Genomic DNA, 72,089 nt, shown 5'->3' on the forward strand with positions numbered 1-72,089 from the left:
GTCTGCCTTCAGTTAAAGGGTAATGTCAACAGAGCTTTCAGGTAAACACAAAAAAGAGTGAGGTATTACTGGTAGAGTCACCAGGCTATAAACCAGCCTCTTTAGAGATCTCCATGCCCCCACACGTACCATTCATCACTGGTGTATAACAGAAAAGCAGGGCAGGCTGTTCCCAGAGAGACCATTTACCCCTCTTATCCCTCCTGCAATAACCAACCCACTAAGAGTGTGTAGAGAATTCCTTGTGCAATCTGCTCATCTGCTGTGTATAATATCACACGTGCTATGTACACAAGGTCAAGCTGCACATGCACAAGCCATTCCCAAGGCTCTGAAATTCCTCCGTGCTCCGCTCGGGCAACTTCTGTGAGTGAATTCCCCTGAATGACACTGAGTTTCAGCCTCTCCAAGACTTTGAGATTTTCTCCTAAGCAAACAGCACGTTAATCCTGCATGGAGTTTTTACAGAGCACACGGATCATGTCACGTATGGAGACTCTCAAAATGTCATCTGCCACTTAAGAGGTACTAAGGGAGCCAAGAATAGCAGAAACCCAAAGCAGCACATACCCTTGGGTGCTCTACAGCTGTGCTTGAGTCTGGAAGACATGTAATTTTCACACCATTTCTCACCAACCTACATTCAGTCAACTCCATTTTCCCAGCTCTGTGGTCTAAACACACAGATCTCCAATTTTCACTTTGTCTTCTCATTCAAAAGGGTTGGCAGTGCCTGTAGGCAAAACACATTTGGTCCACTGTATTTCTATGCTCTGATTTACACAGGCTTCTGGAATTGACTCCCCTATTTAATAACTATTTCATTAAGTAGAGAGTGGCAGGAGAAAAACAAACATCCAAACTTACCTGGATGGGTTGATCAAAACTGGTGGATGACTTCACAGCACAACATCTAGGAGTGAGAACGAGGTGGGACACTGAGAACTGGAGATGAAAGATACCCCAGCAATATGAAGAAGAACATGTGCCACTCTATCTCCTTCTCACCTCCTTCATTTAAGGGTGAAGAAGTCTTCAAAATTTCAGCCCTAGCCTTAGCCAACTCTTCAGGCTAACTATACACATTCCTAGCTAACAGAGGTTCTACCAAGCAGGTCATTCATGTCACAAAAAGAAAGGAGGAATTCATTATTTGGGAGGTAAATATGTAAATTGGCTATTGCCAGTCATTAGTCACCACATGCAAAGTGATTAGCATATGGTGCCTAACGACTTCTCAGCTGGATCCAGTCAGATAGCACCAATACCCTCCCCATAGATGAACAGAGAGGTTTTCATTCATTTTACACCTAAACCCAGCATTTGATAGAACCAATCTAAGCTATCACCAAACAGCAGAGGATACAGAAGAACACCTTGTAAGATGAATTTCATTTCCTGACTTTGTGGGAATTGGAGCAGAAATGCTTCACCTGCAAAACTGCCCGGACACAACCCCAAGACTTGTGGAAACAGCAGCATGTTGTTGGCTTGAGGGTGTATTGTACAGCCATGCCCCTGCTGTGTGATGTTGCCAGTAGGTCCAATCTCAAAGGCTTTCAAACAAATTGGCTTTAGATATTTAGGCTTGATTTTATTTTTTTTTTTCCTTGGGACCTAAGAGAGGTAGACACTGAGATCTCACTGAATGCTCTTTGTACACCTCTTGGGGGCCTCTGGGAGCCCCAGCTTCCCACTGCTCCTGTGTTCTCCAACTAGCTACTGTCCAGTTCTACAGAGAGTGCTGCACTACAGCCAGACAATAGAAGGGTTAACACAATACCTAAGGTCTGCTTTCAAAGTACAGAGTGATTAAAACTTAGATGTCTGTGTGATTTACTGGCAGATGTAGTACTCAGAGATATATCACCCTTTACTGGTCCCAGTGGCCAATAACTCATTACACTCAAATCCTCTCAGGTTCAAGAATTTCATAGATCATATTCTTGGTGCGTTTATCTGCTTTTTTTTCAAAGGATGTGCCTACCATATAAGCCTTAAAACAAACTTCACATGAGGAAGAAACCTGTCAGCAAATGACTGCAGGGAGATAGACAGCATCTTAGTCCTTTAGAGCCTGTGTGTCTCTGAGATGTGCCTTCTTCAAACACCATGTGATCAAGGTCAAGAGAAGCCCCATCTCCCATGATAAACATGGCTCACAACAGAAGGGTCCATCCACATCCATCCTCTAACAGCCCCTTTGAGGCATGAGGGATGAAAGGCAGATCCAAGGACACCTACATCAGAGGTGGAACATGTTGTTGATGCCACCCTGGCAGCCAAAATGCTTATTGTTGCTGGAGCCCTCTGTGCAGACATGGGGCAAGGATCTGCTGTGGGTCTGTTGTCTTCTTTCTTCTCCTGTTTTTGGAGTACAAGAGCTGGCTGAGAGGATCTGCACTTCCAGCATTGTGTCTATGAACCCAAGGCACTTCACAAAAAGGGTTTTGTCTGCCACCTTAAAGTTTCCCATTGAAGTCAAGGGAAGAAAATCTTTTGAGGCAATAGATGTTGCGTCAAAATCTAAGACAAATGGACTTCACTCTCCAAGATCCTGTATCTATTAATAAAGCACTATATCATGTGTCAGCTACCAACAGGGTAGGGTAGATGTGAAACATCTTGTGACAGAGAGTCACAGGAGTTGGGATAAAACAAAAATGCACTCCTTTAAATTGGGACCAGACTTGCTCAAGAAAATTAAAGGAACAACAAAATCAGTCTGTCCACACATGTACTTTTCTCTAGACCTTGAAAAAAACCAAACAAACCAACAAACAAACTGAAAAACCAATAATCCTAGTTTGGCTTGGACAGAAATGAGTTGAGTATGAAAACCAAAACCCATCACTAATTAATTGTGTCTGGTTTTCTAGTACTTATGCATCATAAAAATTAATAAGAGACTTATTCAGGATAATAAATGGTTCACTGGAAAACCAGTTTTGGCCCTTGTTTTTTTTTCTGTTAGTCATAGCCTCTCAGTAAGATTCCTTGAAACTTTGAGCTGGTTGCTTCCCAGGAACTTTTAGTGATTTCCCAAAGCCAACATTTCACACAAGGAATTGATATATTATCCCTGATATCAGCATACAGAGACTGGGTGTAGCATTTAACTGCTCAGGCTGATTCTCAGACCTCATATTCTCAAGGCACACATATGCAGGAGGAGCAGCCACCAAGTTTTAAAAAGCTGCATGAATTTTTGCTGCATATATATATATATTATCTTCTGTATGTGAAGACTTAGGCACCAAAACCTCTATTCTTAAATAACCTTTAATGTTTATATGGACATCACCAGGTTTTTTTCTTTTCTGTATGAAAGGCTCAAAATCTAGGGAACATTTTGGCTGAGCAGTGGAATATAGTGCAGAGCCTTGAACTATCATTTGGTCTGGACTGGCACCATGTGGAGATGCCAGCCTAGCCCTTTAAACAACATAAGGTGTGAGTCTGGTATTGGATATTGCACCCGAGCTGAAAATGTCTGTGTTCCAGTGGGTTTGGTGGGTGCAGAGCTATGGAAATAAGAAAAATCTCCTCAGACAGCAAACAGATTTAGAAAGCATAATTTTGCATGGGCCCCAGCAGAGTGTTAACTATCTGATATTACCCGTCTTTCTGGTGGAGTTCCCATATTCCTTAACAGCTTATCAGTCTCTCAAGAAGTAAATCCACTGCAGCATCACCATCCCCACCCATGGAAGCAACATATAGCAGCCTGGGTGGGCTGGCAGATGGAGAGCAAGCTCATTGCTTTCTGCTGAGCAGAGCTTGGTGCAGATCAGCAGAACTCAGTGGACATGGAGCAAATGAACCCAGGAGCCCACTTGGAGGTCTTTGTGAGGAAAAGCAGTGCTGACACCACATCCTTGCACAGCCACTGGGAGCCTTAGATTGAAGATCCCAGGCCAAATCTTCAGCTGGAGTAAATCAAGATAGCTTTTGACATTGGCTCTCATAAATTATATCAGCTGAGGATCTGGCCCTCCTCTTTGTATTTTAGTTGTGTGCTTTAGTTTCCCCTCCTTGCAGTTCTCCTGGAATCCACAACATGAGTTTTTTTCCCCTTAACAAATCTACTTCTTGCAGCAGAGAAGGAGTCCAGTTTGGACATTTCTAGACAGCAAGGTCTTCTTTGAGGCCTGTGGAGAGCTGCAGGTGTTTGGCTTTGGATGAAAGGAGGAACTAACAATGCTGGTTTATTCCTGACATCAGTTCTGATATTTTGCTTAAGTATTTCAGTGATGTCAGAGCCAACCCGTAGGAAAAATAATATATATGTAGTACACAGGGTTGGGACCAGTGGATGGATTAAAAAAACAGGATTATTTTGATTACCCTGATTTAGGGCACCAGCAGTGCTGAATCATGTTCAGCCAAAGAAATATCACTGAGACAAAATTTACTTCTCTATACTCAGAAAAGCAGAAGAGATGGAAGTTGGGGAGGAGGGAGGAAAGAAAAATTACTCTGAATCAGAAGATTAAAGTTCAACCTTTTCTGATTATTCCCTTTCTTAGGAAGGCAACCACAAAACACAGAGATGTTTAATCCATTCAAAGTGTAGCTTTCTGGACAGAATAATCTGAGTTTAGTCAACCTACCAGGCTGCTTCTCGCTGGGTGGGCTCTGGCTGGAGAGGGGAGAGGCTTTCAATTAGTACTCTCAGAACAGGCCCATGTGTCACAGACTTCAGGGATGGTATCTAATAACCTTCACTGGTGGATTGTCAACACAAGCACTATGGGAAAATGGAATTTCATCAGAGAAGCACAAATCTGCATGTCATCTGGTACCATAGTGGCAAGGGGGAAGTTGGCTTTAGGAGAGAGCAGGAAGGGGGCCTACAAGAAAGTTGGAGAGGGACTTATTGCGAAGATAAGATGGTTTTAAGCTGAAAGAGGAGAGATTGAGGTTAGCTGTGAGGAAGAAATTCTTTCCTGTAAGGATAGTGAGACTCTGGCCCAGGCTGCCCAGAGCAGCTGTGGCTACCCCATCCCATTTGAAGTGGTCAAAGCCAAGTTGGATGAGGCTTGGAGCAATCTGGTCTAGTGAGAGGTGCCCAAGTTCATGCCAGGGGGGTTGGAACTGAGTGATCTTTAAGGTCCCTTCCAACCCAAACCATTCTGTGATCCTGTCATTCTATGTACCTTGGGGAGAATAAAATTCTGGTTCTGTTTGAATGGTTTCCTTCAGCAGTCATTCAGCTCTTCCCACTTTCCTCAAGGGTAGTAAAAGGCAAAAGTAACCCTCATTTTTTGCAGGGCACAAATGGATGGAGAGACGTTTTGAAAGCCTGTCTTGCACTAGAGTGATGTAAACCATCTCTGCGGGAAGAGTGACTTTCCTTAAGTATTAGAAGGGGCAAAGGCAATGAAAGGATGCAGATCTTTCCTCTCCCTTGCTCATCTCCTCTGAAACAGGGAGGACAAGACCAGGCCCATTAAGTTACAGAAATCATATTCAGCCACTGAGGATCTTTTTGGAAGATAACCTGAGAAGATGAAGCAAAAAGGAAACATTTAGCTGTCATGGCAGGGGCACCACCAAACCATCACCCTCCCTCCAGCAGTGAGTGTGCTGCACCTCCCCTCAGTCATGGAAGGTTTAAATTCACATTTCAATATATCCTTGGTCGTTCTTCAAGATACAAGGTCTTTGGCTGTTCTGCCATGAGCCTACATGTCTCTGTTGCTTTGTGACAAGCACACAGGGAACTCAGCTTTGTATCTATGCAGAGTAAAATACATGAAAGCTTACAAAAAATGAAACAAAACACCAAAGAATAATAACAACAAAGTAGCACATCTTTGGTACTGGAACAAAAAATAGTTTCTTGTGCAAAGAATTTTACACACAGGCTCACACAAACTTGCAAGCTGAGGTCTTGATAGCACAGAGCTTGAAGAAATGTTGGTGGTCCTGTTTCTTCTGAGCTTTACAGTCTGTAGGGGGTACTTTTACATCAGAAAGCTGAGCTGCTGTAGTATCAGTGACAAAGCAAAAGCAAATCCAGCTGTGATAAAAATTACAGTTTTAAGCATGTTCTTTCTTAAACTTTTGTTTGCTTCCCTGTTTTAATGAAAAGAATGGGCTATGGAGTCATAGGAAAAATACACACATTCTCTTTTTACTTTGTTCAGTTAAAGAAATGTTGGAACTAGGTCTTTACAAAAGCAAAAGAAGTTTTTTTCCCCCTCTCTGGTCTGGTAAAGAATTGGGAAATACACTTTTTATCTCCTCAGCTGAAGATGATTTCCCTATTAAAAAGGATTTTGTTCTCATAAAAAATATCATTTGTATTCATATGACAAAGTCAACCCTTATATCCAACAACCCTTGAGCCAGCAGGTGGGTGGGGAGATAGGGCTGATACAGAAGTGCAACATTTAGAGGTCCCAAGAGGTTTCCACACTGAATGCAGTTCTGACACCCTCCCATCTCTGGAGTGAACAGACACCCTACACCCACCCTGGCAAGAGTGATGTGTTAAGGGGGGAAAGTAGAAAGTATCAACTGACAGAGGCTGAAGTCTGGGATTCCCTGGAAGGAATCTCAAAGAAAAACCTTGAGGCTACAACTGCCCCAAAAGCTTCATGCATTACCCAGGCACTAAACCACCCCCAAACTGAGTCCCAGGGGACACAGAGTTAACTGCTCATTCCCCAGAGCCCTCAGGCAGTTTATCACAAGCTAATTAAAAAAAAAAAAAGAATAATAGACCATGGGGGAAAATCATAATTAGGCTTATGAAACACACTCTGGCTTCTGGTTTTGTTTCAAATATCAGTCCCATTAAAGAAGGATTATTTTGTGTTTCTATGATTTCCTGAAGAAAATTAGGAGGAAATAATAAAAAGCAAAAAAAAACCACCCACAACTGAAAGGTCCTTATCTTGACATAAAAATATTATTCAGAACGTCTGCAGATTGTTTTGCTAATTTCCAAAATGGATGATCAAATACTGAGTGATCCTTCTTTGACTGCCAATATTTTTAATAGGCATCTTAGTCAATGTTAGTACAGCTGTCCTTTCAAATCAACTCTTCTGGTGACTCACACTTGGATTCAGAGATTTCCAGAGGTTTTATCTGCTCTCCTAATGCTCTTGATAGACCCTTTCTTGAATCCTGTCACATGAGGGAGCAGGAGGAACCTCCTCATCCAAAACACACAACCCACTGTGCAATGAAAAGGACACATACAATTTAAAAAAAAAAAAAGCAGGAAAGACAGGGAAGGGGCAAGAAAAGGGAAAGAAATAAATTAAAATTTACCAGTAGGGTCATTTCATGCTCCAACAGATTGACATATTTATATGAAGCTCTTGGAATACCATACTTCTGCAGCCACCATCCAGCCTTACTCATGGTGAGTTCCCATCACCTGTTTCCTCTTTGAGTTGACATTTCCAAGGACTTTGGCTTCCTGACATGCAGCTAGAAAACTGAAAGGCAAGAAAGTCTTTGCATTCTGAAGACAACAGGGCTCCTTGCAAAGCCCCAGGGAAATGTCAACAACAAACAGAAATGAAGAAGAAGTTATGAGACATCATCACTGCTGAAGGAAACAACCAATGGTTTAATATTAATTTGAGGAACTTTTTTTCTCCCTGATTAAACATTTCCCAGGTCAATTTGACTGAAGATTGAAGGAGATTCAATAGTGTGGTTGTAGAAGGAAGAAAACATTCGCCTCTAGAAGCTCATTCTTTAGGTGGAGAAGTGTTTTGTGGCCCAAACAGGAGAAGGGTTTTGTATAGATGTCTGTAGTTCTGTTACTGCCCAGATTGCTCTTGGTCCTCTTGAAAAATAAAATAAATAAATTAAAAATTATGGAGAAGTCTCTGCTGAATACTTCAATTTTTAAGCCTCCAGTAGCTTGAAATATCTCCAAACCTATTAAACCCTGAAACCAAAATAAACATTTTGTCCTCCCTTCATGGAAGCATAAAGAATGTCTTAAGTCAACTCATCCACTTGCCTGCCAACACCAAATTGCCCTCAAGAACATATTCTCCAGGGCTTTGTCGAATCAGCTTTAGCATTCCTCAAGCAACAAGGGGTTCTACCATGTTCCTGGAAAGTCTACTTCACAATCTGTTCCCATGTCCTTTTTAAAAAGGACCATAAAGTGCCTGTTACCTGCAAGCACCATAGCTGGAGAGGAATCAAATTTTCCATTCTGTGCTAAATCCCATGCTTTCAAGTATCATTCCAGTCTGGGTTCAAAGGAAAGCAAAATATTTTCAAAATTTCCTACTAAATGCAACTCTGAGAGAAAAGGACACTTGCAGTTGACAAAAAATATTCATGCCATTAAAGTTCTGGACTGAATTTGAGGTTTATTGCTTCTGTAAAAACACTACAGCACCTGACATAGAAAATAAAAATGAAAACACATTTTGAAACTGAAAACAAAAACTTCTTTTTTAATGAAAGTTAATCAGAATTAGTATTTGCAAACCACATCAGTTTTATCAAGTTGGCTTTTTCCACCAGGAAAACATTCTTTCAGGAAAGTTCCCATTGGCTCTCAGACAGGTCTTTGCAATATCAAGGTCAGCAGGAGCACTTTTTGTTTCTGCTCTCCAAGAATTTAAACAGCCCAACTATTCCTTTCCCAGCAGATCCATTTCACAGAAAATTATCACAGTGCAATTGAAGGATTCCCTTCTATTGAAGGAATTGAAGTATTTTAACCAGTGCATTCAGGAGCAGTACAGGACATATGGCCAAATTCTACCAGTGTTTAGGTAGAGCCAATTCTTTTAATTTTCTCAGAATTTTAATTCTGGTACCCCTTGTTTTCCAAACATGTTTCTCCAGTTAAGAACTTCAATGCTCCTGAAATTAAAGAAAGCATCAATATACAACTTGAGCTACTCCAGAACTTAAAATTAAGTCTGGGCTTGATGTGGACTGTCAAATACTGGAGAAAAGGGAGGGGGATCAACAAAATCCAAAACCAACAACAACAAGAAAACCCTACAAAATCCAACAGAAGGAATCTTTCCCATTCAACACTGGCAGGAGTGACATCAGATCCTGGTTACCAATACAGGGCACCTTCCATCCCTCTGCTCTTGAGATCTTATTAACATTTACATGACATTAAAACCTATCCCCTCTGCCAAAACCCAATTCATGCAACCTTCCATCCACTCCCATTTAAAACCTTATAGCATACCCTTCTCCCCCAAAACCCTCCAAATTTGATTAATAATTATTTGCAGAAGGAAGCTGCTTGCACTGTCAGCCAGTTAGTATTGATTGAGAACCACTCTGAGAGCAGAGACTGGGTGGCTCCAGCACTGGGAAGTGCCAACAAAAATAAAGCTGGTATTAGTGGTCCTCAGCTTCTTTAGTGGGGCTGAGAAAAAGGCAGTATTGTGGGCTGGGAAACTGCTCACCAAGATGTCAATCTCTGCCAGTTACCTAACAACAATAATAAGCACTGGGTAAATAGGTGGGATACTCACAAGGGCAACCAGAAGAAGGAATTAAACATGAATAAAGGAGAAGGGGAAAAAAAGGAAAGCATTACACTTTCCAGGATTCTCAGAGAACAAGGTTTTATAATCAGTTGGGGGAAAAACAGATTTACTAAACACAGTGACCTCACTTGTTTGCATAGCATTTGGTAACGTGTATTTTATTACCTCTGCTACCTCCATGGTAGCTTGCAAAGCCTTTCCAGCAGCCCTGTGAAGGATGCATAGCATATGGAAAAGAAATAAACCAGCCTGAGGAAGGAATGGCACATCTGGGTGAAAGAAAAAAATACAGGCTAGAAACACATTGGTTGGGTGTAAGCAAAAGTGAGTGAACACTGGGAGAAAATGTTTCTCTCCTTGTCTAAGTATCATCTCACCAGTGAGGGTCATTTAAATAGGTGATGGTGATGTGAAATGACCTCTCCCATCTCCTCACTTGCAATGGATGCACCATGGATGTGTTGGGCATTGGCAGATGGAGCTGATGTTAACAGTGAGACACCTGGAATCAGGCTGCAGAGTGAGAAGGTCCCACCTAGAGAAGTTCCTCTGAGCAATCAGCCTCTGTCAGCAGCACAACTTCTGCTTCAGGCCCTGGGGAGACCTCATAGTGGCCTTCCAGTACCTGAAGGGTCTACAGGAGACCTGTCCATGAACCACTTCTCCATCAGCTGATGAACCTGCCACTCTCTCACCCAGACAGGAATTGAGGTTTGCCTGGGCAGAAAATGCATAAGCGAGGCTCCTTGAATGATCTCCAATACCTGACTTTCCTTCTGCCATGCTTGCTGGTTGTATTTTCTAACATTTGGTCTGTCCTAGGAACCCATCTTTCCTTTGCCTTTCCCTTTATTACCTCATTCTCTGACTTCCTGAAGTTTATTTTAACATGAGTCATCCTCCTGCCCTGAACCTTGGTTTGGTTTCACCTTCCATTTCTCCAGCTCTTGACTATGAGTGGCCTTGAGCACAGCACCACAATCCTGGCTCCAGATGGTAGTCCAACCTGTTGAGCTGCTTGCCCTCATCCAGCCAATGAACTCCTAACAGCACACACAACACACACAAGCAATGGACCCACCTTCTGCAGGTGAATTTGGCCCTTGTTGGGTCCCAAATCATCACATGACATTAGATGTGACTCTCATGGGATGAGCCCTGTTCAGAGGCAGTAGGTATTAACACTGATACAGGACTCAAATGGCTTTTAGCTCACAGCCCATTACCATCTGACCTCCCCAGCATGTTGGGAGGGATGTGGGTAGAAGCCCCACAAGACTAGCTTGAACCCAGCCTTGTTTCCAGCAAGCCTGGATGGGCAGTCCCAAGCTGCAAGGTGACCTCAGGCAGGAGAGAGGAGCTAACCTTGATGTTGTGCATAGGATAAACACCAGTGTTGCATTAGCTCTTCCTCCCAGGCAACAGCTCAAGGAATGGACCAGTCATGCCAAGGAATGGTTGCAATGGCCAGATTCACCTTTCAGCAGCACTTCACTCTTTGAAAAAGAAACCACACCCGATTCCCCTTTCTATGATACTTGGGAGAACATTTTTCAGTAAGAAATACATCAGGTTCCTGGGCTGGGAGGGTGGGGAAAACCAGCCAAATGAATATTCCTCTTTTCAGATAGCCACAGGGGCTGTGCAACCACCTCAAGGTGTCATCAGCTGGCTCGTTCCAAGAAGCTCTCTCCCAGCTCCACCTGGTGGCAAAAGGGACATTTGGGCTGTTGCTGTGAGCACCAATCTGGGCTCCAGAGGGGATTCTTGCTGCTGCCATTTTGCAGAAGTGTCCCCCTGTTCTGCCTGGCATTGACTTACCTCTCTCATGAGGTGGGACCAGCCCTTCACTGCACAGGAAGGTGAACTTGGCCTCCTGCAGGCTTGCATGCCAAGTGTGGTGTGGTGGGGAAATCACTGCTGGGAGGAAGGCACTCAGCAAAGGGAGCCTGGGGCTGGCAGGCAGGTGTAACTCACTGCTCTTTGCAGTGTTTGTCTTGGGGCTGAATCACTTCTGACTGCCAAAAATCACAAAAGACCACCAGGAGTCTTCTCAGTGTTTGGTTAAAGCAGTGGTATCTTCCAGCCTGTCATGTAGGAAATTCAAGGCTGAACTTTACTGCCCAGACACAGGTATCTCACGTCCTTTGAGGTGTCTTGAAATGTCTCACCTGTCCTGCTTTGCATCTCACGCCAAGGAGTGGAAGTTGCACCCATGTTGATGAAGATATCTTAAGCTCCATCAGCATGGTGACATGACCATAAAGAGGTGAAGATACATATACAGCCATATGGACATCCCCAGGAGGACTGTACTAGTCCAGGACCCTTCAAATTTTAATCTAGATAGCTCTAGGATTTGGTCACCTCCTGGTCCAAAATACAGCTCAGGGTAGACCTTATCACAGATTTCTCCAGCTACAACAATCACAACAGCAACACCCTTGTCTGGTTTGGATTTTGCTATTTTACCTTCTGAAAGAAGGAAAGAAAAATAGGACAAAAAAAAAAGGACAAAAAGAAAGAAAAAAAAAAAAAAAAAGAGAGAGAAAGAGAGAGAGAGAGAAAGAAACCAATAAGAAGGGAAGAAGAAAGCAAAGTTCCCTAAAAACAGGAATTAATTACAACTCATTTTATAATATTAGGAATTTGATATTTTAAAACATATATTTCCAGAGAAAACAAAGGAAAAAAAAGAACAATGAAAAAACCTCCATTTTCCCCCATACATATTAAATATCCCATTTCTAGACATCAAAAATTATCAAAAGTCATGAACTGGCAAGAAGTCCTGGGACTGCCTCATGGCTAATAAAGATGCTACAGATCTAAGCATGTAACACTGTAACTTCTAACATAAAGCTGATTGCAAAGACTGTTATTTATGATTGCTGAAAATACCTTGGGAAGGTTGTGTGCATTCTTTGGGAATCTTCCCTCAGCTCACAAGTCACAGGCCTGGTTTATCCATGCCAGGAGCTGAGGTCACTGGTATGAGAAACATCAGAGTATGAGAAGTGAGGCCTTTGTAGGAAGCTATAGAAGCTTTACAGGGCTAACCAGGCTCAGAAATGATGAAGCTGTATAGGGACAATACAGCACAAGAAAGAGGGAGGAAAAAGGGGAGGCAAAGCCATGATGCCAACTCTTCCCAAAAGACTGTATCCCACTGGAATCCTACTCATTCCATAAACTGGCTGAGTATATATTAGGCTACAACCACATGGAGAGCAGTAGCAGATGTCCTAATCTAACCTCCACCCATCAGGATTCACAGGGCAGTTTGTTGCAGCTCAGTGTCCTCCACCCACTTGGGCAAGGTTATGGTTGGACTTGATGACCTTCAAGGCCCCTTCCAACCAGGATGATTCTATGGAAAACAAGACAGCAGATCAGCCTTGGTGCTTGGGATGTTTTGCCAGTCTGAAAAATTAAACATGACACCAAATCAGGTAAAGCACACTCACTAGTGTCTCAAATGTCTTCCTTATGCCTTTTTTTTTCTTATTATTCTTTTTTACAGCTGTGTCCAATACTTCAGTTTAAGTGCTACCTTGTTTGAAGCAATTTCTTTCTTTTCCTTCCTTCCTTCCTTCCTTCCTTCCTTCCTTCCTTCCTTCCTTCCTTCCTTCCTGCCTTCCTTCCTGCCTTCCTGCCTTCCTGCCTCCCTGCCTTCCTGCCTTCCTGCCTTCCTGCCTCCCTGCCTTCCTGCCTTCCTGCCTTCCTGCCTTCCTTATTCTTTTTTACAGCTGTGTCCAATACTTCAGTTTAAGTGCTACCTTGTTTGAAGCAATTTCTTTCTTTTCCTTCCTTCCTTCCTTCCTTCCTTCCTTCCTTCCTTCCTTCCTTCCTTCCTTCCTTCCTTCCTTCCTCTTTAATCCTTACAAAAACAGTGAAATCTCAGACATGCAGGGTCTTTTGTCCTTCTGCTTGAATCTTCAAGTGGGGTCACCTGGTAGACTCGTGCAATAGATGTTGGGGGACTGGCTGGGGCTGGTGGTCCCTCTAGTTTATATCTCAGGGCCCAGACACCTTTGTTTTCTTTTTATGTCCTCAGCCCTCCCAGCAGCCTGCCCTGCTCTCTTAGGACATCACTCACAGAGAGCCTGGCCCTGCTTTAACAAGCATAATCCCTTGAGGGATTCTTCTGTGCAAATGAGGGGGAGATATGAGTGATAATTTATTAAGAGTGCCCCTGCAATTAGCACTTTGGAAAGTAACTCTGCCTGGGGAAGCTGAGAAGGCCATAAATGAAAGCATATCCTGGACAGAAGTGTCATTCTGATGTTAAGTCTAAATTCTTATCTAAGGCAGTGGGAGCTGGAGGTAGTAGAAGACAGAGGTAGCAGAGCCTAGAGATGGGGACATGGCCCCAGGCAACCAGAGCTTTGAAACTCTTCCCCCTTTGTTTTAGCTGATGTAATATCAAGCTTCTTAAAGCATAAGCCTAGGGTGCACTTAGCAAACTGGGACTACTATCAGAGATTTTGGGTAGTTCATCATTAAAGGAGAGGTGGAGAATGGACTGAAGCACAGAATCTGGACTTGACTTTTAATATTTATAACTGATATCTTCATATCAGTTATGTGGATGTGAGATTTCACAGTCTGATCAGAGCCAATTAGGGTCTTTCTATTGTCTCCTGAAGTTTTTATATCAGTCCTGGTTTTGGTAATCTTGCAGTAAGTGCTGACAGACATTAGATTTATAGGATATGAGAATGTAAATACATGAGTCTAAGCACGGGCACATCAATAACTCAAGGCATGAACAGTCAGTGGAGAAAGAGGCACATGAAAGACACCACTTACCCTCTGTGTTATTCTCCAGAGGTGATTTACCCCTCCATTAACTCCAGGTGGAATTTTCACTACCTGAGTTCCTTATATAAGTACCTCAAATAATTAAGGGAAGCTGTGGCTGTTCAGCCCTCGAGCATGTTGATTGAAGCAGGAGAAGGCTTCATAGAGCCTACAAACAGTGATAAGCATTCAAATGAATTGACTCTCTTTCCAATTCTTTTGGCATGAGGTTTATTTCAAGGTCTGCTTGTGTCTTATCCAAAAAGGGGTGAGTTTTGTGAGGTCCAGTTGTAGTTTCTCACCATTACAGAAATCAGTTCATGGGTATCTGGAAACTGATGTTCTGGAGCAGCTGTGATGTTCTTGCTTCTTACTTTAGTTGTGCCAACCAGGAAGGCCAGTCCTTCCTGAGATGTGGTTTCCCTACCAGCAGGATGAAAGGACTGACCAACAAATACTCCGGGCTTAGTGTGTAAGGATTGTTTGTAGAGCACTTGAATTTCTGCATCTGTTTTAGCAGATTTAAAGAGTGGCAAGAAACATTCCTGAGCACTGGAACTTGATAGAATATATTTTTTAAATATTAGAAAATCCCTACTGTGCTTTTGGCTCAGGTAAAAGGGCACTCCCAAGCAATTCCTGGCCATGGCTCAAGTTATGATGGGCCAAGGGTCATTCCCAGGAGACATTTTGCATAGATTCACCTTGTTCTGGAAGGCAAGAGTATTTAATAGGTTGGATGTGGCCCGGTTTACACCAGGTGCCATCAGCATGAGAGCTGTGTTTAATAAACTAGTGGAGATGTAGCCTGAAAGTCTCATCCACTCCCCATACTGACACTGTGTCACTTATAAGCAGTAGCAAAGATTACTTGGGAGAGGATATAGAAAGTGAAATGGTTGCTCTTCTCTTCCATTTGACTGGTTCCATCTCCTCTCACTATCTCTGTTTCCCAGGCTCTGAGGGAAATGCCCCATTGTGCCTTTGACAGCAGCTGTACCCTCTGTTAACCTGGCTACAGCCCACCAGTGCTGTAGCCAACAGCACACAAAGGAGTCATATGTTTAGTGTTATCTCCAGCCAGCTTTGATTCTCACTGTGAGACTGGTGATTGGTAGAAGGGGAGGAGACAGCTTCTAGTATAAGTCTGGAGAGCCAGTCTTGAAGCAAATCCATAGGGAAACACAGGAATGATGCTGCAATCCCATCTGCTTTCCATGGCAGAAAGACAGGACATGAACACTGAAGTGTAACATGATTCGTGTCTCTTCCCTGGCCATCTCTGCTACCCCCACATCTTGTAGAGTGTTGAGGGTACTTACACTACCTGATTCCAGGCCTAATTCTCAAAATGACCAAGGTAAGAATTTGGGGAAGTCACATCTCCTTTCCAGACCTTTTTAATCTAACTCTGTTTCTATGCTCCTATTTAGACTGAAAGAGACTAGGCATCACATCTGTCTCTTACATAACTCAGTCAGGACCTCTACAGTGAGGTGTTCAAAAGCTCCTACACAACTAGAGCTATGGTAATGGTGATGATGATTCCATATCTGGGATCTGACTCTCCCATCTCATCTCTTGGTGATTATTTTTTATTTTTGTCCAAGTAGCAGCCAGATTTTTATCTTTCATGCCTGTTTAAGAGGGAGCTCTGTATAAAAATTGTCCCCTTGTATTTTCTTCCTCCTCCACATTCCATTTGTTTGTTTTTGGTGGTTGGTTGGTTGTTTTTTTCCCACAAATTAACATTCTTTTCTACATCAGTCTGTGCTCAGCCATTGGTTTCCTAGCTGAATGACACACACAGCTCCACAAAAAAGGCATTCCTCAGATATGTAGTTAGAAATTTGTAAGAGGTTCAGTTCAGTCCTTTCTAAGCTAAAGTCATGTCTATTTTCTACTGGATTTTATTGAGTTCCCATGCTCCCCTGCTGCTCAGCACATCCACAGAGGCTGAAGCCACCTTCTTGCAAAGACCCAGCAGTGGGCCTAAGGAAAGTGGTGGGGCAGAGGAGGAAAGAAACCTATTTTCTTTTTCTGGAGGTGAATTCTCTCATTTGATACCTTTTTTAATTATTTTTTTTCAATCCCAGATTCTTGCAATATGCATTCTAGCTTCACCCACTTCCCCTGTGGGAACAGCTGTCAAAACTGCTGCTCCATCCTAGGCTACTGTGGCTTTACGACTCACATTAGCAGCTCTTTAAGGGTCTGGCCAGGCTGGCTGTGAGGTTTCAAGCCTGTGAGGTTTCAAGCCTGGGATTTCTCATTACCCAACTGCCAGGAAGTGTAATGCAAGGTCAGTTGGTAAGCTGAGGAAGGCAGGGAGATATGCTGCAGAGTTTGATGGGAGGTGTATCAGATGTAACTCCATGGATCCCCATCTCCAATCCTGTCATCTCCAGTCATCCACTCTACTTCTTCTGCCTCTGGAATACCCAGCGCAAAAAAGACATGGACCTATTGGAGCAAGTCCAGAGACAGCCACAAAAGTGATTAGAGGGCTGGGGAACCTTTCCTAGGAAGACAAGGCTGAAACAGTTGGGGTTGTTCAGCCTGAAGAGGGTAAGGCTCTGGACCTTATTGAGACCTTTCATTACTTCAAGAGGCCTACAAAAAACATAGGGACAATGGCATCCTGGGGTGCATTAGAAAGGGTGTGGTTAGTCGGTCAAGAGAGGTTCTCCTCCCCCTCTATTCTGCCTTGGTGAGGCCACATCTGGAGTATTGTGTCCAGTTCTGGGCCCCTCAGTTCAAGAAGGACAGGGAAGTGCTTGAAAGAGTCCAGCACAGAGCTACAAAGATGATTAAGGGAGTGGAACATCTCCCTTATGAGGAAAGGCTGAGGGAGCTGGGTCTCTTTAGCTTGGAGAAAAGGAGACTGAGGGTCAATGTTTACAAATATGTTAAAGGTTGAGTGTCAGGAAGATGGAGTTAAGCTTTTTTCAGTGATGACCAGTGATAGGACAAGGGGCAATGGATGCAAATTGGAGCATAGGAGGTTCCATGTGAATATCAGAAAAAACATCTTTCCTGTGAGAGTGACAGAGCCCTGGGACAGGCTGCCCAGAGAGGCTGTGGAGTCTCCTTCTCTGGAGACATTCAAACCCACTTGGACACGTTCCTGTGTGATGTGCTCTGGGTGACCCTGCTCTGGCAGGGGGGGTGGACTAGATGATCTTTCAAGGTCCCTTCCAACCCCTAACATCCTGTGATTCTGTGATTTCTGTGAAGGTGTGTTGGTTCTGCAGGGCTCCCACTGATTCAGTGAACATTTCCTTGGGTGGATGCTGCAGACAATAAGCTGTGGTGGGTGTGATAGTGCCATACAATACCAACACCAGCATGAGACTGGATAATGAGACCATCATCTCTGAGGATGGACAGTGCTGATTCTGTGTAAATTACTGAGAAGGCATCTCTTAAAGGATTGGTTAAAGGCCTGGAATGTGCTAGCTACACTGTAGTGGTAAATCAGATCAGAAACACAGAATCATAGAATGTCAAGGGTTGGAAGGGACCTCCCAAGATCACTGAGTCCAACCCCTCTGCCAGAGCAGGATCAAAAACTAGGGCAGATCACTCAGAATGGCATCCAGACAGGTCTGGAAAGTCTCCACTGAAGGAAACTCCACATCCTCTCTGAGGAGCCTAATCCAGAGCTTTCTAACCTCTGTTACTGTCTGTGACTGCACCAACTCATGACAGTGGGCAAAATAAATGCAAGAATTTTGCATTCATAGAAAGGAGAGAATTGAATAAACAACTCTGAATTTGTGAAGCACTTTGGAGACACAAGCCAGAGTTTAAAACTCTCTTCAGCACACCATCAAGAGCACAGTAGCACTTGTTTAGTAGTCTAACCTGAGGTGTACAGAAGTCTATCAGGGGTACATGGAAAGGACAGCTGTGGCTAAAGTGATTTCCAAGCTCAGTCTTTCTGTCACATGTCCATTCATCCTGCCAAGCAACTTAGGTTGGCTGTCTGCTTGTTTGAATCATTTGGACCACTCTTAGCTGCCTCCATAGGGTGCCAAACCATTGAGAAGGAGTAACTGAACACATGTGCAAAAGCCATTAAGTTACTGCAAGGCAGGAAGTTCCCTCCTGCCAGCTGAACGACCATTACTGGTTATGTGCTTTTTCTTACCCACTCCGTGAAGATACTTTATATTAACATGATTACCTGACCTTTGAGGGAGATGATGAGGTTGCTTGTGCCTGGTTGCCTGCCTCAACAGACAGTAGGTCAGTAATCTAAACAGCCTCTTACTTAATAGCCCATCACCTGCTGCTTTAATAAGATCTTTTATGCCACAAGTTTTGTCTGCTCCAAGGCTAGGTTTTAGTTTGTGGTTTCTTATTATTTTTTGTTTGTTTGAAACATCTTGAGCACTTGGACATCAAGTGGATGCTGTTTGATTTCTTGATTTCTAGGCTTTCTCCTCATCCACGTGAAAAAGCATCTGTGAACCATCCCACAGCTGTGGTCCAGAGAAGCATCATCTCATTGCACACACCTATGTGTGGGTGGATCATGTTGTTTCTCCGAGGCTTTGTAAACCAAATCCACCCATGTCTGAGTCATTAATAGTTTGTAAGATGAACAGTAACAGGTTTTGGTTATTTAAAGCTCATCTGATGTGGACTTTCAGTACTATATATTTCTAGGGGCTCACTGTGAAATAAAATACAAGCAAGGCAACACGTAGCCTGGGATAATGACCTTTTTTTTTCTCATTGTCATCGTTTAGCCAGACTAAATTTGGCCATGTCCTCCCTATTATGACTTTCAGCCAATTACTCACTGAGAGTAACTTTGCAATCTCATCATGACAGTGACATTCTGCAAAATATCATGACTTCTCCAGCAAAGTATCAGTTGACTAATGCTATCCCATGAAAAGTTGATGGAGTCCATCATCCTCCTGAGCTTAACATTGGTCTACACAAACTATTGGCACAGCAACTGGCCCAAACTGGAGCACTCTGTAATTGTCTTGAATTAGACCATACTTTGTGGGCTGTTTCACTGGAAGCACAGAAGATCAGAAAGGAAGAGCAGGAGTCCAGGGGTTTTGGCCTTGCTGTAGACAAGTCACTCCATCTTCATGCAAAATGGGCACAAATACTGTTCTCCAGCTCATGGTAACACTACAAGGACAACTACATTTAAACTTCTGAGGCACTACATTGGTTGTGATTGAAGGGCAGATAAAGGATTGAAAATGCACAGATCTCAGAGTTCGCTTGGCAAGGATGGACATTGCCAAAGCTGGGCTTGTTAAGGACCTGTTGGCTTTGATTTCTGCAGCCATAATTAGTGCAGAGAGAAAAGGAGAGCATTTGCTCCTATGTAGGCTGGGAGCATCCCTTCCCCTGAAGCCTGGGGGATTTCAAAGGGAGAGCAGACTGTCATGAGACCAAACAGATGTGGGTCTCCACCTCTCAGCCAAATAATGGGGATCATTTCACCTCTCATAAAGCATATTGTGACCTCAGGCTGGAAAAATACCATCCTTCTCATGTAGGCAACATGCTTGCCACTGTACCAGGCTTTATGGTCTCTTGAGGCTTACATTAGCCACATGAACAGGCTGACTCCAGGACCCAAGGTCAAGAGTAGAGGTCAAGAGTAGTGTTGAAGGAGGCACATGGGCTCCCACAGTCACTTACTGTAGGCCTTTTTCAACAGATGGGAAGAAAAAAGAGCACATTTCAAGTATAATTTAAAATACATTTATTGTTTCATTTGTTCTGGCTTTTTTTGTTATACAAAGATGTTAAATAACTTAAATACATTCTCAACAGTCACTCAGAATCAGATTTATACCTACAAGCTGTACATATGAGGTAGAGAAAAATAACTTAGGCTCCCATAAGACATTGGAAAAAAAAAATACAACCCAAAAACGAAAAACAAAAGAAAAATACTAATCCTTCATGTTAGTATTCCCACCTCCCTTTGAAAGGAAATGCCATCCCAAATGTGCAAAACAAATCCTAGACTTTACATTCAGGCCTTAAAGACTGGGGTGAGGTGGAATGAGGGAAAATTTCTGTGCTGGTTTGGTGATTGCTGTTCCAGATGGTTCCATGCTCAAGGAGACCTGGCAAGGTTATCCACACATACCTTGATTAGTCCTGAATTCATCCCCACTTCTATTAACCTGGGTTAATATGTCTTTATCCCCTTCTGTTGTCAACAGAGAGAAACTGGCACCTGCATATGGGCCAAAATACCAAAATACAGGTGTCTACACTGACTGCACGCAACAGGCTTCTTATCTAAGAGGGGTTGAGTCCAGGCCCACTGCAAATGTCCCACTAAGCCAAGCGTGTGAACATCTCTCCCAACTTTCCTGAGCAGCCCTGTGATGAAATGGAAGATTGGATGAGGGAGGAACCTCCTGTCCCTTGGGTTCACCTTGTCTGAAGTGGCCAAGAATGATTTTGCCCATTTCTGAAAACTTTCAGCAATAACTGAGAAAAATGTGTTACTCAGATATGTTTCCTGACAGTCTACTGTATTTTCTGTATCTGAATCATCTATGATCTTAACTTACATGCTACCCAGTCCCTGAATCTGAAGAAATGCAGTGACAGGAAGCCTACCATGATGCCAGAGTTGATCTGTGCTTGCCATATCCATTTGCTTTTTCTCCCCACCCACAAATACCAGATTCCCTTTTTTTTTTCTTCTCAGAAATATTCTCTTTCTTGCAATATGTAAATAGCTTGGTCAAGTTCAATGTTCAACAGTTAAAAATAGATCTAAAAGCTATCCAATAGTAATACTCATGACCCTAATCTTGACAGACTTGGCAATTACCAGATCTCCACAAGGCCTGATCCTGTGCCTTCCTGAGCCTCCTTCAAATTCCACGAGCAGCAATGCCCAAAAAAAGCCACTATTTCTCTTGCAGGGAAGTGTTGCTCTCCAAAATTCATCACCTAGTTAGCATCCTGAAGAGTGAGAGCCAGGACGAGCTAACCATGGAAACCAGACTCAACCCAACAGATGTACACATAGAGCCAAATAAACCAAGGAAGGAAGAGCTTTGCTGCACCTGTTTTATCAAGTACAGAACAGAACGAATTTTACTGCAACATCAACAGAGGAATTTTTCACAGGCACCATAATCCACCAGAAAATTACCCTAAGCAGTATCTACTCTGCAAAAGTACCCTTGAGAAATTTGCCCCTTCATCTGGGTTCTCACCCAATCCTGCTGCAGCCAAACCAACCTAATAAACGTTGGCTAAAACAGGGCAGCTGAAAAACGATTAGCAAAGAAATCTAAGACCTAGACTGGGGGGAGGCAGATGTGGACGAGCTGGCCGACCACAAAAAAATGCTCAGAAAATATTTAGCCCCCTGCTTAGGTCTCTAAACCAGCAATCCCAAACACTCTTTTGAAAACAGATGGTCTGTCACTCATCCCTTCCTTCCAAAGGTGAACAACAGGCTTCCTGAACCTCAGCAGACCAAGTCCCCAGCTCCCAGTTTTACACTGCCCCATCTAACCAGACACAAACTGCCCGTGGTAGCTCAAGCCTGGGATTTGGTCCTCTTCATTTAACTTTCCCAGATACTCAGATGCATTTTGGTTTCTCCAACAACTTTTTTAAGAGTCATTCTTCCCAGGCCAACTGACAAAAATACCTCATTATTGTAAATGGGTTTTGGCTTCCCTTCACCCAGAGCCATCTCAAGACCAGGATGCATGACTAAAAAAATGGGTAAGCTTAAATTTTTGGGGCAGAATTTTGTATTTGAATTCCAAGCTATTCATCCTTCAGAATTCATATTTACTGTCTAGAAGAATAATTTTTAATACCCCCCTTTAATTAAACACTGCTTGTCTCACTAGCTGGAGTCTTTTGAGAGCTGGAAGACAATGAGAACGTAACGTTTAGGACTTGTTTTGCACGTCCCCACATCCGGCATATATGAGTCAGTCACACAGAACAGAAGCTTGTTAAAAAAAAACAGATGACGGGTGCAACAATTATTTGTGTGGGGTTTTATTTCTTTTAATAGAAAATTCTAATATAAAACAGCAAACGTTTTCAGTTTGCCTTGTTTACAAAAATATTATATATATTTTTTTTTATATTTCTGACATAGCTAAATGCACTATTCAATAAAAATATTCTTCCATCAGCTAACTTCTCTTTTAAAAAAATTAATAAAAAAAGTTATATAAATAATGGTTGCACCCCCTCCCACCCCACCCCAAAACTGATCTCACAAGACTTGCTGGATCAGCTTAGGAGAACCAACACTTTGACACTTTTGGGGAGACGGGGGGTGAAAGGGGATCAGAAACCAGAGACCTCCCTTACACCCACCCATCCTTCTCCAGTTACATCTGCTGCAAAAAACCTGTTTCTCTGGGGGTAAGAAAAAAGGGAAAAGTTGCTTTGCACTTTTTTTTTTTTTTTTTCCCCATATGAAATGACACTGTAAGAGGTTCAGGGACCCAAGTCCATTCTTGTAGTAGTTTTACAAAAATGAGCAATTTGGTTGAATTGCACTGGAGATCCAGTGGTGTGGTGGTAGAATCAGCCTCTCTGGAAAAATCCATTTTCATACAGATGATACAAAACCATTTTTTTCAGGACACTACCCAATGTTTTATAGAGTAATTTGGGGTCTCTCATCTAGTGTTTTCTGAACTCATGTATGGAGTAGCACAATATTCCTGCTCCATGGGTAAAATACAGTTTCAACACACATGTATTACCAGCAGAAAACCCAGGTCAAACACTTAAGAGGGTTTTGAGAGGGTTTGACAACATTTCTGCCAGGTACTACTCATTTCATCCTACTCAAGCTCCACTGGATTTTTCCAAAACAAGGCTTTCCTCCCCATTTTTTCTTCAAAGATAAGGAAAACGTTGGAAAATGCTGGAACTAAATACACCCCCACACCCAAAACACACACAACATGGTGGGGGGAAGAAGAAAAATAACCCACATATGTTTTACCACCGTAGGTCAAAAGGCCAAGAAGACAAGTTCTCCTGATTTCAGAATGTTAGTATATTTTATACACTGCCTATACATTTAACACATGTGCCTCGCTACTATTTAGTTATTTATATTTTTTTTTGTAACCACAGGAGAATAAACCTTGCTATTTACAATATATAACAGGCAAGTAATATATCCACATTAACATAAATACAATTTGCTTTTTTGTGGTGGGGGTTTTTTTGTGTGTTTTTCTTTTTTTTTTTTAAATACTTACAGAAAGCATCCAGGCTTCAGTGCGTGAGTTATAATACACAGAAGAGCTCTTTCACTCAGTAGTTCATTCATTCTTTGCCTCTTACTTCTAGTCAAGCTTTGACACTCTTTAATATTGCCCACCCATCTCTCTCTCTCTCCCCCCAGTGCCAAACACACCAAGCTACTCTAACCCATAGGACCCAGGCATTTGTTCTGCAAGGATATTGATGCCAACACCTCCCCTCTCTTCTGCATCTAGGGACTCATTCTCCTCTCACACCAGTGCAATGTGGAGTTACTCCAGCGAGGTCAATGGAAACAGAGACACCAGTGACAAGAAGAAAAATTAGGCCCATGGTTTAAATAGAACAATAATAATAATTAATAATAATAATAATGCACATAAATTGCAGCCCATTCTGTTAGAAAAAAAATATTTAAAAATAAAAAAAAAATAAGAAAAAAAAGAATGGAGCCAGAAATAGTAATTCAGACCCAAAAATCCTCATGTTATGAGCAGGTTTGGATCTGGCCTTATTGGAGGGGAAAAGCTATTCTAGCACACACACAAAAATGTAACAGTGAATTTGCACATATGAGAGAGAGAGGGAGAAAGAGAATTTAACATAATACCACATTGAAACCATAAGAAGGTCCTTCTGAAGGGCTTTACAATAAATAAATGTTTGTTCAATATTTATATATATATATTTAAGTGTCAGCATGTGTGTATATACACACACATGCACACACTGAATAATATGTTTCTAGTCAGTTTATTTTTTAAACCATTAGATAAACTGCTCATGGGTGGCTTTCAAAGCAGTGCATCTCCCAGAAACCATGAGACCTTCCTGCAAGCCTCCTGCATTGAATGCACCACCACCATCTGCCATGGTGGAAGGGACAAACACCTTGTGCAGATTCCTCCTTTTCCAGTACTACTTCAACCTCCCAGACTGTACAGCAAATAAGCAAACATCCAAATAAGTGATAATACACTTCACTTTTCAGGACCATAGAGCTATCAACAGTAACATCCTATCCCTCCCCCTGCCCTTACCCCAAGATTTGATGCCAACGACCCAGGCTGGACTGCAGGTATTTGTCACCAAGAAAAAAATTAATAATCTTTTCTCTTCCCAGTAGATGCACATGAACAGCTTAAATATTAGTGGCTACTATTTGGGGAAAGAAAAAAAGAAAAAAATAATAATAATCTTGAAAAATAATGGTCCATCTTGGAAAACTGCTCTCTTTTTGCTTGGCTAATATCTACTACTGCTTGAAAAACTCCAGGCAGCTTTTCTCTTTTGAGAAACAGATCAATGACTTATATAAAATTGGTGGAAATTGCTGCTACTGGACAATCAAAAAATGCTACCAAAAATAGAATGCCCTCTGCTCTCCAGTGTTTCCTTGGAAAGCTTTGTAGAGGACTTCACTGGCTGCTTCCAATCCAGTTTTATATGACTGAAGGATGTTGCCACATCAAGTTCTGGATTGTAAGTATTCTCTTCAAAGGAAAAAAAAGAAATGCTGAAGGTTGTCATTTATTTCACAGATCTACCACTGCAGTCATTTTTTGGCTTCTCTGGCCACTTGATAATTTGCCTCTCATATCAATTACTTGTTCTGAATCCAATAGTTGGTTACCATTGAGCAGTTATATTTTTAAAATACAGTTCTTGATCTAGTGGTTAAAAAAGAATCTTAAGGTCATAAGGTTTACATACAGCTTGTGTCATGTACCACTGCCATAGTTGAGAGTAAATGGAATGATGACCTAGTAAAAGAAAAGTCAACTCCTCCAGAGGCCTGATTCAGTCCCAAACTGCTGCTGTACACTGCAAGACAGCACTGCATTCCAAGATGCACTCAAATTTCACTTGTTCTGCTCAGAAAGACATGTCTGAATTCAGTTGGCATAAGACGAAAAAGTTCCAGTTCAGATTTCTCAAGCGGTTACCACAGGGTGAATTAGATCAACAAGAGGTGGGAAGAGGAGAGAAAAATAAATCATGCATGAAGTGAAAATAAAACAAAAGCATCTAGTGGTTTTTAAAAAAATATTTTAAAATAATTAAGACAGCCATAGTGCTAAAGAAATGGCATTTGAATAAATGTTTTTCTTTAAAAAAATGAGCACGTGATTGGACTGAAGGGAACAGGCACATCTGGTTTCCTACTGTCTTCCCAACCTCTTTCTTGGATATATTTCTGTCTGCAATATGGTGGACCCAACATTTTTGGAGCTGTATTTGGTGATCAAAGTATGGGGATCTGGAGTAGTTGTTAAAAAGCTTACCCTCCCAGTGGGTCTCTTTGTCAGAGCCTTGTTTCCATCAAGGCTTTTTCTGCTTTCCCCACACACCCCTCACCAGTTAGAGATGGGGGAAAAAATGACCACTTCCCGTACCATCACATTCAAAGCAGAAAGATCTTTCTTCCATATCTGCTTAGCTGTTTAAGCAGTTGGGTAAGCTTCAGGAATAAAATAGTGTATGTTATTTATGCCAAAGAGAATATATTAGCCCAGGAGTTCATGGAGGACTGGTGAAAAAAAATCAAGATGTTCCAAGGATGAACGATCCGTTAAACTGCATGGATGACTAAGGTGAAGGTCAACTGGTGTCTAACCCCAGTGTGACAGGCACTTATTTCCACATGGTTGGACCTCATTAAAATTCAGTCTACAGGAAAACAAAACAAAAAACAAAAAACAAAACAGCAACACAGCTGGGTCACCTGTACCCTACAAAGTGCTTATGTCTCGACATAGCTTTCAGATCCCAGAAGGTCAATCAAACCCTGTTTGTCTCCATATGTAGTTCTCATAGATCACCGTCGCCCATCACCGAGGGTTGCCATCAAGCAGGAGATGTGTCAGTCTTTGCAGGTGTAAACCTCTTCTCTCTGGGTGCATTGCTTGCATTCCACATAGCAGCACCAACGGACCTGGCACTGGCAGGGGCGGGTGACCACCCGGCTCTGCGTGTTGTGCCCTCGCCCGCAGCAGATGCTGTCACAGTTCTTGTCTTTGTAACATTTCCTTCCTGAAGTCCCAGGCGAGTATCTACTCATCATACAGAAGCTTGGGGAATCGTCAATGTAGACAAGATCCGTAGTCCTTGGGATTTGATCGCTGTGACCAGGGATGGACTTCTTGGGTGGGGAGATGTCTCCTTCCCCTGTGGCCTCGTTGGTAGTGCTGCCCACTTTGAGCGACGTCTCATACTTTTGCTTCAGCTGCTTCCCTATTTCATGGAATGGAGAGAGCTGCCTCCAGCAAGTTCGGACAGTACAGGATCCAGATACACCGTGGCACTTACAGGTTGTCTCCACTCCAGCTTTGATCACCTGCAGACACACAGCCCCAAAAGAAAATCAGTTATGGGGAAAGAAATCAAGGCATGGAGACAAAAAAAACCCACATTTGCTAGAAGACACTCCTGGAACACAAAGGTGATGGCAACACAAAAAACTACCTTTTTTGCTTTTTTCCAAAAATAGTCTACATTTTAACTTTAAATAGGTTAAAGTATAACCAGCCCTGAAAACAAAGCAAGTTAGAACAGAGTTTGTTTTACAGATCTGCCTCCTGTCAAGGTACTACTGAAAGTGCCCTTCCTTTGAGCATCTGTGGTATCTGAAAAAGTGAGAAAAATAAAATCTCCTCCTTCTGCCCATTATGGCATCTGCCAACATTATGGCCTCATGACAGCAGAGACCTGGCTCCAGTCCACTTCCTGACCATCCAGTTCTTAATTATTTGGCTGCAGAAGTCCTGCTGAGCACCGTGTGCAAATGTGCAATAGGTCACGGGCTCAGAACTGGGGTCTGGCCTAATCCTGATATTACAGAGACATTTTTAGACACTGCATAATACAGCCTTCAGCAGAGCCTGGCCAGTGGTCACACTTCATTCCTGTGACAGCCAAGACCTTTTCAAATGCAATCCAATAATACACAGTAGCATTCAAACAAGTGACAGGTTGCAGGGAGAGATGTGTTGCTGCTTATAGGACTCAGCTGGGCCGGCTCGGTTAGGGGCTGTCACGCTTTGCGTGCCAAAGTGTCTGGCCAACTCTGCAAGAAATCCCACAATGTTAGACAAGAGCGTACAGAACACATTTCAACACCAAGGGGGGAAAAAAAAAATCCAACCCTCACCCATGCTGTCCCTCATGTAAAGTCACATTTCACTGGTCATCCAGAAGTCAGAGCCGGGTTCATGTGAAACAAAGCTCCTTTACCTGATTTCACGCCCAGACCATCAGCAAAATGGGCAAAATTGCTGAGATACTTGCAGAAGGGCTACACACTACAGTCATTCAGCGTTCAGGCTTTTCTAAAACCCTCCCACCTCCCCCAACTCGTTTGCATCTGCTCCACCTGGAAAAGGAGACAACCACCATTGTACGGGAAAGCAAGAAAGCATCAGGAATTTGTTTGGCTGGTAGACAAGCTCCTGTGCACAGGTTTGGCTGGATCTAGAGCTGGTTACATAAGGCATGGTCACAAAATGCAAGAAGGGAACACGAACACAGGACAGGTCTCATCTGGAGCCCTCTCTCCATAGTGCAGTGGGACAGCAGCTGACATTGCAGGTGCAGTAAATCCAAGGCATCCACATGGGTCTGATAGATATGGCACAACAGGTCAGAAATCCAGATCCTGATGGATTGGTGGTTAGCAGATGGCAGCAAACCTTCAGTCAGGAGTAGGTATGTATGTTTAGGAACCTGAATCACCTGAATCACACCACCCAGCCAGGTCTGAAGCAGACATTTGAGTTTAAATGCCTACATTTGAGAAAAACCTCTAAACTTCCACCTGATTTAGTGGAACCAAAGCAGACAGGGGATCCGTCAGGGAAGCAGACACCTGCACATGGTCTATGGAGTATCTCCACCAGCTGTGCTGACTACATCTCCATACACTAACAGGTTATCTCAAATGGAGTTATCTTGGTTTAGGTATCTTAACCCAAATCGGGTTAGCAGAATTCAGATATCTCAATATCAATATCTAACATTATTTGAGGTACTGTAAAACATTGAACTTCATCATCAGCTGCCCCTCCAGGAACATAGAGTTCTCTCTAAGGATACTAATGTGCATATTTAAGCAGATGAATCCTCCTGTCCTTGTCTGGAATTAACAGGCTGTGATTCATTATGGGCTTTTTCCATCACTTTTTTTTTTTTTTTTTTTTCCCCTGACCTGCTTCTAGCTCCTTGTTAAGCAGTGCCTAGGACAGCTTAGATGTTGTGCATTGGTGGACCAAAGCATAAAAAGTTTCCATTGTCCTAGTTCTCATGAATGCACAAGTTCATGAAATCCAGCATGTGGATTTTCATATGGCCAGTGTGCAAGTGTGGTGCATCCCAACCACCCCATAAACCTTCTCCTTGAAAGACCAGGAAGGGCTCAAGAATATTTTGAGGCAGCTCCAGTGAAAATGCTACAAACATTTCTTCTCCAGCCAGCCTCCCCTGCTTCTGTCACTCATGATGCAGCTACTCAAGGCAACGTGTGATGGAGAACTCCTGCCTATGGGCTCCTAACCACCCATGAGCCAAAATGAATCTTGGCAAAGCCCTTCTGTTTCCTGTCTCATTCCTCAGCTTCCACAAAAACCTTCCTCCTCTTGTTGCAGGCTCCTGTCAGAGACACTTAAATCCATCTCATTGCTCCAGGAGGCAAAGTAAGACGTAACCAAGTCAGCAGGTTGCTTGGAGCAGTACTGAAGAAACCTTTCCTGACTGGGCCATGGGACAAATGGGTAAAAGGCTAGATCATGCTTCCAGGATAGGGAATAAAAGTACCTCCAGGATAGAGTAACTTAGCTTTTATTATCTAAAAAGTCTAGGGTACACAAGGGCAGATTAAGACTAACAGAACTTTGTCATTTCAAGAGCCATAGCTACCAGAGATACCTCTGGTTTTCTATCCAAGGCACATCACAGCTCAGAGACTGATCTGCCTCCATCCTACGTAGGCTTGAACCTCTTTTGAACACACACGGAATCACCACTTACTGAACAATCGTACTTCATCTGCACCAAGGTGAGCTGTCACTTGCCTGTTTCTATCTTGTCACAGATAGGAAGCAAAATGCATTAGCTTAAATCCAAAGCACAAAACATCTCCCTGTGGCCTAAACACCACAGATACCATAGAGTAGCAGAGTTGTAATAACTCAGGAGTAACAACACAAGCATGCATTTGAATCCTTATTGTGTTATATGCTGCAGAGAGCATTCACCATGAAAGTACAGTTGAATAAAATGTTCAAAGTGTTGTGTCCTCCCACCCTCCTCTGAACAACCACTGGTCTGGTAGTCTCATAAATAGGAGAACAGTTTGGGAGGAAAATAAACTCTTAGACCAAATTAGTTGGTTTGACTTAGGGACATGAACTCCCATTGAACTTGTTGTAAGAATACTAAATACTAAGAAAGGTGGAAAGAGAAAAACAATTATCATAAAGACCAAACTGTCTTTATTGGTGCTTGCTGCTAAGAGGAAATTAGATAGCAGTGCAGGACTGCCTGCCCAAACAGCTTTACAAGTGCCATAGGGAAAAGGGCTCACAGCAGAGCATTGCTATGCAACATGTAATCCTTCCTCACAACAATGGTTTGCTACGAAGCTCAGACTAAGTGCCCCCATAATGATCAGTTTCAGACATGCTGCAACACACAATTTCTCAGTGTTTTAGCTGAAACGCTGAGGACAGATTCCCATTCATTCCCAGCTGGGTCACGGGGCTCTGGCAGTGGTTTTTCAGACAACTCTTGTCTGGGTAGCAGCAGTGCGAAGCGGACACGCAGCCGTGGGAATTCCTCGGTTAGAGCTCTGCTGTCGTCATGGCTGGGCTGCAGCTCCAAGGCTTCAAACCATTCGCTATGGTTTGCAGGAGAGGAGGGAGCAGATGAGCCTCTTTAGAGCTAAGCTCATCCAGGAAAAAGCCTGCCCTTAGAAAGGGGTTTGGGATGCTTCTTTATAAACGGAATCTCTTCCATCCCCTACATACGTATCTTCCCTCATTTAAATAGGCTTAGTTATTCTCTCAGCTTAAGTATTCATGTTTGCTTGGACAGCAACCAGAGTCCCCTTTTCTTCACAGTGCCCAAATAACCAGACTTGTCCCTTAATATTGGCCATCACCATTGGTTGAATTATGAAAGTTTCACAGATTGTGAGAAGTTCTGTTTTCTTTTTCATTCCCCTCTTTTTTTTTTTTTTTGTCTATTTGTTTTTTTTAAAAAAAAAAGAAAACAAAACCAAAACAAGCAAACAAAAACCTTCTTTTGAGCCTGTTTTCCAACCTTTTTTTTCCAGAATTTTTCCCTTTACACTACCCTTCCTTTAAAATATGAGCACACATATTTTAGGCTTTTAATGCCTATTTCACTAACATTTAAACATAGAATAACATAACCCTACTTTAAATGTGAACTTTGAAAGTATTTTTTCCCCTTCAGTATTTCTAGTGTGCTCCTCATGCTCAGAAAGCTCTACATAAACAACTGCAATTACTTACGGGACACAGCAAGTAATTTTTTCCAGAGTGTTGATTTCCAGGCCTTAGAAAGACTTTGGCTTGGCTAATCTCAGCCTGAAGGAAGGAGGGGAAAATCCAGAGTGCATGGTTATGCATTCCTACCTGTCATGACCTGAAGCAATTAATACTAGCAGTGGCCCTGCAAACTGATCTGTGTATATAAAATCAAGGACTAGTCTCAGAGAGGTGACTTGTACCTTGGTAAAAGTGTGATGCTAGATTTCCCTCTGCAAACACACCCCCCTAGAGAGAAACCACCAAAAAGATGCATGTGTGTCCTTTTTTTTTTTTTTTTCATGCACCAATTTATTAGCAAGCTCATATGGATTTGTCTCATCAAAAAAGAGCAATTATTACACTTTTTGGAAGTGCAAGAGAACAGAAGGATCAGCATTTAAGCTTGCCTGTTTGACAAACTCTGGAGTTTGACTGGAATCACGTTTGCTAGCAGGAACTGTTTGAGATGAAATGGACAGTGCTTGTAAACACTGTCTCTGCAACAGGAGACCAGGGTGCAAGTCTCTGCTTCGTTATGCCTGTGTGTGACCTTTAGTAAGTCACTTAATCTTTCTGAGTCTCAATTTTCCCTCTGTAAAATGGAGATAGAGAAATGAAGAGGGTGGCATGCTCTGATAACATGTTACGTGATAGCTCGTGATGTTCCTTAGACAGATGATAGCTGGGAAAACATCTACCTGATATGGTGAGTCCATCTCTAGTGCAGGAGGCACGTTCAGGTCTTTAGATAGATCCCTGCCAGCACCACCTAAGGAAGAAAGCTATTCCTTGCATGGGCTTCCAAAACAAGCAAGTCAACAACAAGGAAAAGTCCAGCCACCTCCCACTATCCTCTCCAGAGCATCCCACACTGTTTCAGAGATGCAGGCATAACATGTCTCAGGATGGGTCTGGATTGAACCCTGCATCAACAGGGATGAGAAGCAGAAGGAATACTGTGTCCAGCTGTGGCAGCCTCAGCACAAGATGTGGATCTGTTGGAGTAAGTTCAACAGGAGGCAGCCACGGAAATCATCAGAAGGATGGAGCCCCTCTGCTATGGAGACAGGCAGAGTTAGGCTTGTTCAGCCTGAAGAAGATAGGGCTCCAAGGAGACCTTATTGCAGCCTTTCAGTATTTCAAGGGGGCCTACAAGAAACATGGGGACAATTTTTTTCACAGGACCTGTTATGACAAGGCACGGTGTGATGGTTTTAAATGGAAAGAAGGGAGACTTAGACTAGATGTAAGGAAGATTATTTTTACAATGAGTGTGGTGAAACACTGACACAGGTTGCCGAGAGAGGTGGTAGAAGTTCCAACCCTGGAAACATTCAAGTCCAGGTTGGACAGGGCTCTGAGCAACCTCATCTAGTTGAGGATGTCCCTGCTCGCTGCAGAGGAGTTGAATTAGGTGACCTTTAAAGGTCCCTTCCAATACAAACCATCCCATGGTTCTACTAGAATCCTTCAGGAATGTGCATATAGACTGCATAGACCAAAACATAAGCGTTGGTATTGTAGAAAACAATAATAGAAGCTTCATGAAGGTAACCAGTTTCAAAGGGGAATATTACCCAAAGAGACCTTGCTAGGGGGAAGTATTTTCTTATTCTCCATTTCTACTCTCCTATAGTTTTGTGCTAAACACTCTTTGTTCTCGAGGAGACTGGGGCTTTACACCTGACTTCATGGTCCTGGAGGCAAAGTCTTGCTTGTGTCCCTCCATCTGGAAGGATAAAGGGAATGAAAACATGACATTTTTTTTCTTTTTCTTGGGTAACAGCAGCCTCCTTTAATAGTGCCCCTTGGATCTGTAAGACATGCTTGACCAGACATACCTCTGGAAGAGGTCAGCACTCCTGGGATTAAGAAACTTAGCAACGCTCCAGAGAGAGAGTTGGAAAGTCATGTTTAATGATACTTTGCTGAGAAACTGGGCAAATTTAATTAAAACATCACTTACTCAAGCCCAGTGGAACTAATTGAATGCTCTAATATTCCAACTTTTCATTAATGGGTTAAGAAAGAGGGCTGCACTTGTGTGTACAAGGGGGAAGAGGGGGGGGAAGATACAGAGAATAAGAGAGCTTTAGCAAGGCTGCCTGTGCTTCATTTAATATAACCGAGAAACTTAACTGCTGGCAACAGAGCTTGAATACAGTTGACTTCTCTCACCACTGCTGCCCCCACCCCCTTGACACACACACATTTCCCCTCTGATACACACCCTCTCCACCCAAGACCCCTCTGAAAGAATAGCTGAATTTGATTTGGCAGATTTGGCAGAGGAAGGGAAATTGCTTTTTTAATAAGTGGTCTATTCAGAGCTCCTACTTTTCAATAAAGAGAAGGCTGGAGAAGTCCTGGTCTAATTACCTCATCCTCACCCTAGACAAGCTCACCCTTTCATTAGCAATTGAGGTCATATCATATAACTTTGTGAGCCATCACGGGCACAACATGTTCAGTGATTATTTCATCGGTGGCGGCAAAATTACAGTCGGCCCATCAAGGTTGTAAAAAACAGAAGTAAAATAATAATTAAATGAGAACGTCTACCAGGAGACACTAAAACTAGGTGGGATAGGGTAATGTCACCCTTGCAGAAATACGTGGATTGTTTGCTCGTGTGACACCATGGAGAAACTGCTGTGTTGACCAGAAGGGTATAGTGCTGGTTGCCAAATCAGCCAGTTAAGCACAGGTCCTTTATTTGCTAGGTCTCATGAGACTATTTATACATTTTTGCCATGGTTGGGAGTAATTAGATGGGAAGGATTATGTGTTGTTAAGAATCAGTGAGAGACCACCAAGCTTGTGCTGTATCTTCAATAGATACTCCTCCAGCCCCTCAGGGAACACACATGTGGACATCCCATACATAGATGACACAGACCAGCAAAGGCTAGCACTGCAACAAGATCCTGTAGCAAAGTACAGGAAGAGAAAGTCCATTTCTAGCCCAGTCCAAAGCAGTCTCTAGTGCAGCAAAGGTTTAGATTTATGCATGTATAGCTCCACTAGTTGACATAAAATCTGTGGCTTGGTTAGAGGCAAAACACAGTGGGTGCCGAGCAGGAATTCAGGAGAGTTGGCTTCAGTCTCCTGCTCCATCATCAGCTTACTGATAACCTGGGGAAAGGCACTCAGTTTGCATCTCAACTCCCCCTTAAAATGATCATAATCTTTCTGGAACTCACAGGGACATTTAACACATTAGAGGCCATAAGAACATCTTAGCTATATAATGAGTGCTCAAGTTCAATTTTTTTCAGTTTTTTGATTCACACCAAATTCATGTAAGTTTTTGTCCAAATAATCAAGCTAGGTTAGTTCAAAGTGATTTCACACTCCCATAGAATCATAGAACTGTTCAGGTTGGAAAAGACCCTTGGGATCACCAACTCCAACTATCATCCCTACTCTACAAAGTTCTCCCATAAGCCACATCTACCAACACCACATCCAAATGACCCTTCAACACATCCAGGGACGGTGACTCCACCACCTCCCTGGGCAGCCTGTTCCAGTGTCTGACCACTCTTGCTGTGAAAAAAATTTCCTAATGTCCAGTCTAAACCTGCCCTGTTGCAGCTTGAATCCCTTCCCTCTTGTTCTGTCACCAATTACCTGTGAGAAAAGACCAGCACCAGCCTCTCTACAATGACCTTTCAGGTAGTTGCAGAGACATAGTCACTAGGTTGGCATCTCTTGTTGCTCAGGACAGGTGCTGAATTTTGTATTTAACCCACTGCCTTCATCAAGGAAAATATCAAGAAATTCAGCAGGGGAATCTTGCTCTACCTGCTCAGCAACTCTCAACCTCCACCAACACGGCATTGCCAGTGGGACCAGGAGGAAAGAAGCAAATTGAACCTGATATTAATCTACACACAAGTGTAAGTAATGTCAGAGACACCAACCATGCCGAGGTCAATACTCAGGCTTCAAATCAGTTTTGATATTCAAGCAAGTATTACAAGTTTTGACCTCACAATTACAAAGCCAGCCTAGGTCCTCATCTCTGACTTGAACACCTCTGATCATCTTAATGACACCATATTGTGCCAATGGTTTAGATCCACACATCCTGCCTATACGTATATTCTCCTGATCTGGAGATCAGATCAGAGACTGATCTCCTGGTGTATGTTCTCCTGATCTCAAACCACCATTCTCTTCAAAGTTTCCCTCTCAATATGCAGTTTGCTAGTTCCCTGCCTGGCTTCATAGTGCTGTTGAGACTCTAGTGGCCTGCTTGGCTTACCTTTCCACCAGACTAAGGTACAATTATTCTAAGAACACAAACAGAGAAATCATTTCAACCACTGCTGCAGATCGGCAAGGAAAGCTGTCAGACAGCAACACCAACTCAACAGACACAGCATCGGGGGACAAAAATAGGAACACTGGATCACTGACCTGCAGCAAAGGTCTTTGACTTGGATTGCCAGGAGGGCTCTCAGTGTCTGGACAACCGTCACAACTGTTACTCAGCTGTTTAGCTGCAGATACTACATTAGTGCTTAGAAACCACTGCCAATGACCTAGGCCTGACTGTGCCAAGTAAAGTGGAGGCAGAGGATGAGGCAGAGTCTCTGACATCTCCCCTTCTCAAGGGAACAAGCTCACAGTGGGACCAGGACAAGAAAGGACAAGAAGAAAAAGAAAATTCACTCCTTCCAGCTCATCCTTTGAGTTCATTTAGCTCAATGTCACAAGGAGACCATAAAGCAGAGATGATAAATAAGGACACCTAACCTAAATCCAAGACTGAGTCTCAGCCATAAGGGCATCCTGACTGCAGCTACTGAGGTGGAAGGCACTGGGAATTATGTCAAGTCCCTTGGGCAATTTTTTTAGCCCCACCGCTGCTGGGAGATACTGATGGAATTACAAGAACACATCAATAGCACCTAAAGCCACAGCCTTGTAGGTTTTGATGATCAGTATTATATGACTCTGGAAGGGGAGGAGAGTGGGGACATCTCACAACAATTGCTGAAATCATAACCCCCATGGACCACCTTCTCCATTCTTTAGTCCCATCTGCTACATAGTCAACTACAGGGAGTTTCGACAGACTCTTGGGAACAACCGATCACAAGGATTAAAGCAAATTTCATCACCCTGCAAAGCCTGTTTCACACGCCAAAGAGCTGCAACAGGAGTTCAGAGACACTGAGCCTTTTAATCCAGAGGCAGAAAAGCTGTCTGGCTTTGGCTGACACCAACTAAATCCAGGATATTTCTAATCCTGATCTCAGCGCTGTCTAGGAGCATCTGGTGGTGGGGAAAGGGGGAGAAGTTTGCTGGCCAGCACTCACTGGTGGCATTCTCTGATGGCCCAACTCTGTTGTAAGGAATGACATTTTATGCATACACACAGGAGCAACTGAGCTGGGATGGCGATTCCTAGAATGCACAACTGGCTGGGCTGCATTTGCCTAGGAAACTGGAGACTCAGGTCCCCCAACCCAGCCCCAACCCTCCATCCAATCACACGGACAATAACAAGGCTTGAAGGCTATTTATAGCCTTACAGTATATCCCTCTTCGAGGTTGGTGCAATGAAACACTGATCCTAGGCACCTGTGCTGGCCAATCTGAGGGATTTTCGTGTTTGAGCAACTCCAGGCTAGGTACGGGCAAGCAGATTAGGGGAGAAGGTGGAGAGCCCCATCCTTTCCCCCTTCTTGCTTCAATGATTCAGAAATTCCAGGAGCATTGTCCTTTCTATCAGTCCCATAGGGAGGCCCTCATGCAGGAGGGTAAAGTCTCATAGAGGAAGATAAATAGCAGGAAGTCTTTCAGTTGAGAGGGTAAGGATGGGAAAAGAAAAGGAGGGACTACTCACCCAAACACTGTCAGCTGCAAACCCAGCAGCTCTAGGCAGAGTGGAAGGCTGCCAGATAATACAGTTGAGGGACTTTCAGGACTGAGGTGAGTCAGAGAGGATATTTCTACCCTGGTTCTCCGCCAGGTGTTTGTCCAGCCAGTTTTAAAGAAACCTGGCCAGGGAGATGCTACACTATACATGCTCTATTGAACTATTGCAAGAAAAGCATCCCTCAGCTTGTGCTATGGCAGTATAAATCCCTTCCTTATTGTCCTACCTGACTGTAAGCCTCCAGAACCTGCCTTTCCATCCATTTGCACTCTAAGACCATCTCCTACCTGTGGAAAGCCATCAGTCTTTTCCCTCACCTCATGTTTTCTAGACCTGGAGAGTCCTTTTTCCTTCCCTCTGATCTCCCTTCAACATTCTTGCACAACTCTTGAAGCGTGAGTGACAAAACCAGGCCATAGTCCCACAACAGAGACTTCATCCCTCCAGCAGAAGAACCACTCCATGCATTTTGCAACCAACGCTCCTATTTCAAAACACAAGTTCAGCACCTTATTGCCCCCACAAACCCCACAATGGCTTAAACCTCCACCCTGAGCAGTCTTCAACGCACCTTCATTCCCACAAGGTTATTGTGGAAGTCCACCCTGGCTCGCAGGTCCTTGTTGGGTTTCCTCCCCAGGAACTCCTTGACAAACTTGTTGCTGTACTTCAGGTTGTCACCACAGCCACCCCACTGCCAAGCCTCACGGTTCTCCAGGTCAGGGGCCTCGTCACAGGTGCAACGTTCCATCCTCCCTGCACTGCAAGCCTTGGCCATGGCGTGTGTCAGCCCCGCAGAGGAGATGGCATACAAGAAGGCTGTCTCCTTAAAACCTGCAGGAGAGAAAAGGAGGCAGCTTTAATTGCAGCTGGACCAAAGGTTAAACAAAGAAAAAACATTAGGAAATTGAGGGGAAAAAAAAAACAACAACAAACATTGTGAAAAGAGTTGGAGAGATGTCAAAGGGTGCTGAGCTCTGTGCTTATCACTGATGGTAGAGAGGACACAGTGGAGGGCAAGGAATGCTGGACAGAGGTAGCATGAGCCAGGATTCAAAAATGCAAATGAAATCTGGACAGCTCTGTGGCTGTCACTCTGCAGGGAGTCTCTGCCTGAAAACAGGAAGAGATGAGCAAGAGTTGGACAGGCCACAGAGGTATCATCACCATGGTACAGCAATACTGCTACCAAAGGGACACCAAATAGCAGGAACCCAGCATAGACTTCCCATCTGGTGGTTGGAGTAGAAAACATCGAGGCTCCTTGTCTTCTCATTCCCACTGAAAAAAAAAATATCACTGAATCCTACTCCAGCCCAAAAATCTGTTTTAAAAAAGACACCTGAGGACTGGGAAGCCCAGCAGCCAGCCTGTCACCTCAAATGTCTCAAAAACCAGTTTACACCTCCAATTTTCCATGCACAACTCCTTTTTACACCTCCATGCCCACCTGCAGAGATGCAACAGCATCTGCTCCCTCCACCAGGTAAACTGATTCCCAGAGAGACCCACAATTTTGATCCAAATTATAAAAGCCAGAAATAAAAAGCAAACATGTCAGTATTTATAGCTCCTCATTCTCTGGCTATGGAAGCTGTAAACGACTGCATGTTTGAGATGCAATTCCAGAACGGCTTTGGATCCTACTCAAGAAATCCCCCACTCAAAAATAACACAAGTGGATGGTGACAGTAGTGGATATATCTGTAAGCTGGTGTGTCAACCAAGGACATGCAGAGACACTGCCAGGTCATTTTTGGAACTGTTCCTTGGGAGGTTCATGGTAGTCTAAGCAAGCTCATGGGGTGCTGTTCTGGCCCATCCCCAGAGCCCGCCTTCCCAAAACACTTCCAGGTGCATGATGCTGAGTTTCAGCAGCAGACTGACAGAAATCCAGTCCAGGAGACTGAGGCTTGGTCCTATCAAGGGGCCTGATTCAAACTAGGTTGTGGTAGAAATTCTCCAACCATTCTATTGCTCACTTGGAAAAGAGCAGCAGGAACCCTTCCCTCACAGGAAGAAAGGTTAAGATAAAAAAGACTCATCTCCACACTCACTGAGGACACCATAAAGAGCCATCATGGTTGTTTAACCAAATTTGGGGTTTTTTTCCCCTCTTTGTTTTCTCCCCAAAGTTAGATCATGTCCTCTGGCATCCCATAACATTTTCAGCATTGCAAACTCTCCCACTGGGAACGGGGGGAGAATACTTAATTGTCACAACACAACTCATGGCTATGTAGACCACCAAACTCCCCTGGGTACTAAATGCCTTCTAAGAAGCTTTCAGTTTTGTAGGTTGGTTCCAGTTTCTCTAGGTTACACCCTAGGTCAGACTGCCCACACATGCCTATCAGAGAGATGCCACTGCTGGAGAAAAACGTTCCAAAGCCTCCATGCCCCTGGGCTGTAGAATTGGCTTCTTGCCACCACTGCTACTTCTGCTATGAAATGGGGAGGCATTAGCTTGTTACCAGGAGGTCCTTAATGGAACAGGGCATGCAAACTGTCCTGAGACACTGCAATTGGCAGCAAACAGCCTAGATGTGTTAGGGGTCAGCAGAGAGCCTAGATCTACAACCTGATTGAAGGCAAACTGGTTTGAAGCACTGTGTTCAGAGCAGTTGTAAAATCTCAGCAGCAATTCAGTGCTGTGCAACCACAATGCATACCAGGTTTGACAGAAAGCCAGGAGTCATTTGCCAGGTTCTACCCCCTCCATCAATCTCTCCATCCACTTCATCTCTGCTCCTCCCATTGTCCATCACTGAAAGCCTCACAAATTCCTGGTGCCCATCAGCACGGGTATCATCTCACCCGCAGGCAGCTCAGGCAGCTTCCAAGCAAGTCCATGTGACATTTGGCTCTGGTCAGATTTAAAGCCATCTCCACCATGCACTATTGATTGCACCAAGATATTTTGTAACAAGATAATGAGCTTTAAATCAATGCAGGCATTCTAACCCCCCCACGCACCAGCAGCCTGCCGTCCACAGCTATCCAGTTTCAGCCATTTCCAAAATTGTTTGTGAGTATCCAAAGAGGATAACAAGTCCCTTAAACAATCCCTCACTATTTTAAGAAACGGGCTGTGTCAGCCCAAGCTGCAAACCAGTAGCCAGGCTCTTCTGGTGACCAAGTGTTAAAAAGGAAGGAGAAATTTTTCTTAGGTGAAATGTGGGGGGGTTGCTTGTTTTTTTTTGTTTAATCTCTTCTTCTTCAAAGCTGCAATGGCCCTGGAGGAGAGGAAGCAAGCACACACTGATGTATTTGAATAGCTGTGTCTTAGTGGGTGATACATGTGCATCTTTGCCCTGGGGTATCACTTGCCACAGTGCTGAACCAGGAACCAGCAGCTCCTGGAGAGGAGGAGAAAGATTTACAGGGCAGTGTGTTATGCAGTGAGAACAACATCTGAAGGATTTACAGCATCAGTGGAGGGCAGAGATGTTGCAGGGGCATAAAACATGGAAGAATGAGACAGCAGGCAGAGTCTTGCAACTCTCAGAGCTACCATTTATTACACAGGGTCCTGACAAGGGGTGGGGGTGGTGGTTCTCCAAGGTGTTTTAGTGCAGCTCAACTTTGAAATACCCCTCACAGAGCGCTGCCCACAGGGACAGGCACATCTGAAGGAACAAGCTGTGGCCTCCAGGTGTCAGCATGAGAAAGTGCTTGGCTTTCCCAAGGCGCCACTAATCCAGGGACTCCTCTGGCATGCGGGGATATTTTTAAATGTCTTGCAGCTCTGGCTGGACCTCTTGGGTTTCATAAGGACTTTCCTTGTTTCCATTGCAGTCAGTGACACTGCATTAGTTAAGCCCCAGCGCTTCTGAATTACTCCTTTCTAATTAGCAAGGAAGGAAGTTTTTGGAAACCTCTCCTCTTATCTTTGAGCACGTTGAACCCTGGGTTTCAAGGTTCAGCTTCATCACTGAGAGTGGGAGTTTCTGCAAGTCAGTAAAGCCCTCAAGACCCATGGCAAGCCATCTGTAAAATGGTCCTGCTGCACCGTTAGCTTCAGTTGAGCAAAAAGAACTGGATTTTACTGAAAGGGTGCAAGAATCTGAACTATATAAGGCAGCACAAAGAAAGAAGACAAAAATACTCTCTCAGAATCTGGCCATCTCCACCTGAGCTGCTGGGAAGGCATGTGGGAATTACCCACCACTCACACCCAGGGACCTTTTCCCTGGGTAGGGCAGTAACAGGACATAGACATTTGCAGACTTTTGCTTTGCACTACGATGGGGGCCCTGTTGCCCCCACTGACAGGACAGCACTTTGTTTTGCCTTATTTCCCTTAACAAGGCATTTTCCCAATTTCTTTACTGAAGGTTTGACATAAAACATAAATAGGAAAGAAAAAAAAAAAAAGGTTGACATAAATAGGAGAAAATAATATAAAAAAAGAGACAGCTTTGGGAACTTCAACACCTTCCCCGCCAGCAACAGCTCAACTCCCAGGAGAAGCAAGGAGGAACCATAGCTACTGGCTGCAAACACATGCACAAACATCTCCAGGCTCCAAAGAGAGGAGCCATGGCCAGCAACAGGAAGTGGACAGGGGTTGCTTCACTAGTACAACCACAGAAATGATTGCCATAGAGCACATGCTTTGCCTGCTCTGCACTTCCATGGATGAGCTGAGCCTGGTTTTGTCTTTACCTACAAGCAGGTTTTGGACCTCTGGGGAGGTGGCAACCCACAGCTGGCAAAGGATGTAGTAGGATGATCACCCTGCAAAACACCAGGAAACCTGAGGGGTGCAGGAGGTGTCCCACCAAGACCCCCACCCCTCTCACCTCTCTTTAGCAAGCTGGCCCGGTAGCGACCCTCGAGGGTGCAGTTCCAGCGCTCAAAGCGGAACTGGTACTGGCACTCCAGGGCACTCATGCTGATGGCCTCCATCAGGGTTTCGGCCACGCCAGGGTCCCGCCGGCACATCCTGCGCTGCTTCTTCTCCAGCTTCAGGCGGTCACAGACTTTGTAGTGGGCTTTGACGGCAGCTTCCTCCATTTCTGAGGTCAGAGGGAGGATGGTCAGAGGTTCATTCCCCGTCAGCCTGTGAGGAACAGAAAGGCACAGAGGTGAGGACTGAGAAGTACAGCCCATGGTAAGTAAAGCCCTCAAGACCCATGGCAAGCCATCTGTAAAATGGTCCTGCTGCACCGTTAGCTTCAGTTGAGCAAAAAGAACTGGATTTTACTGAAAGGGTGCAAGAATCTGAACTATATAAGGCAGCACAAAGGAAGAAGACAAAAATACTCTCTCAGAATCTGGCCATCTCCACCTGAGCTGCTGGGAAGGCATGTGGGAATTACCCACCACTCACACCCAGGGACCTTTTCCCTGGGTAGGGCAGTAACAGGACATAGACATTTGCAGACTTTTGCTTTGCACTACGATGGGGGCCCTGTTGCCCCCACTGACAGGACAGCACTTTGTTTTGCCTTATTTCCCTTAACAAGGCATTTTCCCAATTTCTTTACTGAAGGTTTGACATAAAACATAAATAGGAAAGAAAAAAAAAAAAAGGTTGACATAAATAGGAGAAAATAATATAAAAAAAGAGACAGCTTTGGGAACTTCAACACCTTCCCCGCCAGCAACAGCTCAACTCCCAGGAGAAGCAAGGAGGAACCATAGCTACTGGCTGCAAACACATGCACAAACATCTCCAGGCTCCAAAGAGAGGAGCCATGGCCAGCAACAGGAAGTGGACAGGGGTTGCTTCACTAGTACAACCACAGAAATGATTGCCATAGAGCACATGCTTTGCCTGCTCTGCACTTCCATGGATGAGCTGAGCCTGGTTTTGTCTTTACCTACAAGCAGGTTTTGGACCTCTGGGGAGGTGGCAACCCACAGCTGGCAAAGGATGTAGTAGGATGATCACCCTGCAAAACACCAGGAAACCTGAGGGGTGCAGGAGGTGTCCCACCAAGACCCCCACCCCTCTCACCTCTCTTTAGCAAGCTGGCCCGGTAGCGACCCTCGAGGGTGCAGTTCCAGCGCTCAAAGCGGAACTGGTACTGGCACTCCAGGGCACTCATGCTGATGGCCTCCATCAGGGTTTCGGCCACGCCAGGGTCCCGCCGGCACATCCTGCGCTGCTTCTTCTCCAGCTTCAGGCGGTCACAGACTTTGTAGTGGGCTTTGACGGCAGCTTCCTCCATTTCTGAGGTCAGAGGGAGGATGGTCAGAGGTTCATTCCCCGTCAGCCTGTGAGGAACAGAAAGGCACAGAGGTGAGGACTGAGAAGTACAGCCCATGGTAGGAAATGGGGGCTGGGGTATGACTGGGGTCTTCCCCGGCTGAGCACTAATGTGGACTTGCCAATGCCTGTGCATGGAGTGATTTCATAGCATGCAGGGTGTGCATGAGGTGGGAGCAAGAGGAGAAGGACAAGATTTGGATTTATGTCCTCTACCAGCTCTCACAGAGCTTGTTTGGACACAAGACCTTGGCCATCTCCACCACAGGGCTGTGTTGAAAAATGAAATAGGGAATAAGTAGTTGAGGGTACCTAGCTGCAGGAACTTGGGAAATGAGTGAAAAGACAAGAGTGCTACAGCTACTCTCATTTAAGCACATCAAGTAGAATTGGCTTGGGAAAGGGGAGAGGGTGGTTCATCCCACCAGCCCCAGAAAGAGAAAGCACACACAGACACTCTGCCCTCAGCAGAGGAGATCCTTACATAAAATCTAGCAAGCCACAGCCTGAGAACAGGATACACTTTTACAGGCAATACTGCCAAAAAGGTTTTTCCAGGGACGAACAGGCTCAAAACCTAAAAAATGTCCTGAAGAAATACATGTCCCCTCCCCTGCCTTGTCCGAGCACAAGGTCCTTGACTTGTACAATGTGCAACAAAAGAAGCCAGCGTGCTATTCCCAGTGTCAAGTGACGAGCTGCTGGAAAAGGACCAGGCTGGCATTGGCCCCAGAGATCAGTGAGGCTGCAGGAACATCTGCTGGGCTCATAAGCAGTTTGTTGGCCAGGCTGCCTGTACCCCACTCTCCTGGCTCTGCCCTTTTCCGGCCAGATGCCAGTCCACACAGTCAATGGGAATCACTATGTAGGGTTTTCGAAGGACCTGAAGACATTTCCCCAGGCAAAAAGGAAGAACTGCTTAAAGCCAGGACCAAAAACTTGCTGAAACATTGCAATCCTGCACAGGAATGTGCTGCAGACATCTCCATCACTGCAGGATCACTGGGGTACAGGGAGTGGTGGGCATGGGAGAAGAGCTCACACTGACCCCCTCCACTGAACACAGAGGGGTTCTGGAAACCCCTTAGTATCCCACCTGCCCTGCAGGAGCAGTGGTTTGTTGTTGCTTTTTTTTAATAAGGATTTGTCTCAAATAATGATTGGACCAGAGGAAATAGCCTGAAGTTGCAGTAGGGGAGGTTCAGATTGGATATTAGGAACAATTTCTATACTAAAAGAGTGGTCAGGCATTGGAACAACCTGCCCAGGGAGGGGGCTGTGTCACCATCACGGAAGGTATTCAAAAAACCTGAAGGTATTCAAAGTGTAGACATGGCACTTCAGGATATGCTCTAGTGGTTATAGTAGCTTTTTCTGGGTTGATGGTTTGACTTGGTGGTCTTAGCGTTATTTTTCAAATGTGATGATTTTGCAATTCTGTGATTCTGTGATCTGCTTGTTGGCTAAGGTAGTGTCAAGTATTTGTACTTTTTGAACACATGAAGTGATAAATCCTTGACAAGCAAGATATAATTTCTAATTTCTGCCCTCTTCTTCTTCTCCAAAAGCTTGTGACATTAGTGTGCATCCATGAGCCCCAGGTTATCTATTAAAATGGGGTCCCTGCTGTGGGCAGGGTTGGGGGAGGCCCAGGGGAGACTGGTTGGGGACAGTAAGGGCTGCCCAGGGAGGTGATTAAGTCACCATCCCTGGAGGTACTCAGGAAACTTGTAGATATGGCACTTCAAGGCACCCTCTAGTGACTGAGGTTGGAGTTTGGTTTTTTGTTGGTTTTTCTTTTTTTGTTTGGGTTTGTTTGGTTGTTTTGCTTGGTTGTTTTTTTAGTGGGGGGTTTTGTGTGTGTTGACCGTTGGACACTGTGATCTTAGAGGTCCTTTCTAACCATGATAACTCTGTGATTCTGTAATCAGTGGGACACCTCCTACCAGGAGCACAGTCCCCAAGGGCAAGCAGCTAGGATGCTTCAGCTCCCAAACTTCCTTGCACAAGGGGCACAAAATCCTGACCTAAGCCACAGCCAGCAACATCCTGTACAGACATAATCATTACTGATCATTTCACATCAGATGTCTAAAAAAGGGAGAAAAAGAAAGGCTGGGTTTGGATTTTTAGGAGAACAAAGAATTGGGCAGAGAAATGTTCTCCTTCTAGTGTAGTAGGATTTCCAAGGGCAGGGGGGGAGGAAATAACAACAAACACCACCAACCTGAAATGCTAAAAATGAAGTCATAAATCTGTGGCAAATGTGGAAAACTAGTCTAAACAATGTAAATTTTCCCCAAATTTTGTTCCCCCAAAATGCTAAAAGCATCCAAAAGGCCAAACAGCAATCTCCATCTCAAGTACAGAGGAAAGTTCATGCTTATGTTTTTGCTGTCTGAACTGGGACAGTGTAGACTGGAGTTTGACTGCTCCCCAAGGAGCTAGGACATCACCCAGCACTGGTGCCTTGTTAACCTGAATTCTGAGCCGGCTTGTTCATGAGAATGGTGGCTTGGTCAGAGCTTCACACTAGTCAAAAAGGTCTCCAGGACATTTGTTCCTGGCCTTCATCAATACAATCATAGACTGGTTTGGGTTGGAAGGGACCTTAAAGATAATCTAGTTTCAACCCCTATTCCATGGGCAGGGGCACCTCACCCTAGTCCAGGTTGCTCCAAGCTCCAATCCAACCTGCCCTTGAACACTTCCAGGGACTGGGCATCCACAGCTTCCCTGGGCAACCTGGACCAGGGTCTCACCACCCTTACATTAAATAATTTCTTCCTAATGTCTAACTTAAATCTATCTTCTCCATTCCTGAAAGGTTTCACAGTTGGAACAACAGATATCCTTCAGCTGGCAAAGAAGAGAGAAAGAGGCATTAAAGAATTTTCTGCAGCTTCCCATTCCTAGTTTACTTTTCCAACTGAGCAGGTACTATTCAACTAAATGTTCTGGAAAAGATACACTCCAAGTACTCCAAGTAGGAGATTGAGGAGTGACACAGGAATTGACACTACAGCCAAGATTTCTAAAGAGAAATTGGTGATTTTGAATGCCTTCCCCACACTTCTCCTTTGAAATACTTAAAAGCAATATACACAGATCAAGTACATGTACCTCCAAAGTGGGTCCTACAATACACCTCAATAAAAACAAAATCAAAAGCCTGGGATAGGGAGAAAATAGAAAACAGGATCTGTGGTGAGCACAATGCAAAGGACAGCCCTCCAGGCTGGGTGGAAAGTCCTGAGAAACAATAGAAAATTGTCAGCAATGTCCATCTTTGCTGCTCTGTGTAAAAGGTTAAGGTAAGACTTCACCAGCTCTGATAACCCAAGAAAACAACCTGAAGACAAGACACCAACTTGATGTTTTTGTAGGGGAGACAGAAAAAAAGCTTTTTTCCACTTTCTGTTTCCTGACCCAGCTCTTTCCAATCCTCACCCATTAGAGAAAAAGGGCCATGAAAATCCAAACTGGTGAAAAACGTGCCATGGGCACACTGAGCCAAGACCTGTCCATCACTTCCTGGCTTATTGCTTCGAATAACTTCACCAGCTTTCAAGCTGGTCTGAATCAGAGAAGCCAGTGAATTAGGAAAGCATCTCCAGAACAAGAGAAGGAGTAAATTTAGGGGATGAAGGGGCTTTTCTTAGCCAAAAAGTAATGAACCTACTCCAGGTGAAGACCTCCATGAGCAAAAGCAACACATGTGCACACACGTCTCCCCCCACACCCCCTGGTGCTGGATCCATGCCCGTTTCAGCAGGGGGGAACCAACTCAACAGCCTCAGACCTGCACACACATTCCAGCAGCCCCAGGAAGAAGGGTGAGGTGGCATTTTTCAGAGCATGGCATCAATAATAAACAAGTGCAGGCAGAGCCAGGGAGAGCTGGTGCCCCCACCTGAAATGCTGCCTTGGAGCTGCCACTGCATGGAACCTTTATAATCCTATAAAGCCCTTTTATGCAACCTAGGCTGAGTGAGGTCCCGTAAGGCAACAGTGTCAGAGTCAGACTCTTTCTCAGCTCCTCACAAAGACCAAGTTGTCCCTTCCAAGGAATTTTTTCAGGATGGGGAAGAAAGGAAGGTGTTTATTTGATTTTTGACATACCTGATCCACCACTGTTACACTTTAACTGCAAGCCCCCGTTCTTTGCAATTGTATTATTTTTTATTGAGGGGTCTGAGGGTAAGATGAAGGTGTGTTTGTCCACTAGGAAGCTGGAGAAAGACCAGATAGCTCCTTTCAAACAACCCACTAGTCTTTAACTCTCCTGAAGTTAACTCCAGCCTCTGCAAGAGCAATACGAATCTACACAGTCAAAAGACTCTTTCTGCTTCAGTCTTTGCCTGACGTCTCCTCCAAGTGGCACACTTGCACTGTATGACCTCAGGAAGGACCTGTGTGACCTCCAGGCCTCAGGAAAGGTTGCTCAGTGCCATACCCACATATACAAGAGGAACCTTTACAATACCATTTACATTATTGTCCTTCCAGTTCAATTGATTCTTAGTCGGAAGCCAGGGAACCGGAAGGCTTGTCACTACCAACTGCCCACAGCAAAACCTACCCAGTTTGCACATTCACCACCAGTGGCATTCAGGTGCTTTGGTTGTGAACTTCATGTCAAACATTGCTAATTGCTTTGCTCTTCTGGAGCTCAGATTCAAATCACCCAGGCCTGGGAGACATCCCAAACACAGGCCCTGCTGCTGCACAGCTCACACAGATAGCTGCGTAGCCAAGTTTTATCAGTAGCACTGTGGAATTATTGTCCTTTCTGAGAGGCCATTCAAGATGGGTCCTGCTTTCAGCTCATCTCAGAAGCCAAGAGTTTCTATTGTCTCATCAGCTCACACTTTCATCAGTGTCCATGTATTTTCCCTTGTTTAAATGGGGATTTTCCTGATGAGAATTTGAGAGGGATGAAACAGAAGTAAGGCGCCTGCACAGACCTGTGAGTGCACTCAGTTTTTACATGCTCTAGAGTTTCCTTTGAAAGTGCCACCAGAGATGTGAGCCAAGGTGAGCTGCTTTCCTGCAAGGAAATGCCTCTGCTCTACCCGCCTGGAATGACAGGCCTGCTGAAATACTGCATTCCTATCTAGCACTTCCTTCTCCACTGGGAGATTTATCTCCCTACATCTGTACAAAGACTGAATTGATTCTATTTTCACTTTTCACATTCATGTTTTTCCTGCATTATAGCCACTCTTCCAACACTTTTCCTTCTCTTTCCAACTCTTCTTCCTTTTCTTTTAATAATTAAAAAAAGTTTCGGAAAAGTTGACAACTTGAACACAAACCTTTTTCACTGCAATGACTAAATTAACAACTCCATAACTCAAGACTGAGTTATGCTGGACACCGGGCCTATAGGAATATTTTTTTCATCCAACAACCTTCAGTTGCCCTTTCTCTCCCCCACCATCACTTGGTATGTCCCCCCACACACTCCCACACTGTGAAGCTTTCCTAATTTGATTTACTGTGGAACCCCATCCCACAAGGCTAATTGCTATTGGAATTATAAGAAGAAAAATGTCCAAGAAAAAACTCTTAATTCTGAGTGATGAAGACTTGATATTTGGAGCAAAATGTGGCTATCAAATAATCTTTTATCTTATTCTGCACTGCACTGGTCTTTGGCTTATGGTTAGGTTTTTTAAGTGCTCACAGGTACAAGTGCCACCATTCTGCTCACACGAATTCAGTCTCTTTTGATGAAAGCTATTTGAAGAGCATTCACCAACCTCATTTCTGCTCTTTCCAGAGCTGTCAGAAGCACTGGTAAACTCCCAGATCAGTTGGAGTCAGAGAAAGCTTTCTCTTCTTTGCTACTAATTAGTTGTCTATTTTTTTTTCTACCCCTCAAAGTCAGAACTGGTTTTGCTCCAACATGCAGTGCTCACCCCAGCATTCAGGCATCCATGTCTGTTGCCATCTTGCTAAGGCTACAAAACCCAAGTCACACATGACACACATGACAGTTTCAAAATTCTCTGCCATTCTTTGAGCCAAAGGTTTCCTATTTTGGCTAATGTACACACATGCAAAATAAATAATAAAAGATCTCATATTCCCTTGAGTTCTTACCAAAAGAATAATGCAAGGTATCCTGCAAACCTCAGCAAGGGTTTCTCAGCTTCCACAATATCCTGTTATCTCAGCAAGTGTTAAGTCCCTGCATCAAGATTTCTCTGATAGAGTTATTCACGACTAGTTCAAATCTTTGTCAGTGTAAGTTTTCCACCCATCTCCTCTGGAATGGTGTTGTGACATTGTGCAGGTCAAAGAAGGTAACAGGAGGAAAAGTGTTTCTCCCAGCCACTAAAACTGCACCTATCCTGGCACTTTGCAAGGCTTCCTCCCCTCGTCATCATGCACAGACCACTGTGCCTTACCCATGCACCAGTTCTTTTCCTTCCAGGTCATTCCCAACCAACTCTGTGCTTTGTTCTTGTCTCTCCCTTTTGCTCTTTATAAACAACAGTGTCCTGTTATTGGAGACAATTAAACAAAGTGAAAAAAAAACAAACCACAGTTGGAATCTCAAGTAACAAATACAGCTATTCCCATCACAAGTATGTCCTAATTGTTATTTTGGTCCATATCTTCCCCTCAGCAGCATTGTGCACAAACACAGAGCTTTTCTTTAGGTGGCAACCTCTCAAATGTGGGCTCCCTCATTAGTTAATAATGCCCAAAATTTAGTTGCAGCTTCTGCTTTCAAAGAGACAAGTAACAGCCCTCCTACCATGGAGACCACGACATTACAAAATTCCACCAACACGGAACAGGAACACCAGAGTCCTGCAACCTCATTAAGTGCTGGGGAGAAACAGCTGGATCCTATGCTCATGTTCCAATGGAAAGCACATGTTGCACAGGAGGAAATGCCTTCAAATCCTTGAATCTGCTTCTGAGTGGTGGGACTTAGGAGGGCAGAGAGGAAAAAAGCTACAGCATGGAGGAATTTCCATCCCAATAGATCCCACCTAGCAGGAAAGGAAGCATCAGCCTCCAGCCTCCTGATGCTCAAACAGATTTTCTTTGTTCAGGAGATATTAAAGTGCAGAATCTTGTAAGATCCAGTCATTTAAATTTGTCTTCAATCACTCTTTTGCATGGGTGGATCTATGCAGCAGTTTTCTCTGGGCCTCTTTTCTCAGCGTCTTGGGCCAGGAGATTGAGGAGTGGGCATATAGAGATCCTGCTACACATCCCTGCTAGGCTTTTGGGTCCTAGCAAGGGTTACTTCCAGCACAAGGGGAACTAAAAGCTGCTTCTGAAAGTAAGAATTTGCTGCTTCAAACCTGCAGCTCTTCCCATTCCAACAGCACTTGCCTGAACACTTCTATCAGCCACTCTCATCCCAATTTATTCAGCTCTTTTCAGACTCAGGTGTTACCACAGAAATAATTTATGCTGGAGTTTCCTGTTTTAGCCTTAGCTAAAAGTTCACACAGAAGTCAGAGGACCTCTCCCAGGCTGGTGAACACAGAGGTCCAAGCAAGAGAAACTCCCCCTAAGACCATCTGCCCTGCACTGAGAAGAGAACTGGACCCTGCCACCCTTACAAATGAGTTGTCACATCAGGTCAGAAGGGATTTTTCTGTGAACAGGGTAAGACACAGATGGTTGCCTCCCAGATACAGGATGGTTGCTGCATGTATAAATAAACTTCCATGCAATTTCCTGGCAAAACATGCCCTCAACTTCTCCTGTACAAATTACCTAAAAAAAAAAAAAGTTTGGCACACAGGCTATGAGGACAAAATATAGCAACCAAAGGAAAAATACTTCAGTGAATGAGCAGGGAATACGTGACTCAGTTCAGATGTGAAGGGCTGGAGATGGAGATGTTCTCAGTATGGTGAATTCCTGCATAGGACCTATGGGACCAAGGTGCCATGAGGAACAACTATTTTTGCACTGTGGTGACCAGAAGCACCACAAGCAAATACTTGTAGCTTCTGCAGCATTTTCCACCTATGCAAGGCACAAGATGTACACAGGCCATGAATTACAGCTAATAGCACTCCCTTAAAGTAAGGTCAGGATGAGGGGAAATGGTTTTAAGCTGAAGGAAGGGAGATTTTGATGAGATTTTAGGAAGGAATTCTTTCCTGTGAGGGTGGTGAGACACTGGCACAGGTTGCCCAGAAAAGCTGTGGCTGCCCCATCCCTGGAAGTGTTCAGGTTTGATAGGGCTTGGAACAACTTTGTCTAGTGGGAGGGGCCTTGCCCATGGCAGGAAGGTTGGAACTGGATGATCGTCAAGGTCCCTTCCAACCCAAACCAGTCTATGATTAAGATTCACCAGCATGGAAATGACGCAAGGAGAGGGAAATACGAGGACCAGCTCTACATATGTCTGCAACACTCCCTTGCTATTCCTGTGGCTTGTGCTGAACAGTTCCCAGCACTAAGTCACCTTTCAAAAAAGCTGCAGGGATTTTGAGGAGCAGGCATATATTTTTTCCAACTCAGTGACCAGCCCTTGGCTGGGAGGTCCCAGGTAGCTCAACCCCAAGAGCTGCCTACAACCTAGTTCCACTGGAACAACCCATTTTGCCCGTAAACGAGCAGAAACGGAGAAAAGAGGGGGAAGAAGAGGAGGGGTAGGTTGTTTCCTCTCCCCTTCATCCTCTCAAGAATGAAACAGCAATCAGTGAGATTTACAAAGGATTTTCAACCCAACTTAAAACTGGTCGGTGAACCGCGGTGCCAGTGGAATGCACGGGCCAGGCAGCAACAGGGGCTTTCACTCCCGATTTAAGACGGCATTAGCTTTGCCCTTCACAGCCTGTGCCAGGAATTGCCACCCCCCCCTCCTTGGATAGACAGCTCCCAGACCCCCACCCTTCAATCCAGCCCTGCTCCTTATCCCAGCCACTGCTTATTTCTTATTTTATTTTCAGCTTAACATCGTTTCTTTTGGCCTGGGTCCCACTGGACCGTAGGCAACGTGTAGCTGGGAGTTTGGGGGTAGGGAAGCAGGTAAGTGGGAGCAATGTGATGGAAGAAGATGAAGAAATAAGCCCAAGACAGGAAAATAAAAAGGGTTTTGATTTTTCAGGATATTTTACATGAGAGGATGAGTTGGTGAGAGGGTGCACGTTCTGCACAACATTTCTAGGCCTCATAGTAACACCACCTTGCAGCAGGAAGACAAAACTACCATAACATGGGAGTTTTGTTTTATTATTGTGGGTTGTGGGTTTTTTTTCATTCATTTTGAGTTTTTTTGTGGATTGGGTGGGGTTTTTTTGGGGGAAAAGGGAGGACATTTTGGCTTTGTGGGGTTTTAGGTTTTGGTTGGTTTTTTGTCCACACTGCTGAAAATCCTGCCATTCTAGGTTCTCAGATCCCTACTGCAGTAATAAAACAACTCAGATCCATCCTTGACCAGGGGTTAGAGTAGTTCATTTTAATCTAGGATAGGGCCTAAGAACTCTCCATGACATAGAAAATAAGGGACATTTCTAGATCACACTTATAGAAAGTGTACACACACATCCCTCCACCCCTGCCTTGCTGGCAAATTGTTTCTGGTGGGGTTGAGGACCACCACAGATGTAATGGAGCACACAAGGAAGTACAACAAAAGCCAGTAGACAAAAGGAAACAGGCTAGGTGCTCAATGGTACAATTTTCACAAAACAAAGTTGAACCATATGCCAACTCTGTCACATCTGCTCCTATCATGAAGCCTGAATTCCCAAAAGCCAGAAAATAATCTGTGATGTAACTTGCAGCAATAGCTTTGCTCTTCTGATCCAAGCAAAGGGAATACAACTTCATGATCTTTCTCAGTAGCATCTCTTCTCTGGGGAGAATTGCACATAGCATTTAAAATTAAAAAAAAAAAAACAAAGAAGAAAAACCCAACCAAAAATGTTTGCTCATGGTGCTTTTTACACTGGTGCTGCCTTATGTTGTCCCAGCAGATTTACAAAGGCAGCATCTGAAAGCATCACGCATGCTCTAGATGAATCTGCTCTGGCAGAGGATTTGGACTAGATGATCTCCAGAGGTCCCTTCCAACCCCAACAATTCTGTGGTTCTGTGGGGTAAGGGCACTCCTTCACTAGGGGAGCTCCAGTTCCCAAAACACCTCCTGTTACTGACATGAAACCTGAAAAATCCCTGCAGATCTGCCCAGGGCTGGGGGCTCCACAGGGAGCCCTTTACTCAGGCCCTTGAAGGGATCAGACCTGTTGACTCAGGCCAAGTACAGCATTAAAAAAAACCAAGAAGAAATGTGAGATGTTCCCAGAATGGAGCCTTTCTTCCAACCAGTCCATCATTACGCAGCAAGGCTCGTTGCCACTGGATGTTGTGAAGCCCAAAACTATGAACAGATTTCCAAAGGGATTAGACAAATTCAGGAAAGGGAGGTTCACTCAGGTGATGAAACATGAGGGCTTGAATGCAACCTCTGGCTCAGGAAGCCTCTGAACTCCTGACTGCCAAGAGACAGCAGGACACACCAGGAGACACAGCTCTAGTCCTCGTTCTCCTTGGCTTCCCCAGGCCTGTCTGAAGGAAACTTTGGTTCTACCCTGTATGGCAGTTAAATTCTCAGCACCATGACAGGAACTCATAAAATGCAGTGCAAGACTTTGCTTCTCCTGCAGCAGTTAACTGACCTACACTCTCCAAAGAAACAGCAAAGCCTGACCTCAGCAATGTCAAGGATGACGATCAGAGGACTGGAGCACCTCTGTTATGAAGACATGCTAAGAACATTGTGGTTGTTCTGGATGGAGAAGAGGAGGATTCAGGGAGACCTTCAAGACTTTTCAGTACCTGAAGTGGGCCTACAAGAAAGTTGGTGAAGGACTTCAGACAAAGGCTTGTAGAGAGAGAACAAATGGTAATGACTTTAAATTGAAAGGGGAGATTTAGGTCAGACATTAGAAAGAAATTCTTTAATGTGAGGGTGGTGAGACAGTGGTGCAAGTTGCCCAGGGAAGTTGTGGCTGCCCCATCCCTGGATGTTCAAAGACAAGTTGAATTGGGCTTTGAACAACCTGATCTAGTGGAAGGTGTCTCTGCCTATGCAGGGGGGTAGATGATCTTGAAGGTCCCTTCCAACCCAAACCGTTCAGTGATTCTATGCGACACGCCAACACTTGGCAGCATCAGGCTAAAGGTCTCATACATCCAGAGCACTTCACTCATTCCTCAGAGAGGCTATTGCCTCTCCTTTTTGGCAACCCCACCTCCATGGTCCTAGCAGCAATCCTGCCCTGTCCCCAGCCAGCCTGCCACCCACAGCAGCCCCCAGCGTGCTGGGACGTGGGCACGCCTCGCTCAGCTCCCGCCGCAGTGCAGCCAGCCATGTGTTAGTGTCACTCTCTCCCACCCCATCCCTGCCAGGGAACACATCTGACTTCATAATGAATCACCCGTTTGTCTCCCTAACACCTCAGCCAGTCCTTTTGTTAAGCCTTTATCTCCCAAATTTAACAGCTCCTCGGCACACACCATGCAAGCAGGACTTGGCCTCTTCTTTTCTCCCTCCCCGTCCCATCCGTAGGATAAATCGTGCTGTCCCTCCCAAACACTGCCCGCTCTGTTCTCAGCAGATGCTGCAGTTACAAAGCTGCCCTTGCCCAGACCACAGAGGTTGGCAGCCAGGGAAGAAACTCCTTGTAGCCAAGGCAGCAGCTTCCCTCACTGCCTGGAGATATCCCTATGCACACACATGCTCAAGTAACACCACGTGTCTCTGCCTATGCAGGGGGGTAGATGATCTTGAAGGTCCCTTCCAACCCAAACCGTTCAGTGATTCTATGCGACACGCCAACACTTGGCAGCATCAGGCTAAAGGTCTCATACATCCAGAGCACTTCACTCATTCCTCAGAGAGGCTATTGCCTCTCCTTTTTGGCAACCCCACCTCCATGGTCCTAGCAGCAATCCTGCCCTGTCCCCAGCCAGCCTGCCACCCACAGCAGCCCCCAGCGTGCTGGGACGTGGGCACGCCTCGCTCAGCTCCCGCCGCAGTGCAGCCAGCCATGTGTTAGTGTCACTCTCTCCCACCCCATCCCTGCCAGGGAACACATCTGACTTCATAATGAATCACCCGTTTGTCTCCCTAACACCTCAGCCAGTCCTTTTGTTAAGCCTTTATCTCCCAAATTTAACAGCTCCTCGGCACACACCATGCAAGCAGGACTTGGCCTCTTCTTTTCTCCCTCCCCGTCCCATCCGTAGGATAAATCGTGCTGTCCCTCCCAAACACTGCCCGCTCTGTTCTCAGCAGATGCTGCAGTTACAAAGCTGCCCTTGCCCAGACCACAGAGGTTGGCAGCCAGGGAAGAAACTCCTTGTAGCCAAGGCAGCAGCTTCCCTCACTGCCTGGAGATATCCCTATGCACACACATGCTCAAGTAACACCACGGCTAAAGAGAAAATAAAAGTTGCTCTGCAGACAACACAAATCTCAGAAGCTGGAGGTTTGAAATTGAATCTTTGAAGGAAGCACAGTGCTCCTTGAGTTCACTGGGACAGAAAAACAACTGGAGAATGAGCTGCTTCCTCCTTCCACAGCCCCAGCTTTTCTACTCAGGACCTGAATGTCCCATCTGGAAGCAGAGACAGGCTCCTAATCAATTTCTGGACAAACGATGACTTCTAGAAACGAGCATGCAGATTCAGGCAGAAAGGGTTTTCACCTCCCCCTCCCCTCAAAACATTTTACCCAGCCCCTATTATATATCGCACGGAGGTCAGCTCCTGGAGTATTTAGATGGTTGGGCGGTTTGACACATCATCTGATCTATTTTGGGAGCAGTTTACGGTTCTGCAATTCCTCCCCTGCACAGCAGCGATAGCTTTTCCACTCTAATGTCATATTATCCTCATGGCAGGTTTAAAAACTAAACAGGTGAAAAAACAAACTTTCTGGGCACTGGAGAGAGCAGGATGCATGAGACACATTATGGTGATGGGATGGCAGAAGTTTATCCTCGTTCTGAGCCCCAAGAGAGGCTGTGGGAATGAACTGTGAACACGAAGACCCCGTTCCTTACAAAACTCAACTGAAGGATACTCAAAAGCTCTTGCATAAATGTCACCCCATGGCAAAGACTCTCTCAGGAGTGTCTTTCTGAAGGAGTTTTGAAGTCCTGAGGCTTTACGAGCCTCAAATGGAACTTCAACTGTCAGATGTTCAGCTAAGAAAACTAGTTCTGGCCATGGTTTCCAACTCATCGGACAAGGATAAACCACCAGTGCAGGAGTCTTCATTTTTGCTGATGTATCCTAGAGGAGATTCCCCTGAAGCCAACCAACGGCACAAACTTTCCTGTCTTTTGCTTCAGATTCAACGGCACCACACAGAGCAATGTTCAGTGGATGGCAGTGATAGAAGGACTTTCTCCTCCAGCATCCCAAAGCACTGCTCCTCCACATCACAACTTGTCCCAGCAAGGGGAAGAAGCACACAACAATGTGAACATCTGCCATCAATGTCCTGACATCTGTTTACCACCAGCAAGAAAGACCCAGGTCCCACACCATTACACATCCTTCCTCAAAGACTGGATCCAAGCAGAGTTTCATGGAAGGGAAGCAGATGTTGTAACTGTGGGTAATCACGGGTGATGAATAAATTGCTATAAAAGATATCTTGGTTAGCAGCAGACCTGGGCTGCTGGCAGTACCCTCACCTTCTGAAGGTGACTAGACTACAGAATATCAGTAAGAACCTCAGCTAGATTGAAATTTGCCAACATTTCAAGTGAATACCCTCAGAACACTTCATCACTTCAGCACATATATCTTTATGATATTATATAGAGACTACATGAACCAAGAGTCAAATTAACCAAAATACAATAGGTCAGGGAGAGCCAAAGCTTTATTCTATGAGTGCCACTGAACAGACAAGACTTCATATCACCCATCTTCAAAGCAATTCATTTTGCTCAGTAATTCAAAGAATAATTCTTTACACATTGTATTAAAAAAGCACGTGGGGCACACTCAACCAACCAGTATTAAAGAAAATATTTCCTTCCTGTATTGATCATCCATCCATCCAACTAAGTTGCATTAAAAAGGCAGAGGAAGGACAACAAGCCAAGTGTTATACATAGCAAATTCTGATTAGATTATGAAACTTTAAGAAGATCTTAACAAGTGGACAGTGTGCATTTTACATAATTAGCTTGTTACTTATAAATGCCTTCCATAGTGCCAATGGCAGATTTTCACCACCTAAAATAGCCTAAAGCTGTTGGATTCAGGAACTCCTGCTATCCCAATTTAGATCAACTCAAATACAGAAACCACGAGGTGGTTTCGTTGCACCAAGATTAAGAATTGAATCGGCTCTTGTGTGCCTGGATGTTGGAAGGGGTAAAAGATTAAAGAGGGCAAAGACATATTATGTCACACTCTACCTCGCCAGCCCAACCCTCACTGAATATGAAGCTTGTTCTTCACAGCATTTTGACAGCTTTCAAATTCCTTTTGGGGGATAGAGCCTCACTTTAAGCCTGGACATAAAGGTGCAGCACTGTGAGATGCCACAGCTGTATCCATATTCATTTAGCAGAGAACAGCTCCCCAGCTCCAGGAGACATATGCTTCAAGAAGCTGGGATTGTTTCACTTTATTTCCAAGAAGCAGCTCAGAGAAAGCCTTGAGTTACAACCACTGCCACTAAAATATGACTTCAGAAGTAGCAAACCAGGCAAAGAAAGCCATTTGATTTGCAAATTGCTCATGCTTGACAAGGAAGTCCCAAAAAGCGCAGAGCTACTCAATGTTATACCTATGCCAGTCCCTATACCACTCTCTCCCAGTCCCTGCAAACAACTAAAGACTGAAACAGAGCATTTTCAACTCTAAATAAAGAAGTGCAAAAAAGCATGCTAGAAAACACCTTGAGGAAAAACTGCCCCATGGGAAGAGAATCCACAGTCTTAGAGTTACCCAGCAGGAAAATATCGTCCAAGACACATCAATCAACCTGGGCATGCTCCCAATTTCTAAACTACCCACCAACAGCTAGCAAAATTAGCAGAGAGACAGTCCTTAAGATGTTTACTATTCAAAATGCTGTGGGGGTAAGCTAGGAGCTCTGAGGGTGCATACTACATGATGCCCTACCTTCACCTGCTGAGCAGCATTAAGAATGATAAAGCCACCATGGAGCAACATTGAGTTGACCTTTCAGTTATGCCATATAACTGCCATTTTCAAGGCCTGAAGGGGAAAAGGTCACTATATAATGCAGCATCATATCCCCCAAAGAACTTGAGGAAAAAGGAAAATGCATCCCAATGCCCTTTGCCTTAATGCTTTCCTTTCTTAGACCCCAAAGATGTAATTGTGTCCAGTCTTTTCAACAAATGTATGAGTTTGAGTCTTTAACTTTAGAAATATTACCAGGCTGCAGCTGAATGAATGGCAGAAGGTTTCAGCTGGCTGTGAGAAACTACACTGAGGTGAGAAGCTCCAAGTGAGAGATGTCCCACTCACCTACACATTTAGGTAAGAACAACAGGGAAGAACAAAACTCAGCCAGTGCACTTTCTCTACTTAACTCTACAAGAAAGAAATTCCATCTTAGAGCACAAATTGTTTGTGTGGTTTGAAAATACATGATCCATCTCCCAGTCCAGAGCTGGATGGTCAGATTCACATTTGGATTCCTAGATTCACAAAGGCATTTAGCTGACATCTCATTTGAAATAATTATGATCTGTATCCCTAAATTCCTCTTAAATTCAGAATTCTTTTGAATCCATCTGTGAAATGGAGATGAAGAGATTTGAAAATCTTGAATCTATATTATTCCTTCTGAAGTCCTTTGAGAACTAGAAGTGAAAAGATAAAAATTGTTATATACAAAGAACTTGCAATTCAGCCACTCAAGGGCCAGGAAACACCACCGTAATTACATGTATGCATTAGGAAATTAATTATATTTAAAAGGTTATGTGGCCACAATCTGCAAAACAGCACTGCATGAGATAGAGATTCCAGATTCCCATCTTGCCTTCATTCCCTCAGGACAACTAGATGGAAAGGAGGCAGGGGACTGTGGGAGAAGCAAACTGATGAGTATCACTTTTGAGAACTCAAATTCATTATAGTAGGACCATGGTAGAAGGTACATTCAGTGAAAGTGCTTTTACTGTTGTTCACATGTCATTAGATTGCCTCATTTTCCAGGTGCTGAGTCTTTGTGTTTCCCTAGTGTGACAAGTAAATATGGGATGACCTACACTACATCTAAGTATTCAGAAGTAATGAAAAGGAAGCTGCCTTCCAGCATCAGAAGGGCTGCTGTAGATAAATAGGCTCCTGATAGCTTTCTCTTCAGCTCTGTGTCTCAGACAGCATCTTAAAAACACCCATGAGGAACCAAATGTGTTTTCCATTGCACAGAACCTGGAGAGTGTGTTCTAAATAAGCCTGGAGGCCAGAGAGTTAATGAGAATGGTAAAGAGAAACATTTAGCAATTGGCCATTTACTGCAAGAGGCAGGATTTTGCAGAACAAATCTTGCAGGCAATCATGAAACAAAACTCCACTGCAGTGTGCATGCACGGAGGAGATGATTCAGGTTACTATACAGCTCACCTCTGAAGTTTCCCAAATTAAACTGTGAAGCTTACAAACTGTGGCAATTTGTGCAGGTGGGATTTGTCTGATGTGAAACTATTACATAAAGGAAAGAAAAAGATAAAAGCACGCATGGGTCTTATTCTGTGAGACAACTTTGCTGTAAGTCTTCACAAACAACCTTTATTTTCCTTTTCAGCTCAGCCCTTCATATCCTAATATGATCAGTAATAAATAACACTTAGAACCCCCTCCCTAGACTACTCCATCAACAGATGCTCATTAGAGCTACCAGAGCAGCTCCAGCCTGAAATGGACTTGCCATCTGTCTTCAAATTGCATGTGGGCTTGCTTTACAATTCCCACATCCCACCTCTTTCAGTTGGTCTGGAGACTGAGTCATCATCCCCAGGATGATACTGAGCACAACTACATGAGAACTACCCAGCAGAATTAGAGCCTACAGGCTTAAAAAAAATATTTAAAAATAGTTTAATAAAAATCAGAAGGATCTAACTTAATTTCCAAGTGTCACAAATGTTCTCAGCTATACAGCAAAATCTCAAAAAACTAGGCAGAATGATAATGGAGTAAGAGAACAGACTCAGCAAGTCAGAGTGGTCAGGGTTGGAAAGGACCTCTGAAGATCATCTAGTCTAAGCTCCTTGCTAGAGCAGGATCACCTACAGCAGACCACACAGGAACACATCCAGATGGGGTTTGGATGTCTCCAGAGAGGGAGACTCCACAGCCTCTCTGGGCAGCCTGTTCCAGTGCTCTGTTAAGTGCATTTGTGACCACACATTAGTGCAGGTAGAATTTGTCTGACATGGAAATACTACCAAAAACACCCCCTAAAACACACATTAAGCCCATTCCATAAGACAGCTTTGCTGCACATCTTCACAGACCACTTGTATTTTCTCTGTCCAGCTCTCTGATGCTTCCAAGAAGAGAAACAACTTGCAGATTTTCACTGTAGTGGGTAAGAGCTGCCTGCTCAATACTAGATAATATCCAGAAGACAAATATCAGGGCAAAAGATGTTAAAAGCTGGCCAAAGCACCAGTGGTACCCTGCTTGCACTCCAATTCAGCTGAGGTAGTTTTTCCCTTGAATCCAAAGCATGTTTGAAAAGCAAGGTATGAGCACAAATTGAAGGGAAATAATTAGGAAATTCAAGGAAATTTAAATTTAGATACATACATCAAGGAGAGATCTCTGCTTGGCTTCCTTGTACAAACTAAACTAGAATTCCCAGTGCTTTAAGCATATGACTGTGCAGGAGTATTGCTGAAGCAGCAGCTGAAACCCTATAGCTGTGCAACAAAACTTGGCTAAGTCCTTCCCTTCAGTTTTATGTCCTTCCCCGGTAGACGGTGTCACATTCCCCATCCCCTTTCTTCAGCTGCACTTGAGACTTTCCAGTTGGCCCCATATCAAGAAAACTGTCCCACCCCCAGCCTCAGTCTCTCATCCCTGCAAGAGCATGTGCCTTCTGTCAAGCCTTCCCCCAACCTCCCCAGCCATCTCCAGCCCTCCCTGAGGTTATGGAAGCACCCAGCATCCCCTGACCAACATCCCCAAGGAACACTAACCCACAAGTCTCACACCTCACTTCCTTGAAACCCTGTGAGCAGGATTACACTTGTAGTGCTACAGGCTGAACCACAGGAACAAGAGAGGCAGGATCTCACTTTGCCAGCTTTCTCTCCACCACAATCCCCAGAGTGACGCTTGTTTTCTCGGTGGTGGAGAAAGGAATCCCTCTAGTTCACCCCTCTCCAGGTTCAAAATAGCAGTGGTTGAAAGTGTCCCAGCTGCATATAACATGCACATGCAGTTGGAACAAGAAGCAGTGTTGAAACTCAAGTCAGGGAAAGACATTTTATAGCAAAAGAACAAGGAGACATTCACTTTGTTATTGTTACAGGCTGACTAGCAGGTCTCAGGACAGAAGAGAGCAAGAATAACCCATCATAGCACAAAACTTTTATTTATAAGTCCACTATTTGTATTCATTTCTTCCACCCTGTATCAAAGAGTTTAAGTACTCAAGACTAGCTTCCTAGGCTCATGATTTCCCATTTCTGCCAAAGGTTATCCATGTTGATAGTCTTGACACTTCAGTGACAAACTGGTTTATTCTGGAGCTATTGAGAAGCCAAGTCAACTTTATCAAAGCAAAAGGCAGGTTCAGGGAGAAAATTTAAGACCCAAATAACACCAAGATGGGAGGAAACCTTTCCATGACAGCTCTATAACATGATTTCTTTGTGAATCAAAAGCATTCTTCACACTGGAATTTTCCTCCAGGTTAAAGAGGGCTTGCAACTAATTAAAAAAGCCCTCCAAGTTTCCAAAGTATTTCAAGTGATAAAACCAAAGTTACAGCCCGAAAATAAATCATAACAGTAATATGCACACACTTGAGAGAAAAGAAAACCTCAGATATAAACCTACACTGGAAAAATCTTACACTTAGTGCAGCCAAAATGCCAGTTGATACATGTCACATTTGGGTGCGCTAGGCAACGCTATCACAATGGCTAATACAGGCAGGCAGAGCTCCAAGATGAATGTCCAAAGCCCAGGAGGACACACAGATGCTCCCTGGAGCCTTAGAGAACAGTGATGGCATCTCAGGCCTTTTGCTGAAGCTTTCACACACACGTTTAGCATCTTGAGCAGCAGCACAAGTCAAAGTAAGGCTACGACCTTTCAGACACCGTTACTGGTTAATCCTTCTTGAAGGAGGGCCTCCCAAAACATTTAGATAGAAGTATCCATGAGATTAAGATGTTTATCCATCCTGTATTTTGCACATTTGTGATTTCAGCGTCTCCAGGCTGCAAAAGCTCAGGATGACCAAGGGTCAAGAGGGAAAGAGAACGAGTCAGGCAAAGGAAAGGGTAGCAACGCTAACAAACGCTTTGTATGTTTGCTAGAAACCTGTTGTCAGTCTGCAAATAAGAGAGTTAACCAAAATTAGAGGAGACTTTTTCCCCAGATGGAAATACCTTGTGCAGCTGAGTGGACAGATCTATTGGACATTAGGAGAACTAAGGCATAATGTGAGAGGTGCTCCCTTCTAAGACTTCCCAGGTGTTTATATGTAGCTTGAGCCAGAAGTGCTGTGAACGTCTCTGGATCAGCCCAGCCTATCAACAGCCCAAAGCTGCCTCAGCACAAATACTAAGGAGGTCAATTAACTCCTGCTGTGGCTGAGACACTGTGCTAGCAACCACATGGAGAGGATGAGGGTCTTCCCTTCCCTCTCCACAAAGTGGAAAGGAGTTTGGCACTAGGGTCCCCATGGGGAAACCTCATGGGGACACTCAAATCCCTGGAAGATGATACTGATCTTTTTCAAAAACAGTTCACAGCACTGGAACAGAGGTCTCCAAAGCAACTTTGACCAGGTACCACAGAAAAAAAGTGCTTTATGTGACTTAAAAGTAGAGAAGAGCTTAAGTAGTTAAACAGAAGGGAGGATTAAGGCACAGAAGAGTGTTTTTCACAATTCATATAGAGCAAGGAGGACATGGGTTTAAGGCAAGAGGACAAATAAAAGCCTTTCTGACTCAGTTTGCCAACTTCATCTTAGAATAACTTCATTTGCAGAGTGTGGGTAAGACAACTTGCAAACTCTAGGCTTACAAAGCTCACGCCAGACACCTTTGGTCACAGATCACAAGACATTACTATGTTCCATCACAGCCAGGCCACACTGAGCTTCAACTGTGCTACAGACTCATGGCTTTCAGTAGGATGTTGCATGGCAGGAGTTCCATGAGGGCCTAGGACAGGTGATGCAGTGTTTCTCTGGAGTTCCTGAGCTCAAAACAAATTGTGGCTTTTTTAGGATGTTGGGGATCTGGTCCTGGATAAGAATGTCCTCTGAGGATTATATGATACTACATTTTATTAGGTCATGTAATGATGGGACAAGGGGGAATGACTTCAAAGTGAAAGAGAGGAGATTGAGATGAGATCTGAGGGAGAAATTATTTGCTGTGAGAGTAGTGAGACGCTGGCCCATGTTGCCCAGAGAAGATCTGGATGCTCCAGCCCTGGAAGTGTTCAAAGCCAAGCTGGATGGGGCTTGGAGAAACCTGATCTAATGAAGGTGTCCCTGCCCATGGCAGGGGGGTTGGAACTAGATGGTCTTTTAAGGTTCCTTCCAACCCAAACCATTCTATGTTTCTATACTGGGTCACATCAAATGGGTCAGTTGATCAACTGAGGAAGAGAATTTCAGGACACCACTGGATACCCCCAGGCAAGTCTTTACAGTTCCCACAAAATAATCTTCATTGGTTTCACACTGAAGGCCCCAGAGCCTGTGAGACAGGTTTAATTTTAGAGCACACTCATGGGATTTGCTTACATAATTTTCTTGATTCGAAAGGCTTTTTCTTTTCCCTAGTGAGAAAAGCTGCCCAAATTTATCACATTAAGCAGGAGGTTGCTTGCCCATAAGAATCTTAAAATACATTGGCTGCAATTTTCCTTTTAAAATTTGCATATCACAATTAGGGCAATATGGAATTAGAGCAGCTTTAAGAAGTGAGGTGGGAAAGAAACCATTAAAAAGGACAAATCCTTACCAAATTCTACTGGCAGCTAAATGCAATGGCCCACAGGGTGTCCAGAGGCTGCTGAAAACAGGGCAGCAAGAGATCAAGAAATACTTCCCATCTGAACCCATTAAGCAGGATGTATAAAAGTCCTACAACAGGGATTTGTGTTGATTTTAGAAGTTTTTGGTGATTTTAAGAGAACTCCACCTTTCTGTTAAAAGGTGCATTTCTAAGTATGGGAGATGTTGGCCTCACCATCTAACTAGACAAGGTCTTAGACTGCAAAGAAATTTCTCATTTGGGCATCCTGTAAAACAGTCCTTGTAGCTAGAGACAGGACTTAGTAGTAGCCTGGACACTAGAGATTTAGTTCTGTTCAGCTCCTCCATCCAATCCTCCTCCCAGCCATCACTCAATTACAGCAAGAATTAATTCAGCCTCTGAGGTTTGTACTCATCAGCCTGAAATCACAAAATACCACCAAACACACGTGTAACTCCTAATTTTGACACTTTTTACTTCATTTTTGTAGATAGAATTTGGGCATCTTCCACAGCAGGCAATTTCCAATCCTATGGGCAGGTTGCAGGACTAGAAAGAAGGGATCAATTTACACAGCCTGGAAGCAAAGCAAGGAAAACCCACAGACCTCACAAATGCCACAGGCCAGCCTCCCTCAGACTGCAGGCTCACAGGAGGGACAACTCAAGTTTTGGTGTTACCAGATGTCTTTTACCTACTGAAAACCCATTTTTAGGGGTAGCTCCAGCAGCTCCTTTACCATTCTGCCCAACCACCATAGCACTTCATGATGGAAGTCACATCTTGAGCAGAATAATTTCTTTTTGGTCCAAAATGCAGCTCACCTATCCAGGTCTTGTGTTTAGGTTGCCAGTACTCCTGACTACTCACCAGAGTATCCCTGGAGCTCACCACTACCACCCTCAGTACATCAAGGGAAGTAAAGCCACACTATGGGTTTCTCTTTGATGTGAGCAATTCCCACTTCAAAGACAGCTCGTTAGCCTCCCTCATTTAGAGGATGCTTGCAAACTTCACCTAGTGCCAGCTGCCTTCAGTCACTGAAGTTTGAGGTTTCTGGTCACAAGCAGTAAGGGTCACACCCCAAAGACAGAGGCAGGAGCTAATTAGTCAATGCAGAACCTCATCTACAGCTTGCTGCACAGAGACTCATCAGTTCCTCAGGGAAGCTGGCCTCTTTTCTATTGGGGTACCTCTTCTCCCAGCACCTGCAAACCTATTTGTTGGCTTCTACTGCAAAGCCTACTTTGTATAAGTGTGGCCTCAATGCAGAAGCCCTCAAAGAGCTGCACTGGAAAGGTTCCCCAGGCTTGTCCAAGCATCCCTAGGAGAGAAGGTTTTGCAGATGGCACAGTTTGGCAGGATGACTAATGTACCTCTTCCTGGATCATGAGGTTGAAAGACAGCATCAACCCCAGGTTAAAAGTTGCACCTAGGTGAAACATCTCCTTTCAGCAAGACCTTGGTGTTTTCTCAGGAGCAAAGCTACAAGTTGGCTGCTTACACAAGAAGTGGTGTGTCCTCAGCTGTCACACTCTTTTCCAGACTGCCCAGAGAAATAACCCCCAGAAAATCTTCACAGATTCTAGAGCTGAGGTTAATGGTTTCAACTCTTAAAGAAGGCAACACCAACACCTCATGGTGCTAAACTCATTAGGGCTCACCTCCAAAGCTGAGCCAAGATGTCTGTCTCACTAAGATAATTAAAAAATTAAGGATATAAGTCTATAGATATGGATTTTTTTTCCCTATACTGTTAGAGAATACTTGGAGGGCTCCTTCTTGAGGGTATTTTTTGAGACAAAAAACCTCCCAGGACCTGACTATTCATCTGTATTATTGCTCCAGACTTAGCCAGAGAAACCAAATGCAATGCAGGACTACATCAGCATCCCTCCCTGTTGGCAGTGTGTGTCCACTTCATAACCAAACTTGAAGGAGGCCAGGGCCTGCAGAATAACAGGACGATGTCCCTTCAGCCATGCACAAACTGCTACAGAGAAGGAAGGAGTTCCTCAGTGGTGAGAAAATAAGATTAAAATGGCTTATGGTTCAACCAGAGAAATTTCCATCACCTATTAGAGGAAATCTTTATCGCTGGGAAGTGAAGCACTGCTGAAAGCAGCCAGGCTCACAGCAGAGCATCAAGCACTTGAGAGGTTGGTGTGGGAAAGTGTTTGCCAGTGATTGCTCAGACACTTGCAAATAGGGGCTTTTCCAGAGCCATTTTATAACCCAGCTGTGGCAGGATGCTGTGCCTGTTTCTGCTCCCCAAAATAAGACCCAACAAACAAGAACATCTCCAAACACGTGGTTAGAAAGGGACCACTGGCAGCTTTGGCCATGCCTCTCCTCCACCACCTGCTTGGCCATAAGAAAGCTGCAGGCTTTGCATGGCAGCACAGTGGGTCCTTTGAGGGGCTGCAGAGCTGCAGCACTGAAGCACAAGAGGAGTCTCACAGCCCCAGTGCAGCAGGATCCACTTGTGTGCCATGCCTGGTCCCTTGTTCACAGCCTGCAGGACACCAGGGGACCTTCCATAAGAGCCCTGGAAAAACTCCATCTTGAGAAACTGAAAGTTTGCTCCTCCCCAACCCCCAAAAGCTGATCTAGCTGCCAACTCCTCCTGTGACCACCCAAACTGCTCACCTACTTCTTAGCTGATGATAAACTAAGTAGAGGAGCTGAAATAGCATAAGCAGGGGGAGACTCAAGGAGAGAAGAGTGAAGCTACACAGGGCTAACAGCAAAATAAACCTTCACTCTGGCAGGCTGAAGAAGCAGCACCAAGAGCAATGTTGGCACTCACTGGGTTTAACCCTTCCTTTCTTCAGCCACCATCCCTGTAGAAGATGGCAAACAGCCACCTCCTCCCTTCCCCAGCTGGCTGGCAGCCACACAGCAAAGATTAAATTTGGGTCCAGAGCAACAAAACAGGGATCTCCTGTAAAGCCCAAGGGGTCAGGATGATATTAAATTGGTTAATGGACCACAGGCATGGGGCTGGAGGGCCTCATCTGCAGAGGGGGTCAGTGGTCCCCCCCATCTTCTTCAGAAAGTAAAGCTCAATGTTTAAGGTCTGTATAAAGGAATAAAAATTATGTTGTGATCATTTTACTGCCCTGCTTAGAGAAGAGAAGGCTGCAGGGAGGCCTTATAGCAGCCTTCCAGGACCTGAAAGGGCTACAAGAAAGCTGTAGAGGGACTTTAAGGGCATGGAATGATGGGTCAAGGGGGAACGGTTTCAAAATGAAAGTGAGGAGATACATTGGGTATTAGAAATCATTCACTCTGAGCATGGTGAGACACTGGCCCAGGTTGCCCAGAGAAGCTGTAGATGCCCCTTTCCTGGAAGTGCTCGAGGGCAGGTTGGATGGGGTTTGGAGCAGCCTGGTCTAGTGAAAGGCATCCCTGCCCATGGCAGGGGAGTTGGAACTGGATGATCTTCAAGGACCCAAATCAAACCCAAACCATTCTACAATGCCATTATCTTCCCCTCACATGGTACTGGCAGGAAGCCCCTCCTCTCCCCAGTGTTTACATCATTTGACACTTAGAGAAAAACCCAGTCCTACCCAGCTCTCCTCAAAGCAAGAGATCCTTTCTCAGGTTGTCACAGAAGCAATGATTATTTTGCACTCAAGCTTCAGGGAAACAAAAGCCAATCTCTTTCACAACCACAGCTCATCTTCAACTGGAGAGTTAAATTACTGAGCTAAGAGGATGAATGTGCTGGTGGTGAAGTGCTCCCATTTTATCCAGCGAGCTGAGAACAGCAGAGAAAAGCTGGTGCATGACTCACCAGCCTGCATTTTTAAGTGAAAAAGCAAGGAACTTGGTCTGAAGAACTGAAAAAGGAACTCATGGAAAGGAAAAAAATGAAGAGTAAAAAAAATAATAAACAGACAAAAGAGAAGAAAGACCTCAACTGGGCAATTTCAAGCACCAAATCAGCAGATGCAGGAGCTCTTCACAGGAGCCAGTTCACACATTAGCCTCAGTAATGTTTGCAGCTTTATATCTGAGAGGCTGCCTATATTAGTCATCTGTAAGGGGACACTTCAGCAATGCTAACTGGAATGAATTGAGCACAGGAATGCAAAGTGGGGTGGTTAAACCACATCAATTTTGAAGGAGTGCCTCCACACAAGGCTCTAAGTGCCCCTTAATTCAGGTTAGCCCGATTTGCATTGAAATCAAGTATGTTAAAGTGAATTAAGGATCTTTAATCTCCAAGGAGAGTGTTTCCACCAGGGCTAGTTAAGAGTAATTGAACTAATCCACTTTAAAAGTCAGTTCAGATTAGTTGTGCTAAGTGGCTGTGCAGATGAGGCCTGGGAGCAGAGGGACTGTCTCTAGCATGCAATAGTCACATCAATCTGCCCTGGGAGGACAGCTACAGCAAGGCTGTTTTCCTATCCAGAGGCTGGGAGTGGTCCAAGAAACTCAAATAAGAACACTAATAGAAATGTCTACTTGTGCTTGACAGGTGCCATCTGGTTGCAACTGAAGGCATTTTCCACATGTATTTTCCTGTACATGCCATATATACTGGGCATGGCCAAGGGAGAAGTTGTTTTTATGGGCAGCTCAGAGACCAGGTTGCTACTCCAAAAAGTGCTGGCAGCATCTCTTGCTCAAGCCACACTTGAAGTTCACATCCTCTCACAGAAATATGGAATACATGTTTGCAGGGCCCCACACCCTCCATCCCAGAGATGTCTGGAGATATGGGCTCAGCAGAGGAGTCACCACCACACACTAATACCCAGGGGTGGTTGGTTTCCCCATTTTGTGCTATCACACCCACCCCACTCTCCTGCAAGCTCCCAGGGTGTTATTCAGCTGTCACTGGTTTTTACCAGCTTTTCCTCTGGTTAGGTCAAAACCAGTTTGAACCCACACACTTCCCATAGAAACAGGGAAAGGGAAGCTAAGAAGGGACAACAGAAATTGAAGAGCCAACAGCCTCCCCAAACCCCTATCCTGCCCCAGTTTCTCCTGCAGGTGCCCCCCACCCAGCCCAGGCAGCAGCACAGAGCAGACTCAGCACAGGTTTTGCCTTTCTAGGAAAGCACCAAGCCCCTCTGATCCCAGCCAGTTCTTCCCCAGCTAAGAATAATCCCCCCAGCTGCTGTTTGATTTACACATTACCATGGATGCGCAGTGGTTTCTATCTGGTGGATACACAGAGGGAGAGGGAGAGAGTCTGTGTGTGTTCATTCTAGTTAATGTTTCCTGTGTGGTTCAGGCCGTTATGCCTACAGGTATGTTTATTCCACTACTTTAGCAAACCGGCAGACTTTTTAATGGAACTGTTGATATTTTTCCTGGCTGATCCTCCTGGAGAGACCAGGCAGCGCACAAGTGAAGTTCATTCCTAGCTCCAGCCTGAAGCTACTCTCCTCTTGGGACCACAGGGAATTGAAGGTTTCCATTGCACTGGTCAGATTTCTTCCTTCTCCAGCCTTCAAGTTTTAGATACACAAACAGGCTCTCAGGCAGCTGGCAGTAGCAAGAGAAATGTGGGGCTAGTACTTTAGGCAAGGGCAGCAGCTGTGCTGAGAATCCAGCCATGAATCTCCCAGCAAGGCTCTGGAAAAGGATAATGGGTGCAACACTGAACCCCTGAAACAAAGCCTCAGGTACAAGATTTGTTCTGCAGCCAGATCTTGCAGGCTGAAGCCAGGGGTTTCCTATTTCTTAGCATTTCAGAGATCACTGGGGAATCAGTAGATCCCCTGTACATTTGTCTTAGAGTCTCCTTTATTGCTGCAAGAGGAGCAGTAACTCCAACACAGAGGCCTCTGCTTCATCAGGCATCTATAGAAGACATTTTCAGGTATTGTCCATAGTCCAACAGCCCTTTGTGATCCTGAGAACAGCCAAGGGATGTGCACCAAGTCCCTGACCCAGCTCACAGCCTTCTCCTACCAAGAACCACCCTGTTTTATAAGCTGAAGTACCCTGAGGTTAATGGATATGCTCAAAGCCACACAGAGGTCTGGAAATCATGCTGCTGCCTTCACTCCCATGGAGCAACCAGCTAAAACTTACCCCAGGCTTCTAAACACATCCAGATGGGTCAGACACCAGCCCTAGAGCCACTTCAATTGAAAGCACTTGAAAGGAGTGCTTGAAAGAGCTCTGGTGACAGAGTCAACAGCCCCACACAAACAGGGAGAAGCATCTGTTTGGACAAGCCTACCTGACTGCCCCTGTGCTGCTGATGTGTCCAACTAGAATGGAAGCACAGCTCCCCCAACAGCAGCTCACCAGCATCATACTACAATCAGCCTCTGGATGCAGGTGGGCTCACCAACCATTTCCCCACCACAAGGTACCCTCTTGCCTACAGCCTGGTCTGCAAGGGAGAGCATTCAACCCCACCCATGTCCCTCAACCAGGGGACATGGTAAAAAATATGGCCAGTGTCACCACAGAACAGGGTCATCAAGCCTGGTGCAATCCTAAACTCTGGTGAGTCAGAAGGCCAAGCCTTCAAGCTCCCCTCCCCATTCCAAGTGCCAGCTCCAGCTCTCAGATTTTCCATGAGTTTTGCAGCAGCCCAAGCAAGAGCCTCAAGGGATGCAGTGATGGGGGAGGATGCTCTCCTCTTAACCTGGTACCTCCCACCAAACTAGTGTCTGGGACAGCCCACAGGGAACTCAGTCCATGAACTGGGGGAGACCAGGATCACAAGGCTCCCAGAGACAAACTACTGTTAGTTCTAAGGCATCTCTACTATATCATAGAATGGGTTGGAAGGAACCTTAAATATTTAGTTTAACCCCCCTGCATGGGCAGGGACACCTCCCAGCAGCCCCATCCAGCCTGGCCTTCACCACTCCCAGCACTGGGGCAGCCACAGCCTCCCTGGGCAGCCTTTCTAATCACAGAATGTTAGGGGATGAAGTGACCTCTGGAAATCAAGTTCAACCCACCTACCAGAGCAGGACCACCACAGAACCTAGGACAGGTCACTCAAACACATCTGATGTTTAACTAAATCTAACCTCCAGTTTAAAGTCATTACCCTTTGTCCTTTTGCTGTGTCATCTTTGGCCAAGCATCTGTCCTTCACTTTGCAGGGACAGGTCTCTGCCTATAAACACTTCCATCAGCTACAAAATCCAGCAGGGATGTTACGGATTGTAACACTGACCTCAGGCACTGCTCAAAGCCCTCTTTAGTCCAGTTCACCCTCTCCCAAGAGCAGCTCTTCAGCCTCAGTCCTCTTCAAACCCATGCTAAGCCTCTGGATTTCCAGAGTCAACACGGGACAAGCCAGAAGATAGAAATAATCACAAGAGATGCAACTTAACCATGTTAATGAGCCAAAGGAAGTGCTGGATCTTTGGTTAGACCCTGTAACTCATCTTAAGTGGCTGTTTCACCTCTGACCTCTCAGATCAGCTTGCTAACCACAGGCTGGGAAATAGCTCCCAGCAGGAGATTTCTCTTTGGCAGGGGCTGAAAACATCCCTACCCCCCTCACCTTTGATTAGAGAAAGGTCCAGAGATGCAGAAAGAGCTATGCTATAAGTCTGCCAGGTATTTCAGGATCTCACCTTACACTGGAAGAGGATTAGGGCTAGAAAATAATTTTGTCAAGATTAAGTAAGACAA

At 44.5% G+C, this 72,089-nt stretch overlaps 1 protein-coding gene across 1 annotated transcript; it reads right to left on the bottom strand.

Moving 5' to 3' along the window:
• Positions 1 to 26,018: 26,018 nt before the first annotated feature.
• Positions 26,019 to 42,075, bottom strand: WNT9A (wingless-type MMTV integration site family, member 9A). The gene is made up of 3 exons (XM_009994473.1): positions 41,819 to 42,075; positions 37,585 to 37,847; positions 26,019 to 26,910 (listed from the first exon to the last, which is right to left on the bottom strand). The coding sequence occupies exons 1-3, from the start codon at positions 42,030 to 42,032 to the stop codon at positions 26,437 to 26,439; spliced, it is 951 nt and encodes a 316-aa protein (XP_009992775.1). The 5' UTR covers positions 42,033 to 42,075; the 3' UTR covers positions 26,019 to 26,436.
• Positions 42,076 to 72,089: the final 30,014 nt, after the last annotated feature.

Source organism: Chaetura pelagica, unplaced genomic scaffold, assembly GCF_000747805.2.
Source record: "Chaetura pelagica isolate M959 unplaced genomic scaffold, ChaPel_1.0 scaffold130, whole genome shotgun sequence".
Classification (NCBI taxonomy): Eukaryota; Metazoa; Chordata; class Aves; order Apodiformes; family Apodidae; genus Chaetura; species Chaetura pelagica.

Bases quoted from the DNA above. Each gene is read 5' to 3' on its own strand.
- WNT9A (XM_009994473.1), bottom strand. From the start codon at position 42,032: ATGGAGGAAGCTGCCGTCAAAGCCCACTACAAAGTCTGTGACCGCCTG. The intron at 37,848-41,818 runs GTGAGAGGGGTG...TCTCTCCTGCAG, and splicing joins GGCCAGCTTGCTAAAGAGAG to GTTTTAAGGAGACAGCCTTC. The intron at 26,911-37,584 runs GTGCGTTGAAGA...GTGTGTCTGCAG, and splicing joins ATAACCTTGTGGGAATGAAG to GTGATCAAAGCTGGAGTGGA.